General features: G+C 35.5%; 3 protein-coding genes across 5 annotated transcripts; 2 read left to right on the top strand and 1 right to left on the bottom strand.

Annotated features, from left to right (window-relative positions):
• The first annotated feature begins 11,974 nt into the window (after positions 1-11,974).
• On the top strand, positions 11,975-15,723 carry LOC102603111 (protein IQ-DOMAIN 1-like). Of its 2 annotated transcripts, none has more exons than XM_006340400.2 (7): positions 11,975-12,179; positions 12,435-12,464; positions 12,699-12,780; positions 12,881-13,201; positions 13,463-13,693; positions 13,931-14,050; positions 14,628-15,723. In XM_006340400.2, exons 3-7 carry the CDS (start codon positions 12,709-12,711, stop codon positions 15,261-15,263), a joined length of 1,380 nt encoding a protein of 459 aa, XP_006340462.1. In that variant the 5' UTR covers positions 11,975-12,179; positions 12,435-12,464; positions 12,699-12,708; the 3' UTR covers positions 15,264-15,723. The 2 variants fall into 2 exon arrangements, with proteins under 2 accessions (XP_006340462.1, XP_015159067.1); XM_015303581.1 differs by having other exon boundaries at positions 11,976-12,179; positions 13,928-14,050; positions 14,628-15,721.
• Positions 15,724-23,048: 7,325 nt separating this feature from the next.
• Positions 23,049-45,677, top strand: LOC102602775 (mitochondrial substrate carrier family protein C). Of its 2 annotated transcripts, XM_006340398.2 has the most exons (7): positions 23,050-24,603; positions 28,779-29,196; positions 31,783-31,927; positions 33,241-33,356; positions 33,442-33,520; positions 42,666-42,899; positions 44,991-45,677. In XM_006340398.2, exons 1-7 carry the CDS (start codon positions 23,493-23,495, stop codon positions 45,318-45,320), a joined length of 2,433 nt encoding a protein of 810 aa, XP_006340460.1. In that variant the 5' UTR covers positions 23,050-23,492; the 3' UTR covers positions 45,321-45,677. The 2 variants fall into 2 exon arrangements, with proteins under 2 accessions (XP_015159062.1, XP_006340460.1); XM_015303576.1 differs by lacking the exons at positions 42,666-42,899; positions 44,991-45,677 and adding an exon at positions 42,400-42,613 and having other exon boundaries at positions 23,049-24,603.
• Positions 45,678-54,811: 9,134 nt separating this feature from the next.
• On the bottom strand, positions 54,812-55,312 carry LOC107058275 (transcription factor MYB44-like). Its single transcript, XM_015303803.1, has one exon. It carries the CDS (start codon positions 55,310-55,312, stop codon positions 54,812-54,814), a length of 501 nt encoding a protein of 166 aa, XP_015159289.1.
• Between the last annotated feature and the right edge of the window lie 16,777 nt (positions 55,313-72,089).

Genomic DNA, 72,089 nt, shown 5'->3' with positions numbered 1-72,089 from the left:
TAGTTCTTTCTAAGACGGGATGTTACATTTTCCACGTTAAACTTTGGTGTCTCGTGTGTTGAAATATTTTGCTTACTTGGTTGATTTGTTTGCTGCCCAAATAGTTTTGTTCTTGCATTATTATGTCTTCTCGTGGTTAAAATAGAAGGGAAAGTTTTGACTTGGGTTTTCTTCCGCTAGTGCCATGTCGTGCACATTTATTTGAGCTTGCATTTCCCAACACAATTATCACTTTTGTTTCATTTAGGACATAATTATCACTCAACTATCACCATTTTCCTGAAGAAATACTAAACACTTCAAAAACCTCCACAAATGGACACGTGGAAAATACATATATTCCAAGTCTTGGCATCCAAAGATATTTTGACATGAATTGATATATCTTTTTTTTTTAAAAACATTTAAAGATGAGTTTGAAAATATTTTTTTATAAGTTGAAATTATGTTTTAGATGCGTAATTTAAAATTTTGTGAGTGAAAATGTGATACTATTATAACTTATTCAAGATAATCTTCAAATAGAAACATTTCATCTTTAACAATAAAATTCCCTAAGATGATCACAATTAAGTGTGGCAAACGAGTGAATTAAATCGAATATGAGTTGATCTAAAATGAATCCATCGAAAAATGAGTTAAAGAAAAATGGATAAAGTACCCTACTAGACTTATATTTTAAATGAGTAAAAACGAGCTATCCAATGGATAAATATGGCAGTACCCATATTATAGTAGGGATCTTGTTAAAAACTTTAAAAATAAAAATTTAAAAAAAAAAAAATCGCCCCACCCCCTACCACCCCCCTTTGCCCCTCTATCCCAAAAATATGTAAAAAAATTAATTAATTTGTTTTTTTTTTATAAAAAAAAAAACTTATTTTTTAAAAATGTTTTTTATCACCACACCCCCCTACCAAGCCCCCCTTCCCCCCTCTTAAAAAAACGTAAAATTATTTAAATAATTTTTTTTAAAAATGGAAAAAGGGTCAAAAATGCCCTTAAACTATGTGAAAGGAACAAAAATGCACTCCATTTGTAGTTTGGTCCAAAAATGCTCTTATTGTTATTTAATGGGTCAAAAATGCTTATTTTCCAAATTAAATATATTATTTATTTTCTTTTTTAATACATTCTTTTTCTAATGATATTTTTTAAATTAGCAAATATTTATCTTACTTCAATTCAAAAAAAAAAAAAAGAAATATTTCTTATTTTATTATAATTATTTTTTATGATGGTTATACTATGATTTCTTATATATATGACATATATTATCCGTCGAAGGGTACATGAAGTTATTCTATTTTAATTGATAAAATGAGATTGAGAAGAAAAAAAAATCACTATAGGGGCATTTCTGGATCAAAGTATTGACTGCAAAGACATTTTTTAACCAAATATTGACGGCAAGGACAATTTTGAGCCAAACTATAAACGGATGACATTTTTGTTCCTTTCACATAGTTTAAGGATATTTTTGACCTTTTTCCCTAAAAAATTAATATATTTTTTTAAGTTCTTTTTCCACTCAACCCCATACCACTTTTTTTTCTTTTTTTTATGAATGAACATGTTTTACTCATTTTATTTATTTAACTATTCACTTATAAATAAGTAATATGAGTATTTTTCGGTTTTTATCCAATTGTAATGAGTTGAATATCCAACTCATTCAAAATAAATAAATATGAATGAATACCCATATAAATTACTCATTTTGGTACTCTAATCACAATTCAAACCTAAGCAAAATCATTGGACAAAGGGAATAAGGAGTTGAAATAATTAATTTAGAAAGAGAGTGGGGCCCTTTTGGCTATAATTAGTGGGTGGTCACAACTCTCAAAATTTGATGTCAAACTCAAGTAGTAGTGGAAGAGTACCACTAGCTCTTTGTTTGCTTCACAGAGTGGGCACCATGTATATACTGAAGTTTGCATTTCAATTCAACACTATACAGTGTCCTTACTAGTTTTCATTTCTTCTCTATTGCTTGAGAATAAGTCCAAATGCCAGTCTTCAAATATTCTTGATGTCTTCTCACATAACTTACTATATTTTTCTTTCTTTCTGAAAGAGTTTGACTAGGTACAAAATTTATAGAATATTAAGTAAGATGTTAGAGAGGTGATAGGACACAACTCTTTGGTCAAGAATTCTAGTATCTCGATTCTTGAGTAGTAACTAGTAAGTTACAAGATATTTCAATGATTTTGACTCTCGAGTAATACGCTACAAGTTATTAGATGTTTTTCTTCTCTTATAATTTAATTTTTTCTTGTTGGCTACTTAATTTAATAGACATTCAGACTCAATTCTTGAGTTTCATCTCAATTGATTTGTTTCCTTCTAAATCAGTTTTTTTTTTATCTTTGCTTAATATTATTTTATACTATCATAAAATAATGGTATAAATCTTTCTCTCTTTTAATATATTTTCATGTCTAGAGAATTTTCGTTAAAGTCATACAAAAACCGAAGAGAACTTGAGATGATGGACAATTATAAAACGTCTAATTTTTGGTAAGTAGAGGAGTGTATTACTAACATAGGTATATTCATGGTATTAATAATGCAAGAGAATTTAACGCATGCACTAGCATGGTTAAAGATACAATTGGCCCTAAAGATCTTTTTTACATCTTTCCTACCATATTTGTGGAGGGTATTATCATAAATAAATTATGCAATGCACATTCTATTTTTAGTACACCATACCAAAAAAATACATTAGAAAAAATCTTTACATAATTATCGCAAGCATAACTAATACAAGCATTAGTAATAAATTATATTTTAAATTATTCTTATACACCCTACTAATCAACCACTTAATAAATACTTCCTCCATTTAAAAAAGAATGGCATACTTTTCTTTTTTGGCATGATACATAAATGTGCCATTTAACTTGGCCTCATTTTCCATATATGCCCTCCAACTTTGGGTGTGTACAAGTAGACACTTAAACATGCATAAAGTTGATCAAGTAGACACATGAACCCTACGTGACATAATACAGGTAGGACACCACATAGGACACAAATTGCCATGTAGGATGCCACATAGGACGTGTGTGTCTATTTGTTCAACTTTATACAAGTTTAAATGACTACTTGTGCACACCAAAAGTTAGAGACCATAAATGTGAGCTGAAGTCAAATTTATAAAAAGGAAAAGACTCAAATATGTCATCGAACTTTGAGAAAAGTCTCATCTATGTCATCCGTTAAAAGTTTGGCCCATTTATGTCATTTCCATTTGAGAAAAGAATCTATGTCATTATTTATTAACTGAAATGACATAGATGAGCCAATTTTTTAACGAATTGTATAGATGAGTCTTTTCTCAAAGTTCAATGGCATATTTGAGTCTTTTCCTTTTTAAAAAAATAATTTAATTAATGACGTGACCGAATCATAATTGACCACGTATAAAAAATAATTTTGCAAAATCAAAAATATTTTTAGTTTACAAATAATGGCATGGATGAGCATTTCTTCAAACGGAAATGACATAGACAATCTAAACTTTTAAGGGATGACATAAATGGACCTTTTCTCAAAATTTGATGACATATTTGAGCATATCCCCTTTACAAATAAACAATAATAAGTAACAATTTGCATCTTAAAAGTGTACAAAAAAATAAATTTTAAATAGGTACATATAAAATTTATTTAGATATTAGACTTCTAACTAAAATTTCACTTTTAAGCCTCCAATTACGTTGATCCGCCATGGCCAACCACCTACTAAAAAGTTGTTTTGTCTGAAAGTGTAACTTTGGGAGAAGGCAAAGGTAACAATAAAGGTGAAGACAACAAAGACAGGGGAGGGGTCTGCCTATAAAGACCTCTCTGACTGTTACAGCAAAGCATGATGTCCATTTGTTGGTTGGGTTGTTGCACCATTTTAATACTCCACCACTTAATGTGTGGGTAGGGGGTGATGATTTGGCTAATCCAGATTGGATAATGCAAATTTCAGTTAGGATTTTCAATTTTTGAATTGAAGAAATTACAATATATATTCAGTCTTAATAAACTTGGATTGGATTAGATTTTGTGTGTTTTCAGATTAATGGGCTTGGATATTTTAGATTTTTTGTTTTGAACCTATGACTTGAGCTTAATTCCAATCAAATATGTTAATAGTTCTTCATTTCCACCACCATCATCCAAATAAAATATTCATGCTGGTCGCAATGACACCATATTATCAAGAAAATGAAACAGAAAAGCATTAACAAAGCGTCAAAAAAAAAAAAAAGTACTACATAGTGAAATCGTGTCGAAATAGAATGTATTTTGACATTTAACTTAATAATTAGTATTGGATTTATGAGTTAATATCAAATTACTAGGGTATTGGATTTATTAGTAATCTTCATACGAATTATACGCTAATTTCTAATGGGTAGGATTAAATATAAGGTATAAAGGTATTGGGTCTTCGAATATTCAAAACTTCAAATCTGAAATTTGATTTTTTTTTAAAATGACTTGGAAATCCAAACAAAAAATCTAAAAAAAATTGAATTTCGAATTTGCACAAACTATGTTACTCATATATTTGGGTTAGATATCTTTTCTCTAAGTTCGATCTCGTCACATAAGTGATAAGATTGCATCCAAGTTCACGTGTGAAGTCCAAAAATTAGAATAACACATACCAAAGTAGGTGTGTGAAAATTTCAATATGACCAATAAATCAAATTGAAAAGAGTGTTATTAACTTATTGGTGTTGGATTATCAGTTTAACAGTCTGAAAATGATTTTGTATCTTATGTTATTGCCTTTTCGGTTTGGTTAGCAGTTCTTTACATCTCCTTAATGATTTAATCGAAGCTTGACAAGGTTTGTTAAACTTACCCTTTTTATCTCAAGAAATTACTATTTTTATCATGTCATGTCATGCCAAAACCTGATCTTGGCGCAACAAATAATCGATGTTAAGGAATTTCACCGTAAGCACCTTATAAAGATGACAAACAACAACCATGTGTAACGACCTAAACCGTCGTTATTCAAAAGACACCTCGTGTGGAATTTCTATTTTTTTTTTGGCAATACGTTGCCAATTTATAAATGGAGGTACACAATGATTTTTGTTAAAATTGAATTGATCTGGGCTGACGTCAACCCACTATACGCTATGGTGGCACCACTGTAGCGCATACATGATCACTATTGCAAGGCTGGCAAAATCAGACACTAGATACAATGATGTCTTTTATTTTTCCTTCCACTTTTCATGAAGAAAATAGACAAGTGTTACTCCCAAAAATCTCCGCAGCTCCAAACTGGAAAGGAGAGATTTCAGCGTAAGGGACTTCATATCCCACGAAAGTCTAATATGTAACATCTCGCTAATCGAAAGAACTAGAAAGGGCTAGAATTAGAAAGAGTCATTTTTGGAAAGAATGAAAAATCTGGAAAATTGGTTAAGTTATGTTAAGTTTGAGTTGTTGGTCAACTTCAAATGACCATAACCCCTAGCTCAGGATGATTTAGGTGTGTTTCCAGATACCGTAGGAAAGATCTTTGAATTATATTTCTAACGTCGCTGAGTTTGCTCAATTCCGAGTTCGTATGAGTGAGATACACCCATTTGAAGTTGGGATGTTTAGATAAAGAAAGTCTAATTCGGATTTTAGAAGGGCATTATGGTCTTTTCCATACCCTATTAGTTTTATTTCATTTTTGGTAATTAAGATGGGGTCTAAATTTATAGGATTCAATTTACGCTATTGAAAAAGTTAGGGTTTTGAGAGAAAAGAAAAGAAGAGGAGAAGAAGCAAGAATCGTCAAATTCTCGAAGCTAAGATCGTGGATTTCATCAAGGGGTGATCCCTACGAGGTATGTGAGATCACATAGCATTGGGTTAGTTCACCCACGCGTCAATCATGATTCAATTCAGCGAAGTTGTGTAGTTTTGAAAACAAATATTGTGAGTTCTTGATAATAGTTCGTTTGAATTCTTGTGGGTTCTTGTTGTTGAAGTTTCTTTAGTTTGATTCATACAATTAGGTGTGATTTCAAGTAGAATCTATTGTATTTTGAGCATATAGTCGATTCTAAGTGTTTGGGGAAAGAACCAAGTGAAATTAGAGGGTTCAGAGTTGAAAAACGAAGAAGAAAAGTCAGAATTCACCTGGGCAGGGGACTAGGGTGCCGCCCCAACAGGGGCTCTGAAGTTTGACCTCTGGGGCACCGCGCCTGCCAGAGCGCCCCAAGTCATTCTCTAAAATTTTAAGGCTGGCGCACCAGGGACGCCAATTCTTCCACCTTTTCCCACTTCTTTCCGTACTAGTTCCTTAGAAATGTACCTATGTTTTCTAGTCGATTTCTATACTCTAAGGTACGTCTAAAACATCATGAAATCATCTATAAACATGAGATCATGAACCTTGAATCCATAATTCAATTCAAGGAAAGTTAAGAGTCAAGTCAAGAGAAGTTCATAGAGTTTTTCAAAAGTCATTTACAAACGTTTTACCTTTGTTTTAAGGTTTAAGATTTGAGTTGATTAAAGAGTAAGAGTAAAGTTCATTTCTTCAAAGATTATACAGGAACTAAGTATTCCCAAGAGCTAAAATGTTTTCACATTTGAGCAAGAAAGGAAACACCGATTTTCAAGAGAGCTTTTGGGCTAGTTTTTGAGTAATTATCTCAAATCAAAGAAAGAGATTTAGTTTTAAAACATATGAGCTGAGTATATTTTGGGAGTAGTATTGAGAACCGATATGGGGATGCAAGTTCATGATAACTCAAGTCTCCATAAACCATGTAGCCATCATGGGTAGAAAGGATCATACTTTTTAGATGATTCCTTAGTGCTTTTTAGCATAGACTAGTGGATCCACTTAATTGAGGCGTTTTATATGACGGCAAAGTATAAGACAGTTTTGACAGCGTGGGCGAGATGCTATATCATCACTTAGGCTCATAGTGATGGTTGTCGGTTAGAGAAACTCCCACAGTATTATATTACTTTATATGTAATTGAGTTGCTATTGTATTTTCTTTAATACATTGAGTTGTCACCTACTGTTTTAAATGCTTTGTATAAACTACACTATTATTGTTGTTTTTACCTTGAATTTGAGTTGAGTTATTCATGAGTTGAGTAAAGCCAAGGTAAGTGTTCATTTCATATTCATCTCAAGCTTATGTCATGTTTATTTTTCCCCTCGCATACTTGTACATTCAATCTACTGATGCAATTTGGCCTGCATTTTTTAATGATGCAGATACAAGTAACCAGGATCAACATCCAGTGCCCCGTTGATCCAGTTGGGCACTCAGAGTCAGTTGGTGAGCCTCTTTGCTTTCCGAAGGACTCCTTTTACATTGCTTTCTAGTATTTCAGTTGTTAGGATGATCGGGAGTCTTGTACCGACATCCCTCTTAGTATTTAGAGGCCTCATAGACAATTAGTTATGAGTCCTTTAGTCTTGTAGTTCAGATGTTTTGCTCTAAGACTTGTGTTGACATCTTGGCTAGTTTGAATGTTTCTTTTAAGACATTCTAAGTTATTTCATTAGTTCCTTATTTGAGACTATTTCTTGTGTTTAAGTCTTCCGCTGAGTAAGTAAGTCAGGCCAAAGGTTCGCTTGGGGTCAACAATGGTTCTCGAGTGCCAGTCCTGCCCAGGGTGTAGGCTCGGGGAGTGACACAATCTACGTCTGTCAGGATTCTCCCTATGGATCCAAAAGTTTGTATCCAAAGTTCTTCAGCAGTTACTTGGCGTCTAGGTATGCTATGTTTTCGTAATTGAGTAGTTAGACATGTCTTTACTTACATAATATTTTGGATGATTGTTGGGAGGCTTCATGCATAGGCCTTCGGGTACAAAGTTTGATTGGTTGAATATGTAGCTAGTTGTGGATCGGATACCACACTGGTACATACCAGTGGATCGGGTACCATGCTGATACACTAACAATTTGGGTGTGGATTCCATGAGAGAACCGATTTACTTCTTGTAATGTTGTTGTTACATGTTGGTCTTTGAGTGACCAAAATTTGTGTTTAAATATTGGTATGGTTCTTGTGTAGACTGAAATTGCATATTAAACGTTGTAGATAATGATTAGGGATCCTTGGCGGTCTGGATTACTGAAACGGTGTGATGACTCATGTATGACTGGTTGTGATGTTTGCAATCATGTGGGACATGCTTCGTGTGAATGTAAGTCTGGGCGAGGACCGAGAGTCCGTGCTATTTTATAATTGTGATTATAATTATAATTATATATATGCTAAATTATTGTTACTTGTCCATATTTTTGTATAAATAGAGTGCTGTTAAGGCATGAGAATTGGTGGGAGAATAGCAGACTAGTTAACAGAGTGGTAGTGACCTTCTTTTAGGAAATTCTTAATGTGATATAAAGGGTTAGGTTATGATCCGATATGAGGATGGAATGACCTAGATGGTGTGGTTGGCGTGGAAAGGAGGTGGGTGACTTGAGATAGAGTGTTTGGATTCTAGGGTAATACTTCTTGTGGTAAGAGTGATGATTGAGGGGGTCAACGTCCTAATTTTATCTTCAAGTTGCATGTTTCTTCTTATTAAATTCTTGATATTATGTGGTGAATTTGGGTCGACCGACGATGCCTACCGATATGTGTTGTTTGTATACTGATACTATTCTTGCGATGCCACTTGACATATTCTGGTTGTAGGATTCAATGATGTTTCATAGGTGAAGACGATAACGGTCTTCGAAAGTTTCTACTCTTCTTTCCTTGTGGTGGGAGGTGTATCGTATTTCTCTTATGAATTGTACTATTAGAAACTCTTATACATGTTTAGACTAGTTACTTGGAAGGGTTTAGTGCATTTTCTTTACAAATATTCTTGTTTTAATTTAAGTTAAGAGTATTCTTATATTGAAATAGGGCGATTAGCTTATATATGTACAATTCCACATTTCATTTTTAAAAAAAAAATTATCACCAGGGTTGTCAGCCCTTAGTGTGAGGGGTTAGGCTTGACCCCGACCATGTATATTCATCCAAAAAGGTACAAAGTTATAGGGGACATGGACCTAATTCCAGCTACACAAAAAATTTCCAAAGAAATAAAGAAAGGATTAGCCTATACAATATCCTTTCCTATAAAGAAAAAGCTTTTTAGCTAACAAAAAAGCTGCATTTCTCATATCTTGTTCTTATGGACGGAAATTGCCATTTATCTAGTTGAATTAAGCAATTAACCTCTCTAGGAAGTTGATGATGAGAGGAGTAAAATGTTTTTTTTTTCACTAGAGGATGCCAATTTTGCAAGAAAGTTGGCTAAATTGTTTAAGTAACACCATACCACACTTCATAATTTAAAATTTCTCGTAAGGATTCTCCTATGTAAGTGTTTAAGTAACACCATACCCCATTCTCACTCAATGATTCAATTGTGCATAATTAAGATCAAGACACAACTAAATGAAACACTCTAACTTTAGATTCAATGTAATTGATTCATTCCAGATTGAATAGAAACTTGTGTATGTGTGGCTTTCCCCACAGAGGTTGTAAGTTGTTTATACCTATTGCTCTCCCTCGCCTCTCTCACTTTATACAAACACAAATGCATAAATTATGTTTGTGTTTGTATAAAGAGAGAGAGAACTATACATACTAATATATATCTCTCCGTTCTATACACTTATAATTATACAAATACAAGTCTTCCCCTGCCCAGTTCTCTTTTGCCTTTCTCTCTCTCGCTTTATACAAACACAAATTATACAAAATACAATGTATAATTTGTGTTTGTATTAAGCGAGAGAGAGATTTGATATATAAATACAAATGTTTTAACTCAATTCAATTGTATACGAATTTTATGCAGATATACAAACACAATCATTAATACATATACATAGTAGTTACATCTATACAATTATCTAACCGATATACATATACAATTCTCCTCTTTTCACTTTCTGCCCTCTCTCACTCGCCTCTCTCCTCTCTCTCCCAATCTCGCTCACCACTCTAGCCTAACACAGAGAACATATAGATATACAAACACGATTTTCATACAAATCGCCGCAAATTTTATACAAATCAGATGCTCCTTAGAAAACATATTTTTTCTATGGAGCGCAAATAACAAAACTATAGTTATAGAGCGCTAATATGATTTTTTATCTTTGTCATTCCTAAAATTTACCCAAAGAGCTTGCTCAACATTGGAACAACTGGCTTGAACTCTTTGAATAGCTTTTCTGTTCACACTAGCTTCAATATCGAGAAATCTTATATCTCATTTCTTTCATTGTGGCATCGTTGGGCTTGGTATAGAGTTTGATTAAAAAAAAGGAAAAAGTTTTTTAAAATTTATGATGTAAAATAAGTTTTAGATATTTACGTGAAACTAACAGTCTTAATCAACTTTTAATTTATCTCGTTAAAGTAATACGACAAATTTATATGTAATAAAAATAACTTAATTATTATGCATATATATTAAAAAAATAGAAATAAAATGTCAAAACATGGTAAATTAATCCGAAAAAGAAACACATGTAGGGTCTCACTTATAAATAACTTACCTTACACAAAATCTATGTGGTATCACTTATAACCATGATGTGTCATGGTGACATACACCATGTGTGTATTGTATAAGAACAATTTTAATATATGGTGTGAGATATAAAAGTTGGATTTATTATCATATAAGTTCAATAGTTGACATGACTATTTAGGGCCTGTTAGGCCATATAAGATGAAATCATTATACGAAGTTATGTGAGATAAAGTTAAAATTTTATTTGGACATGCAATTTGAGTTTTAAGTTGTATTTTTTGTTCATAAATATAAAATTTCTTAAGTTATGAAAACTATCAAAATATCCTAATTCTTATACAATCTTATCAAATAAGCAAAAGTTTGATAAAAAAAAAAGGAAAATTGAACATGAGTTATAAATGTATTGTTCTTTAATGTAATTCTCGCATATAGTACAAACAATCTGCTCACATTGAGCATGCATTTTTCGAAAGATACAACATCTATGAGATGCAAATCGCATATCCATATGCATACAAAATTGATCTAGATGACTATTTAAACATTGTGGCAATTTGCCTGTATTATGTCTATTAGTATTACATTTCGTAATATACAAGTATAGTCTAGCTATTTTTTCGTTATAAAAGTTAATTTTCTAACTATAAAACAAAATAAATCAAAGTCGTAGTTTTTTTTCAATCAAGCAAAAAATTCGATGATCGTCCATAAATTTTATCCTGTAAATTATCGAGAAAATTGGACAAAAGAAAGTTTTGCTTTTTAATTTTTAATTTTTTGAAGAACCATGAAAGGCAGAAGGGGGTTATGTTTTATTTACCAAAAATAAAATAAAATGATACACCGAACATGTGTGGATAAGAATGAAAATAGTAAAAACAACCCACTTTTATAAAAAAATGAAACGTTCTCAATTAATTTTCATCAATTAAGTAACTATCAATTAATTAATTTGACTGTTAGGATTTGCAAAAAGCCATAATAACTGAAAGACAAGCCAAGTTGGTTGGTTGTCTACAGTTACTAAAAATAAAATAAAAAGTGTGATTCTAAGTTTGAGAGTATACAGAAAGAGTAGATATACCAACAAAGATTATGGTAGCGGTAGATAGATCTTTATCCTTAAATAAGAGGTCTCGAGTTCAAGTCTCTTTGAATATATAGTCATTTTATTAGGGATCGTTTTTAGTTATCAATATGAATTCAAATGTAATCAAGTTTTAATATGAATACCGGATACCAAATCAGATACAAAACAAAGATATATCCACGTTGTGTGCCCTAACTTCAAAGCCTGTCTTTGGGTCCCACACAAAACAGAAACATTTATTCCTCCAAAAAAAATTAAATACCGAAAGTACCCCTTTCCGTTATTCTTGTCTTCATCAACTTCCTCAACCTTTGAACTTTTCATTGTCCAGGTCCCCCCAAACAAATTTAATAATTTTCTTTTACAAATTCTTAAAAAATTATCTTTTGAGTCATATTCTTGAAGGCGTGCTCACAAGTTTCTTGATTTTGCTATATACATATTGTTCTTGTTCCTGTTTCATTTTATGGTGGGGACTTGGTGATTGATTTCATTAATTACAACAAACTTTCTTCTCATATTTATCAAGATTCAGTTTTAGGTACATGACAAATAAACCAACCTGTCTTTTTTTTTGTTTTACGTTTCATTGTGTTTTGTTTTGTGATCATGAACTGTCAATTTTGAGATTTTTTTTTTCTGTTTTAATGATGATCTTGCATTTTTCGCATTTGGGTTATGCATATTGTTTTTGTTGATTAATTAGAAATGTTTGTTGATTTGCATTTTCTTAAATAATTTTTTTGGGAAAATTATTTCTCGAGTGCTGATTTGTGTTGTTTTCTTTTTTTGATAGATTGCTGTTGGAGTCTGTTATATCCTTTTGGTAAGATTTCTGGCATTTGACATTTGGGGGTTTCTAAAATAATTTTTTAAATTTTGCGAGTAAATTTGTTATGTTGTGAGGGGACATTATGTTTTGATTAATGATGATCTAATAATGTGTGTTAGTTTCGAGTTTCAACAAAACAGAGACTTTAGATCTCTTTGTTGTCATGTCTTAGTTTTTTGTATGATAGTGAAATGTTATCTTTAATTTTTGGATCTTCTTATGGTATAGATGCTTTGAAATGGGGAAGAAAGGAAATTGGTTTTCATCGGTGAAAAAGGCGCTTGGTTCGGGTAACAAAAAGAAAGATAAGGTAGTGGATGATTGCAATGACATTATTTTATTTTATGTGTGTGTCATATTCTGTATTTTCTTGAGTAATTGTTTAATGCTTTTTTTTTTGTTTTTACTAGAAGAAGCAGAAATCTGAAAAATGGTCCGAAAAGCAACAGAGCGACGAAATGGATTCTTCGAATGCAGAAACTGCATTAGTGAGTCCTGCAGCCCCTACTCCTCGGCCGGTAGAGCAGATGAAATTGATGGAAGCGGAGAATGAGCAGAACAAGCACGCGTATTCCGTAGCTATTGCCACTGCTGTTGCTGCAGAAGCAGCAGTTGCTGCTGCTCAAGCTGCTGCTGAGGTTGTTCGGCTCACAGCTGCAGCCTGTAGCTCGGGTAAATCAAAGGAAGAGATTGCAGCTATAAGAATACAAACAGCTTTTCGAGGATACTTGGTAGGATGTCTAACATCTGGTGTGATTTAAGCTTGCATAATATGATCACACATTTTGACTTCTTTTGAATGATGCTGTTTTACTCGGTGATTAGTTTTAGCGTAGTCCAAAAATAGCGAAAATGCTCAGTATAGTGTCATTTCTGAAGGGGAACATCCAAATTGCAAAATTATCAGTATATACTCGTCATGATTTAGCTAGGAGAGCATTGAAGGCCTATTTTATACTGCAAGTAGTTTCTGATATTCCTATTTTATACAGGCTAGGAGAGCATTGAAGGCGTTGAGAGGATTAGTGAGGTTGAAGACAATGATTCAAGGGCAATCTGTGAAGAGACAAGCCACATCCACCTTAAGGTGCATGCAGACGCTAGCTCGTGTTCAATCTCAGGTTCGTGCCAGAAGAATTAGGATGTCAGAGGAGAATCAGACACTCCAGAGACAGCTCCAACAGAAGCATGAGAAAGAGCAGGAGAAGCTGAAAGCATCTTCCGTAAGTACCTTTCATATATACACTAGATGGTTTGTGTGTATGTCATTTGTTTCCGATAATATTCTGAGTTCGACATCATGTTTCAGCATCATCTGCTTTGGGTTATCCCCTTGCTTTTTCTTTTTCTTCCACTTAAAGGTGGTTTTTACTTTTTATCTTGGTTTCCCCGCAAAGAAATATGTACTCTTTGGTCATGGTTTGCGCCTTTTGGCTGAATTTTCTTGCATTTTGCAGCAGTCTGGAGATGATTGGAATGACAGTACACGGTCCAAGGAACAAGTTGATGCAAACCTCCAGATGAAGCAGGAGGCTGCCACGAGAAGGGAAAGGGCTTTGGCTTATGCATACACACATCAGGTACATACATTCTTTTCTTAAGTCCTTTCTTATCTATCTACAAATTGAATGCTGAAATGCTACATACTTTTTCCATAAGCTTTATGTTAAGACCAAAGCTTTGTCTGGAACTACAAAAGATAGCTGCAAAGATCTTATTATATAATATGTAGCTTCATTCCTGTAAAACTCATGTTGTCCTCCATCTTTTATTTCCATCAAAGTAAAGCTGATAAGTTGTTTGGAAATTGAAGTTTGTTCTAGTACTTCTAGTTCTTGCTTCCTTAGGTGGTATATCTAACTTGGAACATAGATCTAACTTGTCTTGACATGTCAAATCTGTAAAATAGAGATGTTTCAGACTTGTTCCGATGAAACGTTGCTTCATTTGATCTTTACGTATAAATAAAATCTCTGGAACTAGTCACCAATAGGATTTACGGACGAAGATATTGCTGACATTTTCCTTCCTGAAAACAATCTAGAATGTAGCAGTTATTTATACTAAAGATTACTAGAGTTCTTTGATATTTAATTTCTCGTTACATGATTTAAATTATTGAAGAATCTAATATGGAATCATATACTTTTACAACAGTCAACACGGAGGAATCCTTCAAAATCTACAAATCAAACATTCATGGACCCAAATAATCCCCACTGGGGCTGGAGCTGGTTGGAACGTTGGATGGCAGCACGGCCATGGGAAGATAAATGTGCAATGGATAAAGAACCTAACAGTGACGAGGTCGCTGCAGAGAGCCCAGCAAGCCATTCCACTGCTGTGGCTGCCATCACTCATCGTGATTTCCACCTTGACAATAGGCCTTCTCCAACAGCTCATAAGCAAAGCCGTCCTCCTAGCCGCCAATCACCATCAACACCTAGATCAAAGACCGGACGAATAAGGCCAGCAAGCCCCAGGGTGAGTAATGTGGATGATGACTCTAGAAGCATGACGAGTGCACAGTCAGAACGCTGCAGGAGGCATAGTATTGCTGGTTCATCAATTAGAGATGATGAAAGCCTGGCAAGTTCCCCATCTGTTCCAAGTTACATGGCAGCAACAGAATCAGCACGAGCAAGGTCCCGCTTACCAAGTCCTTTGGGTTTCGAAAATATAGGGACACCAGAGAAGGGAAGTGTTAGTTCTACGAAGAAGCGATTGTCATTCTCAGCATCCCCTGGTGGTGTACCAAGGAGACACTCTGGTCCACCAAAGGTAGAGATATAAAGTACCTAAAGCATCCTAGTGCCGTAAGGAGCACTTGAGATAGCAGGAAAATCAAGAAGTTAGACCATTTATTTGACTTGTCATTCCTAAAACTATTCTCATGAGTGTGCATATTGAATAACGGTGAGCTGTAACTACAGAGGAACGGAGGATAAAATAGAGGATTGCGGCATTGTATTTGAGTCTTTTTTTCATCTACTCACCAACATGTTTCTAACCTTATGCATAACTACAACAAAAGTTTGTGTGCTACATTGCTAGTGATCATATTTAGTGTCATTTGCTTTATAGTGATGGCGTTCTTGGGTGTGCTCTTCTTTCGTGTTATTTTTCTTCTCTTTTTGAGTGCAATATTGAAATTTTTAGATGTTGGTAATCTCCAGCCATTCTGGTGTTACTGTATACATTGTAATTCTGATTTCTGAGTCATCTATGTGTTGCTGTTACTGTATGAAGCTTATTTGTCATGCCACATCTGTTGGTTTAAAATTTCGATATGTAGTTTTTTAATATGGAGAGTTGTTGACAATAAGAAAAGGAGAAGTTTCAAGCATGTTTAGTGAATAGTGGATATTCATAATGCTTTAGGTAGGTTGTTGGATTATTTTGTCTCCTCAAAACCTCTTTAATTGGAAGCTTACTTGTCCTAATGGTAACATAAGAATACCTATTTGGGTTGTCTGGTCTTTTATTGCAATAAACGCGTGAAAATTTTTCGAGAAAAAAATGACAAGGATTGTTAAGTATGTTTTCCCAATTTCTATATTTTGAAATTTTTTGATAGATGAATGTTAATATGGGAGCGGGAGTATCAGATTAACATTACAAATACAATGATACAACAATATATATAATAAAGGAAATTAGAGGAAACCAACTACTAGCAGAAAGATGTAAAAGAGCTCCGAAAAATTCTCATAAGCCACTCTAAGCTTGAACGGCTAACCGGAAAAGATGCAACTTGCCTAGCCACAAATTTATATCATAATAGGATGCATCGAAGAGAAAAGTATATGGTCAGTACGTGAAATAATACTCTGAGTATATAAGATGACACTCAACATAATCATTTCGGGTGGCAACCTGTAGTATGGCAGTTTAGTATGTTTGATCCCTTCCCTTTTTGGCCTTTTAACTTTAAAAGACAATGTTACTTGTATGAATTTGAAAGCTAGTTTTAATTTTTGATACGTTGATCCTTCCACTTATATGTTTTAATCATATTTTCTCCAGAGTCATTTTTCATTGAAAAAAAAACCTGTAGTAAGAATTGATAAGTATGTTAATAATTATAAATGTAGTGACATAATGAAAGACAGTTTAAAATGAGTGTATGAAGATCATTTGAGAACTTGCTTTCAATTATATAATGGTAAGTCTAATTCTGTAGCCTTGAACTGAAATTAGATTTGAACTGTCATGACTGAGAAGAATCATGATGACTATTCAAGTATATGAAAATAATGATACTTTTACCGGGGAGTTTCTTACAATCGACATACACCATGAAACATATCCGGTAGATTGATTATAATGTTTTACTCTCGTCTCAAATTTATGAACAGTTGGTGCCGTTGGAAAGAGGACCCAAATACCTTTAATTTGATAGGTAATAGGGCACATAAGTCTTTATATTCTAAGAGATGTGCTCGTTTGAAGTTGATCCTTACATGATCTCATGCAAAAACTTAATTGGTAGGAAAGCTTTGAACTTGATTTAGTGATAGAGGTTCTTTATGACCCTAATTCACATCCAATACACTTTCCTAACTTAAGAGTTTATCTTAACATCAAAGTTCATAGAAATTGCCGAGTTTGGGCCTAAATGCATATGGAGAATGGTTTGGATTTTTACATAGAAGTTGTGGGGTGTTACCCTATCTCTCTTCGTATGTTGACACATCCATTGCACCATTCTTATTTCCACAACTTTTATCTTTTGAATGTGAGATGTCTTGACTGGTCAATATTCTACCCCATACAACATAGTTGGTCAAAGCACCATTCTATAGAACTTGTCTTTAAGTTTTGGTGACATCTTCTTATTACACAAGACTCAAGATGCAAACCTCTATTTCATCCACCCTGCACCAATACGATGAGTGACATCCTTGTCAATCTCCCTATTCTCTTTGATAAGAAACCCAAGATACTTGACACTTCCTCTCTTTAGCATGAATTGTGTATTAAGCCTCACTTTCAAGCCAATCTCATGTTTTACGTCACTAAACTTACATTCCAAGTATTCTATCTTATCCTGCTCAACTTGAACCCTTTGGACTCTAGGGTTTATCTCCAACCCTCTAGCTTAACGTTAACTCCACTGCGAGTCTCGTCAATTAGAACTTTGTCATCCGCAAATAACACATACCATGGAATCTCACCTTAAATTTGCCGCGTAAATTCATCAAACACCAAGAAAAATAAAAATAAGCTAAAGGTTGTTCCATGATACAACTCCATTAAAAAACTGAAAAGTACTCTGAGTCTCCTCCTATTGTCCTTACCGATTCTAAGCTCCATTGTACATGTCCTTGATCACCTTTGCATACACCATATGCACACCTAAGCCTTCAAGCATCTCCATAGAGCCTCCCTTGGAATGTTGTCGTAATCTTTTCTAGGTCGATGAACACCATGTGTAAGTCCCTCTTCCTCTCCCTATGCTACTCCACCAGTCTCCTTACAAGATGACTGACTTTTGTAGTTGAGCATCCTGACATAAATCCGAATGTCGCAAGTCTCCATTGACGTTAATAATTTTTTTCCCAATTTTATCCTTATTTAAATAAAGAAAATTTTACTTAACCAAAAAACTACTGTAGAGCTACGTCTTTTTCAAGGTAAGAGTAAGTTATTAAAAATACAGTAAAACCTCTATAAATTAATACTCGGTAAATTAATAATCTCTCTAAAGTAATATTTTCCTCCAATCCCGACTTGGGCCAATGGAAAAAATCACCAATTTCGATAAAATAATAAGATAATATATTTTTAAAAAAGACCCCTATATAAATATATGGTCCCATTAATATCATAAATTAATAATTCTTTAAAAGTACAAATATATCTAAGACAATTTAGTGAAATATGATTCTATTGTGTTCTGTTTTTTCTTAAAATTTAAATCTAGTTGAAGCACATCTCTAACTTTTCTTCTAAGCTCTGGACCTCTAAACATGTATCACTTTCATCCGAATAATCCAACAGGTTATTGACATCCATTTTATTGTGGTAACCGAGATCATTAATCATGACATCAATTCATGAATGGCGTTATCACAAGTGGGTTCATTCAAATTCTCTGAGATTGCATCCCCCAATGAATTTACAGTGCTAAAATGTCACGCCCCGAGCCTACACCCCGGACGTGGCTGACACTCGAGAACCATTGTTGGCCCCAAGCGAACCCTTGGCCAGGCTTACTTACTAAGCAGAAGACTCTAAGCATTATTACAATGATCAAATGCACTTACTCAAATTGTTAAATAAAATAACTTAGAATGTTTAACAGTCAACATTCAACTAGGCCAAAATAGCAACTCAAGTCTTAACATATGAAATGATAATGCAAAGACAACTGAACTACTAATTGTCTGACTGTCTATGAAGCCTCTAAAACAAAGAGGGATGTCGGGACAAGACCCCCGATAATCCTAACAATGAAATACTAAAAACAAAGTAAAAGGAGTCCTTCGGAATGCAATGAGGCTCACCAATTGACTCTGAGTGCTCAACTGGATCAACGAGGCGCTGGATGTTGATCCTGGTTACCTGCGTCTGCATCATGCATCATAATAAGATGCAGGCCAACTGGCATAAGTACATTGAATGTATGAGTATGCGAGTTGGAATGCTAAACATAACTTAAGCTTGAAAAGAATCTGAAAGAAACATTTACCTTGGCTTTACTTAACTCTTGAACAACTTAACTCAATATAAAGCAATAAAACACATGCAATATCTATAAAGCTTGTAAAACAGTGGGAAAACAACTTAGTTCGTTAAAGAAATTGCAATAACAAAACAAACTCAACTTTACTCATGTAATAAAGTAATATAGTTTCTGTGGGATTTTTTCTAACCGACAACCACCACTATAAGCCTAAGTGGTGATACAACGTCTTGCCCACGCTGCCAAAGCTGTTCTATACTTTACCGTTATATAGAACGCTTAACTAAGTAGATCCATTAGTCTATGCTAAAAGCATCTTAAGGAGTGATCTAAAAAGTATGATCCTTTACTACCCATGGTGGATACATGGTTTATGGAGACTTAAGTTAATATGAACTCGCATCCCCATATCGGTGCTCAATACTACTCCCAAAATATACTTAGCTCAATGATTTAAAATCAAAACTTCTTTCTTTGGTTTGAGATCATTACTCAAAACTTTTAGCTTAAAAGCTCTCTTGGAAATCAGTGTTTCCCTTTCTTGTTCAAATGTGAAAACATTTTAAACTCTTGGGAATACTTAGTTCCCTTATAGCTTTTTGAGAAAATGAACTCAACTCTTTACTCTTTTCTTAACTTGAAACTTAAGTCTTAAAACAAAGTTAAAACATTTGTGAAAAGCTTTTGAAAACTTTATAAACTTCTCTTTAATTTGACTTTTAACTTCACTTGACTTGACTTTTAACTTTCCTTGAATTGAATTATGGATTCAAGGATTGTGATTGGTGATAGGAAAAATCTCATGATGTTTAGGAGTGTTTGTAGATAGCTAAACATGAGAAAAGATCAAGAAATCACCGTCTTGGAACAAGTCCGCGACGCGAAGTTTCATTTAAATATTTGATTGCGAAATTAAATTTTGAGATAGAGGAGTCCGCGTCCCAACCGCGACGCGGTGCTGGTTTTTGTTCACTGGGGGAGTAAGTCCGCGATGCGTACTTGCGTGCCAAAACCCGCTTGACTTTTTCCTTCTTCATTTTCCAGCCTCAATTCGCCTAAACTCGACTATTTTTCTCAAATTCTTTTTAGATTCCAATACCCAGAATATGTACCCAATAACCTAACTCAAAGCAACTCTAAAACTCGACATAAAGATCTCAGAAACATCTCATTTCAGCCCAATTCAAGAACGATATCAAATTCAAGAATACAAATCAAGAACATCAACTTTCAAACTCTTTTAGGACGAATTCACGCTGAAATAAACATGTTTGGCACATGGGTGAACAAACCCAACGTTATGAAAGCCTCACATACCTTGTAGGATTGAATCCTTGGCGAATTCCACAACCAAAATCGCAAGAACTTGACGAATCTTGAGTTTCTCTTCTCCTTTCTCCTCCTTTTTCTTCTCTCCAAGCCCTAGTGTATTTCTTAAGTGTGTAAACTGAACTAACTTAGTTTAGACTCCAAATAATTACTAAAAAATGGATTTAATAAATTGGATAAAGAAGAGATTAAACTACCCCTAAAAAATCTGGGTTGGACATTTCCTTATTCGAACAGCTCAACTTCAAATGGGAATATCTCACTCATACGAACTTGGAATCACACAAACTCGGCGGCGTTGGAATTATTTTTCCAAGATCTTTCCTACGATATCTGGAACCACATCTAACTCATCCTGATCTAGGAGTTATGGTCGTTTGAAGTTGACCAAAAACTCAACTTAACATACTTGACAAATTTCCAGATTTTTATATTCTTTCCAAAAATGGTTATTTCCAATTCTTAAGTTCTTCCTAGTTATTTCAAATTGGCGAGATGTTACACGAAAACAATTTGCTATTGTCTCTTGCTGAACATTTGTTGTCCAAGCAATGATTGCAAAATTGATATAGTTCAAAACATTAATCTTTGCTGGATCTGTTTTTTCCCACTTCATAGCCTTCTAATATCCTACGATAAAATTTGTTATGATAATACATTTTGAAAGTTCTTATTATCCCAGCATCCCAAGGTTGAATTTTGGATGTCATGTTGGGTGGCAAGAAAAACAATTCAACATTTTGTAGTCCTTCAATATTTCTATTATGGGCTGGACAATTATCTACCATAAGCAAAACTCGTCTACCATGCATTTTTGTGGTCAAACCAACAAATATATTCATCAAAAAGCACACTTGTCATCCATGCTCTTTTGTTTGCACGATAGTGACAATTCAATAAATATGATATATAAATTTGTAAGCTATAATGATTTTGATGTATTCGTTGTACTTTATATATAATATTTTTTTATGTGAAATCAATAAATATGATACATAAATTAGCAAGATATAATGATTTTGATGTGTTCGTTGTACTTTATATATAATATTTTTTTTATGTGAAATCAATAAATATGATACATAAATTAGTAAAATACAATGATTTTGATATAATCAAAATTAACCTGCATTAAATCTCAAACCATTTTTTAAATTAATAAATATTAATTTATCGATTAAATAATATCTCTATAAAATAATAAAATTTCATGGTCCCACCTATATTAATTTATAGAGGTTTTACTGTAAATCTTACTTTCTAGAAATTAGCATTTTTTTAAGGGGTATGCCCAACCTAAAAATACTACTCCCTCTGTCCCAATTTATGTAACTTACTTTCCTTTTTAGTCAGTCCAAAAAAGAATGACACATTTCTATATTAAAGTAACAATTTAACCATAAAATATCTATTTTACCCTTAATGAAATGATTTACAACCACACAAATTTCTATCATTCATTTTGAACTACAAGTTTTTAAAAGTCTTTCTTTCTTTCTTAAACTCCGTGCCGAGTCAAACTACCTCACATAAAATGAAACGAAGGGAGTAGTATTTTGAAACAGAGAGAATAAATAATATTTTTCTTTAAGAAAGCATAAAAAATGACAAATTAAATGAATCGGAGAGTAAATATGAATTATACAAGGATTGCATGGGAATTAAATTCCATAAAACACCTTGACCTAAAGCCTAAAATGCGTCTAAACAAGTACACAAACGGACATAAAATGCCAAAAATTGTCCCATTTCCCACTAGATGCTGCGTCACTCAATATTATCCACACTCACCTCTCAACCCCAGTAATTATCCAAATCCTCACCTACAAAAATATAAATTAAATAAAGCAAAAATAAAGTTTCAAAAATCACTTAAAAAAAGGGAAAGAGGAAAATAAGAGAGAATTTTTTTAGGTTATTTACAAATTCTTTTTAGCTTTAAATTATGAATTCTTGATAAAAAAATTTAATTTTTACAAGTAAAGATCTTTATTTTTATAAAATGTGAAAAAATCGTTATTTTTATTCAATTAGCCAGTGAACAAGTGATCTTATTTCTTTGAAACATAATAATACCCTTTCGGTTCTTTATAATTGTCATGGTTTTCTTTTTTCGAATTAAACAATAAGAACTTTAATTAATATTTTACGATATTTTTTTTATTATATTGATATGCAAAAATTGCAATTTATATTACTTTTCGTATAGTTTTTAAATATTAAAATTTTTAGTTTAAAATATCGAATTAATGTAATCTAATTTAACTTTGAAAATTAATCAAATTGACTTTCGAAAAGTACATGACAATTAAAAAGAAAACGAGGGGAGAATTTTTTCAATATATATTCCAAATATAGTTAACCGTCCAATAAACTCCAGCCACTCCATTGACCCTATGCAAATGACAAATTTATCAATCATCTATAGTTTTTTATAAACTAAAAACCTCCTTGTAGTAGGGCTATTACTGTCATTTAATAAGAATCATGACTCACTAGTGCAATTTTTTCTTTCTTTCTAATTTCTAAGATTATCTTATGTCCAATGATTTTATGTAAATCTAAAGAGGAAAAAAAAAGAGCAAGAAATATGAGCCTCTTTTTCTGTTTATTCTCTTAAAAAAAACAAGAAAAAAAAACCGTTCACAGATCACATCTTTGGAATTTTAGTGGCTTCTAAAATCTTGTTGGATAACATTTTCAGGCAAAACAGCATAAGAAAACCCAATTCTCCATTTTCAAAGAATCTGTAATTTCTGTGTAAATAACAGTTGTACAGACAGCTCTCACTTTTGGCACCATTACCTCATCTGTGGATGGGGTTGAATTGATTTTCTGTGCTTGAATTGTACTGGGCAATTTGTTTTGCAGTGTTCCCGTACAGTTAGGGTTTATATGTGGATCTGTTTGTTATTTTGAATTTTGTGGGTTTCTTTTTGTGAATAAGAGGGGGTTCGTTACTGGGTTTGATTGATTTTTGTGGTGGTGTTACAAGGTGTTGAGTGATGGTGGCATCTGTGACTGGAGACCCTGTTGAGTCATTTCTGAATTCAGTACAATTGGTTAAGAATGCGTTTTCGCCTATAGAGTCAGGTATTAAGAAAGTGGCAAAGGATTTTGAGCATTGTTGGCCTGGGAAAGCTGAGAGTTGTACTAGTAGTGGTTCTGGATTGGATGTCAAGAAAATTAGTGCAAGTAAGCAAGGGGTGGCTAGTGATGAGAAAAAGAAAGGCTTGTTGATAAAGTTACCGATTAAGATGTTTGTTGGAATGTTTGGGAATAATGGGCAGGTTGATAAAGGGGGTAATGTGGCCAGGAAAGGGTTGAAGGAGAAGTATGGTGGTGTCAAAGGGGATGGGAGCTGTGCCAACTGTCTGCAGTTTGATGTTGCTTGGTCATTGTTAATGAATGGTTTTGTTCAGGCTGTTCCTATCCCGTTTAAGACTTTGAAAAAGCGGTTTCAGAAGGTGAATCAGGATAGTGTTCGTGATGACCTGAAAGGTAATCTGAGGGTAAATGATGTGAAGGAAAAGAAGTCAAGTGATCAGGTTGTTATGGATAACTGTGATGGAGTGAAGCACAAAGAGAAAAAGAATTTATCTTTTGAGTGCTTTCTAGGTTTTCTTTTTGATCAAGTAGCTTTGAATCTTCAAAAATTTGACTTAGGAGTCCCACAACAGGAATGCCAGAGTACCGAGTTTAATCAAATTCCTCCGGCTGCCAATCAGTTTGATCATTTTAAGGTGCTAGTCAGTATTTTAGAGGGTAAAAGAGCTGATGTCAATGGATTTCTGGGGAATCTGAATTTTGCAAGAGTAGGAGGTGTTCCTTCAAGTATTGTTGATGTAGATTCTTCTGCAAGAGAGGAGAGAGAAGATGGTGTTAATGATATTAGTGGTCAAGAAGAGAGCACTGGAAATTCTGCAAGAAGTTTAGCTAGTGGTTTGCTTAGTATTCCATTATCCAATGTCGAGCGTTTGAGATCAACATTGTCCACAGTTTCAATAACAGAATTAATTGAGCTCTTGCCTCAGTTAGGACGACCTAGTAAAGACCATCCTGACAAGAAAAAACTGATCTCCGTCCAGGACTTTTTCAGATACACAGAAGCTGAAGGTATGCCTCTCTCCTACTTCTTAAGTTGCTCTAAAGTTTGTCCCATTCAAGTGAATTTGTCAAAATGACTTTTTAAGCTTTACATAGTTGTTTCTTTTGGTCAAGAATCAAACAAATAGTGAGATTTCCTCATGTCTGTGTGCCATTGTGTTACAGTAGACTGATTATTACTTCATGTAAGTTTGAGACTTTGAGATTGCTGAATTTGTCAGGATTTCTCAACAGGAAGAGATGGTCTTTAGTACTGTACACTAATCTGTGTTAGGTTAGGTAGTTATTCTTTCAGGCAATGTTGTCCGCTTGCACTGTGATTGGCAATCAAGCGCAAACCAGTATTGGGCAAGTTAGTCTGCTCATGTTTTAGTTTTACACATTTATCAAACCCATGAGAAGTTGTCTAGTTTTCTTTGATTAAAAATAGTGACCATTTTAGCAATCTATACTAACCTGTCAGTTTATGATTTCCCCATGTGATAGTCATTGGGATGCAATTGTTCGCATTCTGCAATATATAAAGTCAGCTTCAGGTAAAGGACTACTCTTTGAGATCGAGGCCATGAACATATCATTGGATATACATATGCTAATTAAGCAGGATCACCCTCTGATAGACGTTCTACATCTGGATATTGTGTTATAGTAGGAGGTAATTTGATGCCTTGGAAAAGTAAGAAACAAAGTGTGGTTGCTCGATAAAGTGCAGAAGCAGAATATCGAGCCGTGGCAATAGCAACTTGTGAGCTAGTTTGGATCAACCCGTTGCTGGGAGAACTAATGATTAAGACAACAATTAGGGAAGACTAGTTAAGAGGATTTGAGGTTGCTAGAGCTGTAAGGGATAGCTTGAAGATAATTCACCTTCACTATGCAAATGACACACTTATATTCTGTGATCTTGAAGAGGAGCATCTCAAAATACTGTGACTGATCTTGGTAATATTTGAAGAAATGTTAGATTTACATGTTAACGCGTGGAAAAGCTTCATGTATGCAGTTAATGAAGTGCCAAACATGAAAATCTTAAAGACAATTTTAGGGGGTGAAGTGGGTGCTCTACCAACTATCTACCTTGGATTGCCTTTGGGGGCCAAGTCTACCGAAATGGGGTGATTGAAAAATGTGAGAAGTTAGCAAGGTGGAAGTCCCAATATCTCTCACTGGGTGGAAGATTGACTTTGATAAACTTTGGGCTTGATGCATTTCCAACATACATGATGTCATTATGTCTTGTCCCAACAAGAATCGTCGATAAGTTGGATGCTTATCACATAGCATTAGGAGGAAATTTCTATGGAAAGGGAACAAAGACGAGAAGGGTTACCATCTAGTCAAATGGAAGGTCAATGAGAAGAGATTTTGGGGATTGGGGATCAAGAATCAGAAGAATCAGAATAAAGCTTTAAGAATTAAATGGCTATGGAAATATTCAAATGAGAATTAGAATCTATGGGGCACGATCATCAAAGTTAAATATGAGAAGAATGATAACTGGATGACAAAGGAGGTCACGACTTCTTATGGTGTTAGCTTATAGAAATATACCAGAATTTTGTGGAATGAATTCAAAGCTAATACCATAATCAAAGTGGCAGATGGAGTTAAAACTATATTTTGGAAGGATTATTGGCATGAAGCAGGCAACATGGAGACACTATTCTTAGATATTGACAACTTAGTTTACATCAGCATAATTGTGGACACCCTGAGGGTGGAATTTTGTGTTCGGGAGACTCCTCAATGATTGGGAAATACCAAGAGTAACAGAATTCTTCAGCACCATTGACCAATTAAGTGGTTTGAAGGAATAGTAATGGGACTTCTAAAATAAATGCAGCCCATAAGAAGATAAACCAACCAAACCAGCAGATACTCCAATGCCTTGGAAACACATGTGGAAAGCCAAAATGCCACACAAAGTAGTTTGCTTTGTTTGGTTATTGGCTAAGGAAGCTGTGCTGACACAAGATAACTTGGTGAAGAAGGGGATCCCTTTATGTTTCCGATGTTTTATCTGTGGGAAAATTGCATCAACAATGGTCCACAAAATGGAAGGAGAAGAACCTTAGAGTTTTTGAGAATATGGAGAATACTGTACAACTAGTCAAAATGAATTGTATTTTGACTTTATATTTTTGGTGTAAGTATATACTCTAATGATACCATTGATGTCTTAGACTCATTATAGGGATAGGACAGTAGATTTATGAGATATTTTGTAAATATGGTTTCAGTAAAACCCATGGGTTGTGTTAAAGAAATAGAAGCAATTACCAATGCCAAAAAAAAAAAAAAAACAGTGAGACATGGAACATGTCTGATAGAAAACTGCATAATATATTATGATTGTCGATCTGGCTGTATTTTGCAACGAGGTTGTGCTAGAAGATGTGGGTGGACAAGAAAACTCAAATTCAAGATATACAAAAGTGAAAACACAAGAAATGAATGAAACATAGCTTGTACCAGATTTTGACTTGTAATAATAAGAATAACTAAAAATTTCTCTAGAAGATTTTTTTTGGTAATGTGGAGTTGGATGAGATTGCAAGTTTAAGGAAACCAAGAAGTAACTAGAACATTTTTCCAGTATCTGAACAACTATCGACGTGATTGAAGTAAATGATTCCTTCTATTACGTGCACCTTTTATTTTTACTTTATTATTGTTATTATCATCATTATTACTGTTATTGTTACTGGGCCAAATACATAGACAACCACTTAAACTTGACTGAGTTTCTCATATAGATACTTAAACTAGGTGTACGACCTATTAAACTTACTATGTTGTCAAAAGTCTGCCTACTAGATAGATACATATATTTACAATTCTAAACAACTGAAAGTGTGTGAATGTCACTCGCAGTGACATATATTATTATTGTTATTGTTATTGGACCAAATACATAGACAAACACTTAAACTTGTCTGATTTTTTCATATACACTTGAATTAGATGTCCTACATATTGAACACCTTATGTTATCAAAAGTATGTCTATTTAATACATATTTGACAACTCTGAACAACCTTAAGTGTGTGAATGTCACTCGCTGGGACGTGGCAAATGAAACAAATGAAATTAACACACATCAGTAAGGAAAAAAAAAGGACACAGGACAATAAAGACATTGTCTTTTCTATGTTTCTCCTCTACTGCGGTCTGCTGGAGCTTACCAGCCATATACAATTGAAGTAGCCACTGTCTCAATTCACCCTTCATGTTCAGCTCATTAGGCAGCATTAGTCGTGCTCCTCTTCGTGGTCACGCTGAAGCTTTTCTCCATAGACTTTCTTGCCTAACATGGAGGTGCATGGAGGTTTGACCATGGGGAGTAGAACTTCATTGGTATTGGCCAGTGAGAGCGATTTCCTCCCAATGAGAACAAGACTGCAAATAATTTTATGCTCTGAAGTACATTGTGATTTCTTCACTTTCTTGCTCTGATAACAGAAGTAACTTGATCAATAGTTGTGGGACCATACAAATAACCTGATGAAATTAATATAGAAAAGTAAGACTTTTATGGCCTAATTTTCAGTAGCTATTTTATCGAATTTGACTTTGCCTGGGGAAATACGGCAAGTTGAGCTTGGAGTCATAATTGCCAATTTGAAAAAGTTGGTCGAGATTGGACGATTCTGATATCTCACGAAGAAACTTCCATTGAGGGACCATATTTTAAAAAGATATGACTACTTTAAAAAAGGAGGATGCAATGGCCTGATCTAAAAAATAAAAGGAGAGAAGTTGATGACCACTAACCAGATCTCGAACATAGGTTTTTGAAGGAAAAATAAAAGATAATGGCCGGAAATCATTTTTTAAAGTGAAGTTTCATAGTTTCCAGAGAGCATATACCTTGTTATGTAACTTAGAGCAATTGCATGCTTCCAAATTGGTTACTGCTCCATGTTAGCAGTATGTGTTTAGTAGGCACAATTTTCCAGCTTTAGGTGTTGAATAGTTCAGACCCTAAGATAAGGTGTCTATATGAATTACTTACTTGGAAAAGTTTAGGGGGGTCTATGTATTGGTCTTTGTTATTATTATTATTTTCTTTAGGTCGGGATGATGCTGCCAGCAACGTACAAGAACTCCACAATAAGTAAATTTCAGCAACTAAATTTCCATATTGTCAGACATGCCCTTAGTTTTGTGTTGTAACCTTGCAGGGAAGAGATTCTTTGAGGAATTGGATAGAGATGGTGATGGTCAAGTCACGTTGGAAGATCTTGAAATTGCTATGAGAAAGAGAAAGTTGCCAAAGAGATATGCCCATGAACTCATGCGTCGTGCTAGAAGTCACTTGTTCTCAAAATCTTTTGGGTGGAAACAATTTCTTTCGTTGATGGAGCAGAAGGAGCCTACCATCCTGCGGGCTTATACCAGTCTTTGTTTGAGCAAGTCAGGCACATTGCAGAAGAGTGAGATACTTGCCTCACTAAACAATGCAGGACTTCCAGCAAATGAAGACAATGCTATTGCCATGATGCGATTTCTAAGTGCGGATGCAGAGGAGTCTATTTCCTATGGACATTTCCGGAACTTTATGCTGCTGCTGCCATCAGATCGGCTTCAAGAAGATCCTCGGTAGAATATCTTTACTTTTTAAAAATGATATGATATATCATGGAATTTGAGAATTTGTTAGTACATGAAACAGAAAGATGTCAGAATATAAAAGAAAGTTACAGTGATGAGCTTCTTGTTTAGGTTTGCATTGGTGGAACGCCAGCTTTTGGCTTCCATTACATAACACATCCCACCTTTTCGTTGGGGAAACTAGATTTTTTGTCTGAGTTAACCTGGAGAAATGAGTTGATTAGAAGCTTTTCTGTGGGATTATTTTTAAGACAATATTCAACTGTTAATCATGTCTCCTATTGCCTGATCATCTGAAGATCAATTGCTAGTAGTAGTGGTACTACTGCACGAGATTAATCACTGTTCATGTTTATGCTGGTGGAAATGCAACTAGAAAAGATGTTGTAGGGGCATAACTTAGAAAAACAAGTTACTCAGATGGGATATGTTTGAGTTTTATAAGTCTACCCCTTTAGATGCCCTTGTGTGTCTGATATGGGACATTGTATAACTCAACTGGATAAATGGTTGTTGAGAACGGCAGTTGTCTTATTGTAAAAAGGAAGATATGGATATCAAAGTTTTGGGCTGACAAATTTTCCTTTATTTATTAAGACCAGCAATGAACATGGCTATTTACAGCTATGCTATACTATTGAAGATGATATTCTTGCATTCTTCCCTAAGCTGTAGCAAAACATGAAAAACATAAATGGACTTTTGGAAATATCTGATTAGGATATTTATATATCATCAAAGTTCATGTAATACAGGAACTTCTCCAAAGATATGAATTGAGGATACAAAAGTTTTGGGTTTTGGATGTTGCTGGGTTGGTTCTTCTATATTTTGTCAATTTTAAGACATAATGATCTTAATTATATTTTGGCCTCATCACAGAAGTAGTAGCAAGACGCACAACAGTTGTGAGAAACATCCAGCAATTCTATATCAGAGAGTTTAGATTTTAATTTGAGGGCATTTAATATTTCCCCCTTTTGAAAATATATGAGGGCAATTCTATATCGGCTTTGTGAAGACGATGGAGTTTTTTTTTATGACAAGGGAAACCCGTAGCCGCTACCCTTTGGGTGTGCACTGGGTAAAACCCCCGCTCCTATGCAATAGCTCGCAAACCACATAGGAGAGGTAACCCGCACTAGGCAAGCCCAGTGCGACGAGCTCGACCCAGAAGGCAAACCCCTTGCTTTCGCTGGCAAGGGGTTTCGAACTTGAGACCTCCAACATGAAACTCAAGCCCAAACCACTGGGCCACCCCGAAGGGTGTGAATACGATGGAGTTAGTTCTTTATAATTTGGTACTTGTGGGACTTCCCTTTTTCAGTATGAGTCAATTTAATCGGCAATTGATGGTAAGATCCCCTATAATATAGTTACATAACTACAGATCCCTATACAAAGGAGTTCCTCCCTAGCCTCTAGGGCTTTAGCTCAATGGTAAGAGTGCAAAGCGTGATATGTGGGTTCGGCGCATGTCATGAGTTTCAATCATTCTGCGTACAAACCATGGTATTTAGGTGGGAAGGGTAGAGGTGCAGTTCCATTATCCACTGAATTTCAAATCGTGCACCAGTTGGCTCTTGGGGATGTCTTGGTTATCATTTATCAAAGAAAAGAGTGTTTTCCAGGTTGCACATGGAGTATAGTGTGTGCACCACTAAATATGCCTGGAGTGATTAGATCATCTGCACTTGAAGAACTTGATTTTCTTTCCTTTTGAAAGCTGTACAGTTCAGCATGTTGTTGCTACCTTCTTTAAGGGATTACATGCAATGCTCATTCATGCTCCTACCTCCGCTTTTGCTTCAAAGTCTGTTGATGGTTTTATTGCATTTGGAAGTATCCACATTAGCAACATTACCAGTTTCAACAACAACAAAAGGAAAGTATCCACATTAGCAAAGTAAATGCAGTATCTGCACATAGCAAATAAATTAGCAAAGTAAAGGCAGTATCTGCACATAGCAAATAAATTAAGCATCGAATTTAATAACAATTTCTGTTCATGTAAAGACGATCTACATCTCTCCCCTTTTATTAACTCAAAAGAAAAGAAGCAAATTGATGCATGTGGGTCCCTTTTGCTGTTAGTATAGCAATTAGCAGCTGTCTACAGATGAAAGGGACCTTGATATTTGTGACACATTTTGTAGTTAAAGAATGTTGAAGCACAAAATTAGCGAAAAGAAACGAGATGTTAGAGAGCAAATAGTATGATGGGATAGATTTTGTGAGTGGAATGTTTTAATAGTCGATTAGAAAACGGCGGAAGATGTGTGTTAGTAAATTTCAGATCAAAATTTGTTATATTCTTGATATCCATTTTTCATTTTTGGATGTAGATGCATGTGACAAGTTCAGTTGCCATTTTTTGTGTGTCTAACCATTATTTTGTTGATGGTACATTTTGATAAAGGTAACAATTTTGTTGATGGTACATGCAATTGTTAGTATTGCAAAGCCTGACAGTTACTATCTCTTTAATTGATAATATGGAGCCTTACTTCAAGGCATAAGTCTGTTTCTAAACCTTTTTGCATATGTTGGTGTCTTGGTGGTGTATAAATACAGAAATATCTGGTTTGAGGCTGCTACAGTGGTTGCTGTTCCTCCACCTGTAGAAATTCCTGCTGGAAATGTCCTGAAATCAGCATTAGCAGGAGGACTTTCCTGTGCATTGTCGACAGCATTAATGCACCCCGTGGATACGGTTAAGGTATTTTTTGTTTTCCAGAAGCATTTACTTGTTAGAATTTCTATCATATTCTAGAGCAGTCAGTTACTTATTGCCTGCTTGTGTAATGCTAAATGGTGTTATTGTTTGGATTTCCAGTAAAAAATAGATACCCAGAAAGGTAAAATAAGAGTAGATTATCTTGGGTAAACAATTTAGAAGCAGCTACTTTGTGCCAAAGAAAATTTACTTCCTTTTTGGTTTGTGCCAAAAATATCACTCTTTTTTCTGGCAAATGAAAAATCTTCCTCCAAAATCTTCAAACTAGCATAAAATTGATACCACTTCTGATAGTTGCGTGGACTCTTCACTTTTGATGCCGCACCCGTGTCGGATTCTCTAAAAATACACTACTTTTGGCGAATCCGAGACGCACCCATTGAAATTTTTGAAGAGTCCGAGCAACATAGCGTTTATGATACTTCAGACTTGATATAACATCTTACTAACTAATGATTCCACTTCATCACATTTCCGACCATTATATAACACATAGTCAATGTAATATATTTTGAGCTTAGTAATTGGTAAAATTAGGTGTAGTTTATTGGAAATGAGGTAGTACTCGACTGTATTTATTGTTTTATATGATAGTAAGCAGACTTTTTTGCTTTAATTTCGTCTTCCTTTACCACAAGCACACCATATAGAGGTTAGGTAGTTGTACTATACATTTCTGATTGCAAGCCTGTATCTACACCGTTTAGGATTTAAAACTTTCTGTTTTTTTTTGTAGACAATTTACCCTTCTTTGTCATGAAGTCTAATAAAGGAGAAATACAGAGTGAACTGGAAGGTCTCTTTAAAGGGTGTTATAGCAAAACATCTGACATCTTTTCTCTGTTAATACTTTAGAAGCTTGATTACTGGGTAGAGTTTTTGTTATACTATTATTTAAAATTATTATACGTTCTTAAGAAGTATGAGGGAAGATGTTGTAAGAGTATATAATTTCCTATTCTTGATGACGTTTTTCCTATGAAGATGTTTAATTTCTTCTTACCAGTTTCTCGACAGGTAATTAAATTTGTGCAAGGTTGTACTTTTCATCTGATCTTTTTCCTGTTTTATGTTACATATGTTATGTCTGAAAAGTATCTTATTGTATTATTTGTGATTTATATTATGGTATTCAATGAAGCATAAGTAACTCTGAATCAAGGTGATAAGTCTGTCATTTATTGTGGCATTATTCTTATGGTTTAGTTGGGTACAATGAAGTTGATTTGGAAAATTAATAAGCAATCATTTTTAGAGTGAAAATGACATTCTAAAATTTCTGGCTGGTTCCTCAGACACAAGTCCAAGCATCAACACTAACCTTTCCACAAATAATATCAAAGCTTCCTGAACTTGGAGCAAGGGGATTGTACAGAGGTTCGATTCCTGCAATTCTAGGGCAGTTTTCAAGGTTAGTTGTTTTCTGTTTTGTTCCTCTATCTTGGAACAAATTTCCTTGTCTGTATCTGAATTGTCAATTTGATTGATTATTACAGCCATGGATTGCGGACTGGAATTTTTGAAGCAAGCAAGGTTGTGCTGATTAATATTGCTCCTACACTTCCAGAGCTTCAGGTAACAGCTTAGCAGTGAATCCTTCCTAGGAATTTTCCCTCTCTTCTACATAATACTGTTCAGTTTTCGTGAGATAAATTTAAAGCAATTCAATAGTACCACACCAAGATGGTGTCATCTTTACAAAATGTGTTGTGGCTATTCGTGCAAGCAGGTATTCCCACCACTTTGCACCAAAAATACAAAATGAAATTCAAGAAAACTTTGGACTCTTGTCATCAGGTTTCTCAACTTTATCAAAGGTTCTCCGTTCTCCTATTTCTCTCTCTAAAATAACCAAATATACAATAAGGCAAGGTCTTCCTTAGTTTCTTCCTACAACTACAAGGCAAGTTACTTTGGAATCATATCCATCTCTATTCCAGGAGCACCCGATGAATGTCAAAACATGAAAGCTGCATATGTCAAGCCCACAACTCCGAGACGCAATGAAGTATGAGGTGGTTGACGTCCCCCAGTTTCTTGCACAGGCAAGTCAACTAACCGCTATGCATATCCTCCTCCTTTGGTTATCGGTGGTCAAAACAACCCGTAAGACTTAAATTGAGAAGCGCTGAGTGGATGCTTCTCCCCACTCACTTTATCCAATTCTCTAAACAGTGTAGCTATATAATCTCAACAAGAAGAGTATGCTGTCAAGCATTTCCACATATTTCATGTCTTTGTTACACGCCCCAGTCAGTGTTACAAAAATGTTGGAAAAGCTTCAGAGATATTTTTTCTGGGATAGCTCAAGTGTGGAAAGAAAGTCTCACTTGGTAAATTGGGCGATTGTCACTACCTAAGTGTTGGGGTGGGCTTGGGGTTAACGATCTTAGGGTCTTTGACAAGGCGCTTTTGGGAAAGTGGTTATGGAGATTTGGGGTGGAGGTGAATGCTTTGTGTAGAGGAGTTATTGGTGAGAAGTATGAAATTTTGGAAAGGGGTTGGAGGACTAAAAATGTTTCACTCCCATATGGATGTGGCTTATGGAGAAACATTTTGAATGGGTGGGAAGAGTTCAATGAGTATAGATTTCAGGGTGGGTGATGGGAACAGGGTGAGTTTTTGGGAACATAGGTGGTGTGGAAATAACATTTTGAGAATTACATTTCCTAACATGTATGGTATTTCTTGCCCCACCTAAAAGATGTTGATTCAATTGTTATGGAGTATGCAAAAGGAGAATTGGTTTGGGATTTTTTAGGTTTTGGTGAAATTTGCAAGATAGGGAGTTTGAAGAATTTCAGAACTTACTTGATTTGCTTCACCATCAAAAAGCTACTATTGATAGCTACGATGTATGGAGATGGAGGGCAAGGGGCATGGTATTTGTTTAGGGAAGTCATATTATTATTTGAAGCTTCTAATCATGGAAGAGAGTGATTTTCCACATGTATCGGTATATATAGATCCCTAGGGTACCGAGAAAGGTATGTATTTTCACTTGGCTAGCTACGAGAGGAGTGATCCAAACAGTGGAGAATTTGAGGAAGAAAAATAATGTGTTAGTTGGTGTTTCATGTGCAAAAAATCAGGTGAAGATGTCAATCACCTTCTTCTACATTGTCGGATAGCTTCTTTTTATGGTGGGAAATTCTGAGATGGTTCAGACTGAGTGGGTGATGTCGAGCATAGTGAAAGAAATAATGTTTAGTTGGGCACTAAGTTGCTCGAACTCTTCACTTTCGGTGCCGCACCCGTGTCGACACGACATGAGTGTGGGTGTGAGATCCGTACACGATCTGGTCTACCGATTTTGGGTACTTCGGCGGACTAGATTTGAGGTAGAAATTCTGGACAGATTCAATGATTTCTGTAATCAAAACAAAAACTAAGGTGAGATTGAAGAAAATGGAATATCTTGTGTATATAAATTTCTATTGTCACTCCCTTTCCTTTTATCTCCTTTCAAGAGTGTCCTCTTGATCAATAATTTCTTCTCAATCTTCCCCATAATATCTCATAATTTAGGTTTTATAACTCTATTTTTAGACAATGGAATTATTTTAGCCGAATCCTTGCATTCGTATCCTTGCATCCGTATCCATACATGGATCTGTATCCCTGAATCTTAAAATTTACATCATAGAGTATCTGACCTCTAGATCTGCACCCGTATCGGACACCTGCGCTTGAGTTTGAGCAACTTAGGTTGGGCATTTAGAAGGAGGAGAAGTTGCAGGGAATGAGACATTGCTCCTTTAGCACTTACGTGGATCATATGGTGAGAGAGGAATAGAAGAACTTTTGAGGAAGTAGAGAAAGACTTTGTACACTTGAGGAATGACCTATTTTCCCTTTTCTTTTTGGTGCACCCATAGGATTCCTACATGTATAGATAAGTGGTGTTATTGTAGAAAACCATGTCTTCTTGTAAAGTTTTCTACATTTGGTATACTTCTTGTATATGGGCAAGCTTTTTCCCTTTTCTAATTTATTACTTTATCCAAAAAACAAAACAAGAATGACTTCACGTCGTCATATGCCCAGATTTGAAGGGGTTAGGACTTTTGAAAGATATCTCCTGTGATAGGTGAGGACCGTCTCAATTCCTAGCTACTTACCGTCTTTGTCTCTTGCAGTGTTATCAAAGGCGAAAAACGCAAAAAAGCTCTAAGGTCTGTGGGGGCTTTAAGCGCAAAGCGCAAATAAAGCGTGGGCTTTAATGAAAAAAGGCGCAACGGGAGAAAAAAAATACAAATGTACATGTTTAGTCCAAGACTAAAAATTATAAGCATAAATGACAAATATATGACCAAAGAAGATGAAAAAAGATTATGATAAAATGAAATATCAATTGTTTAGTGTCACTTCTACATAAGAGGCTCATCGGCTAGGAAAAGTTTGTCTTAAAACCTTGATGACGACACTGAAGCGCACATAAAGCGAGGCGAAGCGCTCAACACGTTTTGAGCCTCGCTTCAGGGATTAAGCGCACCTAAAGCACGCGTTTGATAACATTGGTCTCTTGCTGGTGAAAATAATCTTAGTAAATAATTTTTCTGTGTAAATTTGATAAGAATCTGGTTACTTGAATAAACAATAAAATTATGCGGAAGCAAAAATACTAAGATTAAAGACAAGAAATTAAAGATAAGTGAAATTTGAGAATAAAATCCCCAAATTTCAAAATAAGTACTAAGAACCCTAATTGATCTTAGTATTCAAAAACAAAGGATTAAAGCTAATAAATGATATTAATTGAGTCAATTCAAGAATTTAGATGAAAAAGTAATCTAAGAGACTAAGACCCCTATTTTGAAGAAATTAGAAACAATAATTAGTACAAGACTAATTACCTTCTTTAATTTACGAATAAGAACCAAAGATATCAAGTTGAAGAATTAGTCTTACCTCTTAAAAAATCTTATAAAGTTTGTAAGATAAATTCCAAGTAGCTACACACAAAGGTGTAAAAGAAGAGAAACTCTCAATTAATAATTATATTGTCTTCTAAAATATAACAAAATCCTCCCCTATATATGGGGGAAACACTATCCCAAATAGATGGGACTAGAATCTACTTGTATGAAAATAATGAATAAAATCTAACTAGGAAACTTTAAACAAGGATAGCATGTAAAAATAATACCAAAAATTCTTCCTTGAAGAAATAAGGAGAAGTTTCCAAATTTGACCAAAACTGTGCTCCCTTTTGGCAGAATTTTCAGCCCCATTTGGGCCCCAATAATCTTTCATTTGGGCTTGGACTTGAACCATAAAATATGTGTAGCACTTAGCCCATTTTTATCCACAATTCGTGGACTCGTTCTTGGGCTTTTCTTCCATGATAAGCATCTTCTTGATTTCCCATCGAATCTCAACAATCTTGGCTTGCAACTCCTTAACTTAAGACCTTTACGATGGTCTTCTTAGGTTTTCTATAAATCACCCTTGCCCATAGAGCCATCAATATTCACCATACTAAGAGCCTGTTTGGCAGTGCTGTTGGGAGGCCAGGAACATTTTTTTTTGATAAAGGTAACATTTGTATATCAATCATCAGCTCAAAGCTGGTATCCAAAAATTTACATCATATCCTCCTTCCACACATGTATGTCGGGCATAAACAAAGGATAAAGAAAAGAAAAGAAGAAAAAAGAGAACTATCCCTAGATCCTCCTTTCACCTTTATAAGGACCCTAGAATGTCTACAATAGCCACAGGGTCATCTATATACTCTGAACTACACCAATAGCAAAAAGTGATAATGCAGTTCATTTTAATCTTGTGCAGAGGGCTGCTCTTGTTATCAAAATTCCTAGAATTCCTTTCTTTCCATATGGTCCACCAAATAACAGCTGGGACAATTTTCCATCTACTCTTGTCTGTGCTGCCACTGCCCTCCATATTCCAGCTCTCTAGAGCCTGTCCTGTTCTCCCTGGAACAGTCCAACTTATACCTCTGAAGCTAGTAAACAAATTCCACGGCTGGCCAACCACTTTACAATGTAAGAACAGATGATTAATTGTCTCTGCAACCTGCTCACAGAAACAACATCTTGGGCACATTTGTATTCCCCTCTTCATAAGATTCTCTTGTGTAAGTACAACCTCTTTCACCAACAACCAAGTAAAAACTACCACTTTATATGGTATTTTAACCTTCCATATAAGCTTCCAAGGCAGAAAGTTAACTTGGGATCCCATCTGATTCATATTTCTATATTCAGAACTAATAGTGAATAAACCTTTGTTATGACATTTCCATTTAAGAGTGTCTTCTCCTTCCTTGAATCCTAAGAACTGATAAAGTGTTCCATAAAATTCAGCCAATCTTTCCACCTCCCAGTTTTGCATCAGTCTTCTGTAGGTAAGGTTCCATCCATGTTCAGACCAAACTTCATAAAGAGTCGACTCTTGTTTTTGGTTCAGGTGATGAATATTTGGGAACAAGCGTTTGAGGTTCCATTCCCTAACCAGTTATCTTCCCAAAACCTGATCTTCCTCCCATTGTTCACATTACATTCAGTCTTTGCATAGATGCCATGCCATAAGTTTCTAATTGATCTCCACAAACTGGTTCCATATGTGGATGTCACTTCCTTAGTCTTCCAGGGTCCTTCCTTCCCATATTTGGCCTGGATCACCCTACCCCACAAAGATTGTTCTTCCAAAGGAAATCTCCACAACCACTTCATGAGAAGACTTTTGTTCTGCTTCCTAAGATTTTTGATTGCCAGTCCTCCCTGCTTCTTGGAAAGTAGCAGTGTCTTCCATTCGACTAGGTGGAAACTTTTATATTCCTTATCACCGTGCCACAAAAAATTCCTTCTCAGAGCATCAGTTCTTTCTTCCACCTTTGCTGGAAGGGGAAAAACTGACATTAAGTAAGTTGGTAATGCATCCAAGACTGAGTTGATCAACACTAATCTACCACCTCTTGATAAATATTGAGACTTCCACCTAGACAATCTTTTCTCACATCTTTCCACTACTCCATTCCATATCTCTTTGGATTTGCTTTTGGCACCCAAAGGCATACCCAAGTATGTTGCTGGTAACTGTCCTATTTCTCCACCCACAATATCCACCAGGTTTTGTATTCTGGGCACGTCATTGATTGGAAAGATGTGACTCTTTCTCCAATTAATGTGCAACCCTAATACTGACTCAAATAGTATGAGAACTATCCTCAAAATTTTTAGTTGGTTGTCTTCAGCATCACAAAAAATCAAAGTGTCATCTGCATATTGTAGATGGGTGATTTCCAATCTAGTATTCACCTCTTTGACCACATTAAAACCCCTTCTCCAATCATTCCTATGCGCTGTTTTAATCATACTGTTCAGGCCTTCCATGACTAGCAAAAATAAGAAAGGTGAGAGTGGATCACCTTGTCTCAAGCCTCTGCTTGCCGGAAAGAAACCTTCAGGAGATATTAGTATTGAGAACTTGACAGTGCTAATGCAGAACCTTATCCATCTTATCCACTTCCTCCCAAAACCCATACTATGTAGAATTCCAAGCAATACTCCCAGTTAACATGGTCATATGCCTTCTCTATGTCCAGTTTACACATTATGCCTGGGACTTTATCCTTCACTCTTGAGTCAAGACATTCATTTGCAATGAGAACAGCATCAATGATCTGTCTTCCTTTCAGAAAGGCCATTTGTTGAGTGTCAACCAGCTTTGGCATCACCTTCTTTAGCCTTTCTGTAAGAATTTTGGAAATTAGTTTGTAGACACTTCCAATCAGACTGATTGGTCTAAAATCTCTCAATTCTTTGGCTCCATTCTTCTTTGGAATGAGTGCAATGTAAGTTGCATTAAGGTTCTTTTCAAAAACTTCTTGAGAATGGAAGTTCTGGATAGTAGCCATCACATGCCCCTTTAGAATCTCCCAACAATTCACAAAGAAGCCCATAGTATACCCATCCGGACCTGGTGCCTTGTCTATAGCACATGCCTTGAACCCTTTCAGGACCTCATCTTCTTCAAAAGGTTTCTGTAAATCTTGTTGCTCCTCCCTGCTGATTACTGGACAGGGGTTCATGTTGTAAGCAGGTCTCCAATTTTCAGTCTCACAGTATTTCTTCTTATAAAATAAAACCGCCTCCCTCTTGATATCTGTTGCTTCTGTTAGTTCATCACCTTCCACCACCAATTTATCAATGTGATTGGTTATTTTGTGAGCATTTGCAATCCTCTGATAGAATTTAGTGTTCTTGTCCCCTTGCTTAATCACAATGTCCTTGATCTTTGGAGGCCAGAAACACTTACTTTGAGAAAAAAACACTTTTGTTGAAAAGTTAAGTGTTTGGCAAATCAGTAAAAGTGCTTTTAAACGGAAGCAGAAGCAGTTTTTCTGTTGTTGGGAATAAGCTAAAAAATTCTGCTTTTTAAGAAAAGTAGAAGCAGAAACAAAAAATATATTTTCTCAAGAATAAAATATCCTTTTCATATATGCATATTTACCAATATATTTCTTATTAATTAATAAGCATATTTCACAAGTTTGGTTAAATTTCATTTTAGAATTTTATTTTTTATTTTTATATAATAAATTTTATAATTTATTTTACGTTTATATACTATTATTTTATATATTATATACTATTTTATGTATTATTTTGTAGAATTAGAAAAAAGGTAACAACAATATTTTTATAAGATTAGAAAAAAGAAAAAAAATAACAATTAAAGATTTCAGCTTCCCAAAAAAGGTGTAATATTGATTGAATATTTAAACATGTAAATTTTAATTTTAAAAAATAAAAATTTAATTAATTTTCTCATAATAGATATTTAAAATATTCTCTCTATAAAATAATTTTAAAATATTAGAAGTACATTAATAGTTGTCCTTTTTTGTTATTCGACTCTCAAAAGCACTTTTTAAAAAAGATTAACAAAACACAATTTGCTTATGAAAAACACTTTTCAAATGAATTAGCCAAACACGAATTACTTTTTTTCAAAAGTACTTTTCTAAAGTCTTTTTTAAAAAAGTGCTTCTAAAAATAAGTTATTTTTAGCAGCAATGCCAAATTGGCTCTAAATCTCAAAAGCAAACCGGACTCTATTTCCATTTTTCAGCAAGAACCAGAAGGACTTTGAAAAGTCCGATCTTCCCTTTGGTATACCGTTTACCTTTATAGAATTGTCCCTTAGGAAGAGTCATGTCTTCTGGTAACCAATCGAGTACTTCACATTAATCAACATCTTTCACATGGTCTTGTCTTTATTGGCATACCTCTAGCTCCTTTCATTACAAAGCACGTCTACACATCCCTAAATTCCGTATGCCTTCCATGCCTATTCTCTGCACGCTTAGTGAGAGCTGAAGGTAGTTGTAGTTTGCAACCATTTACTGGTTTTACAAAAGTAATATAGTTGGAGGGCTGTGACGTTCAATTTGGTAGGTCTTGAGAAAGTTGGCAATTGGTTTAATTAGGGTAATCTTTTAAAAAAGGTTGGACCTTAAATTTTGCAGAATGGAAGACATATCAGCTTTGTGCTGACAACATTTCAAAAGTCTTTTTGTCGTAGACAAATTTGATATATCAACTCTTCAACGTCGATGTCTTAGATATGCCCATAGTATGAAAGTTTTGCTCTCTGGTGGATGATCTTTCTCCCAAAGGGGTTTTATCAAACCAATGCATATGCCTGAAGCCAACATCTTTGGTATATGGGGGAAGAAAGACCATTAGTTGGGCTAGGAGTCAATACGATTGTTTAAATAGAATTCCCGAGATACCTACACAACAACTATAGAGTTTGTTTTGCTATTCCAAAGGAAGTATGATGTTTCCTTATTACATTTTTTTTTTTTTTATCTCATCAATGCTCTTTCCTATTGCCTTACTTTAGTTCTATCCATTTACATGATGCCTAGTTGAGGCCTTCTTATTGCCAGCTCTTTTAATGTCCAAGAAATCCTTGACGATAAGTGTTGCATGGTTCAAAATTCGGTGGATAATAGGCTTACCCCTCTACCTTCTTCTCTCTTACCACTAGACCAAAACCCTGGGAGCTGCTTCTTATTACCACCATTTTGTTTGTTCCTTCAATTATTGTTTTTCAGCCTATGAGACTTTCATTGTGGTTTATCTGGTTCTCATTTAGAATCAAAGTGGCACCCAGTTGATTCTACCTTCTGATGGTTCCATTCATTGGAGGGCCCAATTTGTTGAATGATTTCTGTCGGCATATGTCCTCCATTTTTAAGCATCCTAGGGACGAAACACAATTGTTGACTTAAAAGGACTACTCATATTAGGTTGAATTTTGAAGGACACTTCTTATGCTTTTATATTATCCAAGTGTCCATGGGATCTGCTGATCTTTCAATGGGACTAAAGAAGTTTTCCTAGAAACTAGGTGAGCTGCTATGATATGTAGGAAAGACAAACAAAAATGATACAGTATTTTTCTTTCACATTTTTCAGTGTGCTTGTTCTCTCTGCCCCCACCTTCCTGATTTTGATGCTCGTCAAATTGATGTTCTTGGATGCCACCTGCTATGCTGTTTCATGTACCCCATAGTAGTATCTACATAAGAAGGCTTGAATGTATCAAAGTAATAAGGGAAGTGGGATCAATTAGTTGAGCACTATCATGTTACACATGATCATTTGCTGACCGAGCTTCTTTATTTATTTGGATTCACAAAGGAAGTTACTTATCCATTTTTTGTTATTGGAATGTTGTCTAGGTTCAATCTGTGGCATCATTCTGCAGCACTTTCTTAGGTACTGCTGTGAGAATACCCTGTGAGGTGCTCAAGCAAAGATTGCAAGCTGGTCTTTTTGACAATGTTGGGGCAGCAATCATTGGTACCTGGCAGCAAGATGGTCTTAAGGGTTTTTTCCGTGGAACTGGTGCCACTCTCTGCCGTGAGATTCCATTTTATGTTGTAGGCATGGGCCTATATGCCGAGTCCAAAAAGGTGATTTTGCACTTATTTTAAGTTTGCACTATCCTTAATGTATATGGGTTTTTTCCCTACTTCATCCTTTCCCAGTATCAGTTTATTTTGCTAACTATAAAAACTGATATATTAATAACAAAGATTTGACTGAAAATCAGAAAAACAAGATATTGAAGGAACAGAGCAAGACCTACGCCATGGATATAGAATTCATAAATTCCAGAATTTTTCCTCCTTGCATGACTTTATTCTGCGGCATAACTCAAGGAACCATAAGCATCTACACTCCTGTAAATCAGCCTTATAATCTGTGAATCATCTGCGATTCTCCTCTATTCAGATTAAGTACAAAGTGTGATATGCGGAAGTACCTCACCATTTATATTTTTGGGGATCATAGTACCATTCCAGGCAGCAATTAGTTCTTTACAAGAGCTGGCATTCACTCGTGACACTGTTAAGAAAATGAAATAAAGTCTAACATAAATACAAAGGTAAGCTCATGAGCGAGGATTGCCCCAGACCTTTTAAGGAGACAACAACCCCTTTCCTCAAATGATGTGGTACTCTAATACCACCCTCTAGAGTGTGAACATCATAACAAGGGAGGCCCAACATTGTGTAAACTAGGAATAAGAATGAGTCTAAGATCTATTACCAAGTTAAGAAAATAGATATCAGGCCTAATTCAACTTCATCATCAGGTGAGGATTGCCCAATATCGTATAAGGAGACGACAACTCATTCTCTCAACCAAAGTGGGACTCTAGCAAATACCAACTAAAAAAAAGGTTGCCTAGTAGTGATAACACTGTGGAGCATCTAACTATTGACTAATTCTGTAGTTTCATGATCTGTTATTTGTTACAAAGTAACAGATGTACATTCTGTATCATAGAAACAGCAAAAAATGAAGAAAAAAAAAAGACGGAACAAAAGAGTTAATAGTACTTCTAAGTAAAGAAAAAAAGAAAAAAATTACAAGGAGTAATTTCAAATGGACAGTGAATCTTGTCCCATTATGGGGTGCTAGAAGTGGCTTTTGTTGGTTTAGCTTCATCTGTTTCGGTGTGCACTACCTGGAGCAATGTTAATTGCATATGCTATTCCAACTTTCTGTATTATTTTTCCTTTTAGCACTACAGTATGATATTTCTTCCACTTGGGGACGTTCCAAAATATTTGATACCATTCCACTTCTGATATCATTTTGTGCAATTCTTTAGCTTTCAATCATTCATATTTTAAACTTTAATTTGATGTTTTCTTTATCGACTTCCCAATTTTCACTTATTAAAATTCAAATTTTAATTTTGATGTGGTGTTTATCTATCAAATTAACTTTTCAGCTATTTTTTTAATATTTTCTTTTCCCATCAATAATATTACATATTTTCAGAAAAACGTTGTTGATAATCAAGAAAAGCAAATGTAATTATATGGTAAATATTTGTAGATTCACAATATCTCTATAGTCCTTGCATTTGCATAGCTGAATATTATAAAATATATTGTATGCTATTTCTTCTTCTTTTAGGATAAATAATTACTTACCTTATTATAGGTAGAGAGTAGTTATCCTTACCTGTAGTAGATTAAGATTCTTATATAAGGAGCCCCAGTTGAGAAATGTCCACAAACATGTATCCAATACATCTCATCTATATTTTGTTTCATTACCTAATACATTTGTCAAATTAACATTCTTATTCATGTCCAATTAAAACACCTATAAAATGGGATGAAGAGAGAATATAAAGTATTTCAGAATCCTCTGGATGCTGTCTCTGCTATATAAATTTGTGCAATTTTCTGAGATGCAGTTGGCTGGATCAACGGCTTCTTTATAAAATCTGTTGTATGGGTTTGTTGATGCATGAAAGTAAACAAATTTGTTGAATGTTATAAACCCATTCCCTCGAGCTTAAAATGTGTATATTGCCAATTATTATCGTGTTGCTGTCTGTCAATGAACCTTCTGGTGGTTACTTTTCAAGAAAGGCCATTGGACATTACTCAAGGTCATAATCAACCACTAAATTACTTGTTTGACATAAAGCTGTGTTACATTCATTTCTTGTTGATAAAAATCATTTGTGTTTATTCTAGGCTGTGCAACAGCTTCTGGGGAGAGAATTGGAGCCTTGGGAAACAGTTGCCGTTGGAGCTTTATCTGGTGGGTTGACAGCTGTTTCAACGACTCCATTTGATGTGATAAAGACCAGAATGATGACTGCTCCACAGGGAATGGCTGTGACGTCAACGATGGTTGCATTATCAATTCTCCGTCATGAAGGACCCCTCGGATTGTTTAAAGGGGCCATTCCTAGATTTTTCTGGATTGCACCTCTGGGTGCGATGAATTTTGCTGGCTATGAGTTAGCAAGGAAAGCCATGGACAAGGAGGCCACCGAGCAGCTTGCTCAAAAAAGTGGCTAGCAGAACAAATGTACCTCGACTGAGATTTTGTTTACTGATCGTACCTATCAAAGCTGCTCGGAAATTTTGAACCTTTTCCAAGCCGTAGCATCACATTTAAATTTGTAGAAATCCCTGCTTTTTTCTTATTAGAGGCAAAAACTTTTTCGATTTGGTCTCTGAACAATTGTAAATTTCCATTAGCAGCATGTTAATCTTTTGCTTTGTAACATCATTTGTGCAGTTTCTAACCTTGATACATGAAGCTATAGATCTAATTAGGTATCAAGAGTACAAAAAGAACAGACACACAATACTGAAACTTTTTTGAAATTCCTGTTAGCAGAATAGCCAAAGTTCTCTCAATTAGCTGGTGAATCTATTATCAAGAGTATGTCTTGTAAATATTTCTTTTCTAGTGTGTTAGTGTGATCGACAAGTCTTGTTTAAGGTTTGCAGAGATTTGCATACAGGAAAAGGACAAATATACCCATGAACTATTACAAATGATATGCATATATCCTTCGATACTTTGGGGTTAAATAAGCTCTTATCATCATACTTTTGACCATATATATCCCTAAGCCAAGCTGAAAGACATGTGCAATGACATGTGGCACCATCTAATTTACCTGAATATATTTTGATTTTTACCCAAAATCAAAAAGTCCACTCATCTTTCGCAATTTAGCCCACCCATGACCGGTTTAAAAACAAACATAGCATACATAATCTATTTTACCCTCATGATAAATTTTCATGATATCATCCCATAGGAAGACAACCAAACAAGGCTCTTACTTCTCTTACAGATAAAATAATAATAGCTAGTATCTTCCTTTTCTATCCTAGTATAAGTAGTAGTTTCTTATTATTTTAGAAGGTAGATTTTGATGAATGTTTTTACTAAGGGTCTGTTTGGAAAGCCACCTGGTAATTGGAATTGGTGTAATTATCAGCCTAGTAATTACACAATCTAGTAATTACACTGACCTATTTGGTTGTCTCTGTGCAATTACACTGTAATTAAACATGTCCTGTTAGGATGTCACAATGTAATTACACATGTTCTGTTTGGATGCACAATTGCAATCATAAAATTATATTAAATTTTAAAAATAAAAATTAATTATTTAAAATTTGTACTAGACAAATAAGAAACTTTATAAATGATATTAAATTAAATATTTAAGATATGTATTATTTTCTGAAAATATATTAATTAATAAACATATGTTCTTAACTAATATTAAGAAAAAATAATTGATTTATATTCTTTCAAATTAATATATTTCAATTGAATTGATCATATAAACTAAAAGTATGAAATTTCTACGAACATCGTGAAATGCATGTTTGATAAAAAGATTAATATATAAATAAAATGTCATAAATTATTAAAATGTTTGACAAAAAGATAATCTAATTAAAAAATAACTTGCAATGTGAATTCAATATTACTAAAACAAATGAAATTGAAAATATAACATAAGTTATAAATTCAAATATTTTTTTAATATAGTACTCTTATCGCAAATTTCAACATAGCATACATAAATATGATTTATTTATTATTTTAAAAAAAATAATATAACCTTACTTAGCAACAAATTCTATTTTAATTTTAAAATAGAATACTAATACAATTATGCTAATGAGAAAATAAGCATGACATAAAGAAATAGATAATACAAAAAAATTGCATAGAATCACGTGAAGTAAGGTTGAGAATGAGAAGAAAATGAAATATAATAAAATATAAAATAAACTTTTAGAAAATTTTAGAATAATAATAAAAAAACTAAAAATAATAGAAATAAAAAAATTAAAAATAGAAATAAAATGAAAAAATTTAAAAGTAATCAGTTGATAATTACACCATGTAATTACCAACAATGCACAGCCTCTCCCTGTGAATTGGAGAGTGTAATTACTCCCTCCCAATTACACCAATTACCTGCTGGCCAAGTAATTCCCTGTTCAACCAAACAGGATAATTACACCAAATTACACCAAATTCAATTACCACGGTGACTTTCCAAACAAACCATAAATACTCTTTTTAATTGTGTTTGATTTAGAAAGAAAGGTTGCTTTGGAATCTAATTACCTTGAGGTTTTTCTAATAATATAAATACTTGATTCAGATCAATTAATTGAGGTCTTAAGATTTAGAATACTCTTTGGTTGCTTTTGATTTCCTTACTTGTGTCTTGTTTTTATCCCTTTATACTTTATTCATCTTGTTTCTTTGTTCTTGTGAATTCAATATTCTATCAATCGGTATCAAGAGTTTGGATTAGATTTGTTTCCACAAATCTAGTCTTGGGAGTTTGATATTTTCACGAGAAAAAAAATTCAAAATTCTTTGTTGTTTAATTCTTGCTTTAGACACTAGATCGTTGTTTCCTAGTGTCTTTTTGAGTCATAATTTAAAGTTTCATGTCATTTCGAGTTACAGAGAATATTCTATCATTAAAAGATGTTGAAACTTTGAAACTTTGAAGAAATTGCAAATGAGTCTTGTTGATTTAGGTTGCAACTTGCAATTGAGGCTGAAAAGGTTTGTAGTTTATTATCTAGGTCGAGGGGGAACTACACCTCAAATTTGAGGTGATTTGGTGAAGATTCGGAGTAGGTTTATTCTTGGTGTTCTTGAAGACCTTCATCAAGTGTTCTTGAAGAGGAAGAAGGAAAAAAAGGTACATTTAATCCAAGTCCCCAATTTGTTTTTGTCCAAAAGTGTTTGTTTAGTCCACAAGTGGAAATTAGTTAGAAAAAAAATTTGGAAAAAAAAATGGTCCACTCATACCACGTTTCACATGTTGGTCAACTTCAGAGACCTAAAAGTGTGCATGTTTTAGGACCCTAAAAAAAACTAAGTATGAAATTTTTCTTAGACCCCAAATTTTTTCTCTGTGTAAAAGCTTTCTAGTTCTTTTTCTACACTTTATTTCTTTTTCGATATCTCAACTACTTAACATCTAATTATTAATTTTAATTTACTAAACCCATTCCTCAACCGACCCTACTACTAAGGATCACCGATCATGAACAATCCAACCTATTTCAAATTCTCCAATATTTTGCTATGCCTTTTCAAGAGCTTCTACCATCCAATAATCATTCTCATAAAATAATCATGGGAGTAACGTCCAACACTACTCAACAAACTACGGTTCATTTTGCTAAATATTTCACGAGTGACTATTCCCACTAATGGATACTCATCATTTTACCAATATCCGGAAACTTGGTCCCACCAAGCTCACAGTTCCTCATTAAACACACATCATCACTACAATGTAAGTAGTTATCCAATCAAGGATAAACATCACTACGTAAAATAAATTCTAATTTTAGAATATATATAGGTTCACTCAACCAGGCAATATCACCCACACCAAAGCGATAACCTTTATGCCTAAGGCTACCATATCTACCTTTTCCTACCAAATTCTCTCATTCCCTGTTTTCAATCTTAACACATGAAATCACATTATAACCTTTAACATAATCTCAAGACCAAACCCAGCAATGCATAGACAACTCAGAATCACATTATCACAGAATAAATTTCAGCAACTTCGGAACACAATTCGTATTGTCATATACCCTATATCATACCATAGTAGCTTTCATGATTCCCAACTATGCTGGCTGTCTCGAAATCGAAGTTTACCACAGTCATAACAAATCCTTTTGACCTTACCATCTTTATCAATGTAAGCCCATGTAATTTTAAAATCATCCCAAAATAGTTTCCAGACATGTATAATGCAGACTTTGCCTCATTGCTATAAAGTTTTAGGACTGGACTATACTAAAACACGCTCAATAAAATACATAGACATTTATCATTAGTTCATCACACATAATCAAGTCAAGAATTTTCCTTGTCCACACCACAAAAATACAAGGAATTACCTCTCAGACAACTTTAATCATTCATGACAACACTTCACACATTTGCATTTAATCAAGCAATACAACAAACAGTAAAAATCATTAAGCATTTGTCATCACTTTAATCAAGTTCATGGAAACCTTCTCATATCGTAGATGACCACTAATTGACCACCCATGCGTTCATTTGACACCATAAGGCTAGATACCGATTAGAACATTCCAGTTTCAATCTTTCCTTGCTTTTGTACCATCGGCTGCAACAACACCATCCAGACTAATTCATTAAGATACTAATTGGGATCCAGAGATACCAATTGAGCTCAACCCATACCACAAGCGACAGATTGCACAAAAAGAGTAGAGAAGTGAGATAGATTCCTAGAATACTTCATGCCCCCTAAGATTAGATGTGGACATCAACACACCAATCCTAGGACTCTATTCAACATTTCCTCTTGTACTGAGAGACCTATAACCTAGGTTGTGATACTAATTTGTCACGACCCAACCCACCGAGCAGTGCAACAACATGCTTTAACACATAGATATGAGGATCCTCAACCCCAAACTTAATTTGGGCCAGACAGAAAATAAATACAACATCATCTTACACCCTATATGATTATGAAATTACCATAAATTGATTTGAACCTCCAAGCGATTTAACAAGGAAACATACTAACACCGTTAAGGATTTAGTCTAAATAGGTACAAAAGCTTATAAGAGTACTATTATAAAAGAAATAAGACTAGATCTCACTATAAGGAAATATGAGTAGAAGCTGTCGGAGATCATCATCATAATCACCTATGAAACATAAACTGAATTCCTGCAACCAGACTATGTTATGTGACATAGTAAGAGTAGTATCAGTACAATCAACACGTACTGGTAGACATCATCGGTCGACCCAAACCTACTATATAATATAATGAATATAAAAATAAAAGTTATGCAATATGAAAGTTACACCTACCCAAGTATCTATCAACATGCTTTCACTATCCTAAGTATAATACCTATAAACTAGTACATTTGAACCCACCCTCCTACCTTATTATGCTATAAACTCTGGTGCTTCCTAAGCTTACCTTTTATGTCACCTTAAGGCTTTCCAAGCCTACCTTTGATGTCACCCTAAAACTTCCCAAGCCTACCTGTGATATCTCTCTAAGGCTTCCCAAGCCTACCTGTGATGTCACTCTTATATCATATCATAACCTAACCCTGCTATCACATAGATATTCCCGAATACAAGACCACCACTAATGTCAAATCATAGCCTAAACCTTCCACCACATAATATTCATGAACACAAGGCCATCACTAGCCCTACCAACCAACTTACTGTCCCTTTTGGAACAATACATAAAACTAGCACCTTATACCAACTCATCCCCCTTGACTCACATCCCTATTATCAAATAAGTTCTAAAAAATACTAAACAACCATGACCAGTCACATCACTTAACCATACACTAAACCCCAGTCATCTGTCTAACTTAAAGCCATTATTTCAGTAAACCAATAACATCATGATAAATAGAAACACTATTTAGAAGCAATTAAAGCATTGAGTCCCTATAAATTCAACGCAATAGTTTAAACAATTATAACCACAAGTATAATATAGCCCAAACTCCAAGTCCTCACCTTGGATTCATATGCACAACCCTAATACCCATAAACACATGCCAATCACATATAACAATAATTATGAACACATAGACTCCTAGTCACAATATCATGAAATCAAAAAGTACCTAGAATCAACAAATGTATGAAACATGTCTAACATGATATCAAATGTAAATTCTCGGTCCTCTCATAGAATAATAAATATATACCTAGTCCTCTCATGGAACCCAAACCACTAGTATACCAGTGTGGTACCCGAGTCATTCATAGTTAGTGTTCCAGTGTGGTACTCAAACCAACCAACAATCACAAATAATTATGCACAATCACATAGCACAATGAATAATACCACTTGGAAACCACAAGTCAACATAATAAGTTTATTGCATGAGATTATCTACATGATGTCATTTCATATGTCTCTCTATCGTGCATTGCACAAATGAAACTACTAAGTAGTAGACATGCATACATACATAAACTAAAAATACACAACCATCACCTATATGCATATACCAATAGTCCAACACTAGACCCTTTTTTATGAACACACATTTGTTTTCTCGATTACCACAAGTCCTAGAAATGGCTATAAACCATCAATTTCATAGTACTTGACCTTACAATTAACACCAAATCACCCCAATAAGGAAACTCAAGATTAATAATTATAAACTAGAGAACCACCCCTAGTCATTATCTTTTCCCATCTTAACATCAATAAACAACAACCTTTAACTATCCAAACTTCTTGCTTGAAGGCCTAGACATGAAACCTCCTGTCAATCTACAAAATACCATGTAATAGAAAACTTATCTAACTACTCAATTAAGAAAACCTAGCCTACTTGGGCGCCAAACTTCTACTGTAGAAGTATGATCTCAAATCTTGAACCATTTGTGAAGCTTTAGCTTGTTCTTGGTCTAACATAACAAATAAACACAACATTCAATCGAACAATGGCCTAATAATTCCCAAAATACAACCCAATCCTAACCCCAAGCCAGTGTATAATCAATTTCCCCAACATAGGGCTTTTTCACTATGGAATCATGTCAAAACCTTCAATAACCTAGATTATAAGGCTTAAAAATCAATGTTAAAGGTTGGGAGTAATAATCTTACCTCTACCGATGATTTCCATCAAAAATTAAGTGTAAAGAACCCAAAGTTGCCCGTCCCAAGTCTAAGAACATAGCGCAGAAAATAGGGGTTTATGGGCAGCTGTTACACTGAAACCCCTTTTGCCCCGCTATAGTAGTTTGAGCGTCGCTATAGCGGGATCCCTCCCTCTATAGTGGGCTCGATGGAACATTAGAGCTTCAAAAGTCCGAAAAAATAATTTTTAGAACACAACCTATTCCCTTGATGTTCCAACAAATACCTTCCACGCCCATATCAATTTCAGGAGTTCTACCTACCAAATTTGATTCTGAAAGCCCTTATAGACTCCTTAATGCCTTGGATACAAGTAAATCTCAACAAAACATCAACATTACACCCTATCCATTCCTAGATGGCCGTAGAACTCACCTAGCCCATATTCCATCTAAGGAAGACCTAGCCAAAAAAAATTTAAGCCACTACCCAAAAAGTTTTCTTGCTCCAACTCTTCACTATTGGCCTACTTATAACGATTGGGTTAGGTCATCACACTACGGTCCATAGATTAATCTACGAGCCATAAAATGTATCCTTAAGAATCATGCTAACTTATGAGTTTCAGGACTTTGATCAGCGGACCAAACCACTATTTGAAAATATTCTATGACCCATATACCATGCCCTTAAAACTCAGGGTAGATTTCGTGTTTCTAAAAATTGATCTACAAACCTCGTCTATGATCTATAAAAGCTTTTATGACCCAGAAACAATACTCATAATTCTCATACCAAATTCTTAAATTCTCTGAAGTTGGTCTATGGATCTTATCTATGGTCCGTGGTTCCTTTTATGGACCTTAGATGGTGTCCATAAAACATAGAAAATTCTAAACTTTTCAAGGTTTGATATGGACTTCGAAACTTTTGGGGCTTTACCGTGCTTTAATGTCCAAATCCATTTAGTACATGATTAGTACTTTGAGATGTCTTTTTTCATCTAGCACTAAGCACATGATTATTAAAATTTGTTGACTACATGCGTTGAATATTATAAAATTATTCAACCAACCGTGTTCTTCAATATTGTATATTATAATCATTATCTTTCATGCTTCTTCATATAGAATTACATTCAGAAATGCATCTGTTAAAATAATAATGAAACTTTGTGATTTTCGAGTGAGTTCAAATGAGATGGGGTATTACGAGGTATGTCACTAGCAAAATTTATGTCTCATGCTTGACGTCATTTCTCTACTGACAATTTCCACTTCTCGAGCTTCGTTAGTTTTGATATGTGGGGTAATACTTTCCATTAACTTTAAAAATGTCAAGAATAATCATATGAAGATTCAAATAAAAAATCATAGTAAAAAAATATATTTTGTCAATGATGATTAATTCCACCAAATTATGCATAAATCATATGAGACTTATATGTTTGATATATGGTATAAAAAAATGCACGACATGACCAAAAAAAGTGTGGTTAATTCCGGATCATCCATCTCTCCATAAAAAAAATAGTTATACGCCGTTCAGAATCAAGTTGAACATCCTAGTAAAATAAGTCTCACTCATTTGTCTATTATAATTAATGTTTATTGTATTTTTAATTATTTATTAAAATAAGTCATCCAATATATTTTTATTTATCTTATATAGTTAATTAAACTTAATTAGGTATTAACACTAGTGTGTGAGTACAAATCAATTTAATGGTAAAATACTGACAAAATTTATAAAATCAAATTATTTCTAAATAAAAAAACATCATCAATTTTAAAATGGTTATCACTCGAGAAAAACAAACCACCTATTAATTTTTTTTGATACCACCTCATATAACAATTAGTTAATCAAAAACTTAAAATGATTATTTTAATGGTTAAATTTAAATATAAAAAGGATCAAAGGAAAAACTATATTAATAAAAACACCTCCAATATTATAAATATGATTGATTTCATCAAAAATAATAATTGAAAATCCATATTCAATTCTATTTTCTTTCTACTTTTTGAGGTTGAGGGCGATTGGGGCTTCCATACACTTCTATGAATATATATATTTTCTCTTTATTTTTTCCTACATTCGTAAAAAAATTCTAATAAGATACTATAAAAACATCAACTTAAGTTTAAAGAAAATAATAACTATGATATCTCAATTTTTCCTTTTCCTCATTCAACATTTACTCAATCTCTGCTAACGGCAATTTTGTTAACAATAGCATCCCTTATTGCTTATGTGTTCAGTGAATCACGTCCAATCTCAAGCTCATACATTTAATTTTTAACTTCTTTTCGTATCATATCTCGCAAACTATAAAAAATTCTTGACTCAACAACTCTTTCTCTGTACTTGTGACCAACATTTCCACTTTGAGCTATTGAAATTTGGGCCATAAAATTTGACGGAGTGGGTTTACATACCGATATAGGTGCCAGTTGACCTATTTGCTCGATTCGATTCACTAGATTCAAATCCTTGGTAGATATGAATCCAGGTAAAGAGAGACTCAAATGTGTTGATGGATCGGGTATTCCTGGTTCAACTGATGAAAGAGTCAAAATTTCACCTAGTGAGGCATTGGGCGGATAAAGACTCAACTGAGGTAACCTAGATAAATCGAAATTGTTCATATTAGATGAGCATAGACTCAAAGATGTTGATGGTTCATGCATAACTGGTGAAACAGATAAAATAGGCAAAATTTCACCTAGTGGGGCAATGGGCGGATAAAGGCTCAACTGAGAGCACCTAGATAAACCGAAATTGCTTAAATCAGATCCATATGGACTCAACGATATTAATGGACCGGGTATTACTGGTGAAAATACTAAAAGAGGTAAAATTCAATTCGGTGGGGTAATGTGCGGATATAGACACAACTGAGGGAACCTATCAAAGCCCAAATTGATCAGATCAGATCTATATAGACTACCTGAATTTTTACCCGCCTCGATACTGAATGATTTCTTCAACGGAGGTTGAGGATTTTCCAATGTCAAATCTCCTGACATCGAAGGGCGCTTCCGTTTAAGGGTGGTATTCCAATGATTTTTTATTGCATTATCTGTTCGACCTGGTAACAAATGGGCTATCTTAGCCCATCGGTTACCCAATTTGGCATGAGCTCTGATAATAGTATTATCTTCTTCAAGAGTAAAAGGTCGATGCTCCACTTGAGGATTAAACTGATTACACCACCAGAACCTACATGATTTTCCAGATCTACTCGAAATCAATTGGCTAATAAGAGACCAGTTCTCTGCTCCATGTTCCTTTACTAGCTTATGCAATAGCTCGTCCTCTTCAGGATTCCATCGACGCTTGATCATACTCGTTTTCTTCATTATTTCCATTGAATAAAACCAATGATATATTAGAAATGGGAGAATGGGGTCTTGTGTTTACTTGATAAAAACTTTAGGAAGAGAGGGATATATGTATATTAGAGGTGGGGACAGAAGGGATAGGAGTGACCAAGTTAATAGGCCATTATATATTACAATGTATCATATAGCTAAATCTTGGGATTTTTTTTTCTTTAAGCTGTGTTTGGTGGTTTTGATTAGAGGGGATTGTATCGTAGTAATACTGAAGTTTGACTAGCAGTTATTTTAGGAAAAAACATAATAACATTCAAACTAACCATTTAAACTACAATTATAGTTTGACTAATAGTTTCTTTTAGGGAAATTCTTTTTAAGTGTATTTACACCAAATTAATGAATATAAAATATTTACTTTGATATGTATTTTTATTATTTAATTATAATTGATCAACTATATTCTAAACATAATACGACAAATAATGTCACCTGCACCAGACGAAGCACCCTGCTGAGTTAGGCAACCTGCTGGAGCTCTAGATTGAACCCTATTGTTGTTACCTCCTTGCCCCTGTCTGGCAGAAGGGAAATCCTTTAACCTATGGCCAGAGTGACCAAACCCAAAGCACCATTCCTTGACTGCAAGACACTCTCCCGGATGGTTCTTACCACACTTTGGACAAGTTGAGTAAGTCTTGTTACCTGAAGCACTCCCTTGAGACTTAGATCCTGATGCCCTACCTTTCTGATCTTGTCAAAACCTGGGGGATGGAGCACTAGCTGATGAAGTACTTGGGCTGTAGCCCTCTGGTGAAATTGCGAGCGATTTTCATCGTCTGACTTTTGCTGTGAGTACTCATAATTTCCTGTTCTGGCCTTTTTGCTGTCCTTAGTTAATTCCCTAAGCTTATCTCCCTCAACCTGTTGACAATGAGTCATTAGTCTGGAGATATCCATATCCCCTAGAAGCATAGCATTCCTGCACTCAGTCTTCACCAGATCGAATACCCCAAACACGAATTTACTCATTTGTGCCCTTGGATCAGCAACATGTGTGGAGCATACCTGGAGAGCTAGGTGAACTTCAACTCGTACTTTTGGACCGACATAGAACCTTGCTTTAAGTTCATAAACTCTTGTGCCTTAGCTTCTCTCCATTCCCTTGGGAAGAACCTGTCTAGGAAAGCCCCAGTAAAAAATCCCAAGTCACAGGAGCTGCATCTGCACCTCTGTTATCTTTCCACTTAGTGAACCAAATACGAGCCACATCCTTAAGTTGGTAGGATGCCAACTCAACACTCTCAGTTCCAGTCACTTGCATTACTCCAAGAATTTTCTTAACCTCATCAATAAAGTTATGTGGGTCCTCACCAACCTTCGACCCTAGAAACTTAGGCGGATTCATCCGAACGAAGTCTCGAACCCTAGCTGCAACTGATCCACTATTTGTGTTAGTAGGAATTGGACCTGCTGATTATTCTGATTGACCACACTCTGAGTCAAGTGCTGGATCAAATACCAAAATTCTGCATTCGTAACCTCATTGTTCGGGACTGGAGGAATTGCGTTAGCATTGTGTGCATTAGCATTCCGTGTGTTAGCTCTATGAAATGGCATGATCTGGAACGCATAATGACGGATTATAAATGAGAAGTTGGATCATACCCACACACGATAAGCATAACAAAGAAAGTGATGTTTTTCTTAAAACATTTCGTAACCTCCCTCTCATAGATGTAGAGCACTTTGCACTCATGAAAAAGACTCTGCTTATTGAGGCTTTGAGACATACTAGAACTCTTGAACCTAATGCTCTGGTAGAGAGATGGTCATGCCTCGAGGCTACCCCTTGACATAACACAGGACCTAGGATCACGAGTGACCCTAAGCTAACACTGTGTCTGACATATATCAAGCATACTAAGAATAACTGAATAAGACATATAATATATGAAAGCTAAAATAATAGATAACTGGAAAATGGGAAACCCCAACTAGTCTTAATGTATAAACCGTACTATGAGTTTAATAACAATTGAAAGATAAACCTAACAGTTCAAGCTAATTCTACTACTATGTCTGAAAAGTCTCTAACTGAGTTGAGTTGTTGGGACATGCCCCCAACTAACTCTAACAAAACTGAAAATTGAAAGTAAAGACTAAAATGAAAGCATGTCTATTATCCTTGGAATATAATAACTCACCACTGAAGCTGCTGAATGCGGACCAAAAATTGATCTAAGCGTGATCTGGCTGCTGAGTATTGAACCGACATCATGAAAGGATGTAGCGCAGAGTATGCGTCAGTACTTGGAATGTACTGAGCATGCAGGATATAGATACTAAGCTAAACAAATATATATAAGCTGAACAAAGCATAATTGAGCAAAATGTAAATACTGAAACATAACTGAAAAGCTAAACTGTATGCAATGACCAAGTACTAATAATGAAAATAACATGTTGAACTGAATGCTAAAGTATATACTGAAAACCTGGTCAAATGCACTGAGAGTCTGACTATCGGAGCTACTATTAACCGACATAAAACCACGTGAGCTAAATGTGGAGTCCGATGTATACGCCCCATCGAGAGGACCCAATATACCTTACCAGGGGTATAAAAACATGATTGGCGTGATCACTAAATTTGATTGCCCAATATAGGGGACCTATACTTCTATGGGGGCACATAATTTTGGAACTATGAGGGTACGCTAAACCCTAGTCCAACTCGGTGCTTAGTCTACTCCCAACTGAATATGTATATGACTGAAATGTGACTGAAATATTGAATAACTAAAAATACTGACATGCAAATCTGAGAATGCAACATTTATATACTGATAACGTGACATTCAAAATCTGGAGCATGATTATCTGTTTAAATGACCTAGCAAGTGTAATTCATGAATTAATAGAATCTATACAAACTAGGGTTCTGAGTTTCATACAAGGAATTAAGCAAACTTTCCAAGAAAACATGTTTTTTTTCGATTAAGGATACTGCAACAGCTAAATCACCACAAAACTCCAAGGTTTTAGAAACCCTAGGTATGAGCAAGTGGATGAAAGTAACCCACTAGTGAAATTCTCATATGTAACACCTCGTAACTAGAAAGAATCATTTATGGAAAGAATGAAAATTTAGAAATTTGTTAAGTTAAGTTAAATTTGAGTTTTTGATCAACTTCAAACGATCATAACTCATAACTCAGAAATATTTAGGTGTGCTTCCAGATACCGTAGGAAATATATTGGAATTTTCTTTTTAACACCGCCAAGTTTGCGCGATTCCGAGTTCGTATGAGTGAGATATGCCTATTTGAAGTTGGGCTGTTCAAATAAGGAAAGTGTAATTCGGATTTTCGAAGGGTAGTTTAGTCTTTTCCTTACCCAATTGTTTTATTTCATTTTTAGGAGTTTAATTGGGGTCTAAACTGAACTTTGTCAGTTTATGCTTTTGAAAACTAAGTTAGGGTTTTGAGAGAAGAGAAAAAAAGAGGAGAAGAAGCAAGGAAATCACCAAATCTTGAAGCTAAGGTCGTGGATTTCGTCAACGGGTGATCCCTATGAGTTATGTGAGATCACATAGTGTTGGGTTAGTTCACCCCCGCGCCAATCATGATTCAATTCAACGAAGTTGTATTGTTTTGAAAGCAAATCTTATGAGTTCTTGATGAAATTAGTTGGAAATCTTGTGGGTTCTTGTTGTTGAAGTTTCTTGAGTTTGATTCATGCAATTAGGTGTGATTTCGAGTAGAATCTTATGTATATTGAGGATATAGTCAATTCTAAGTTTTTGGGGGGAAATCCAAGTTGAAATAGGGGGTTTAGAGTTGAAAAATGAGCAAGAAAAGTCGGAGTGCACCTGGGCAGGGGTCTGAGGCGCTGCCCCAGCCAGAGCTCCCCAAAAGGGGCTTTGAAGTTTGGGCTCTGGCCTGCGCCAGTTAGAGCGCCCCAACCCTCCCCCATAATTTCACCCTCTGGCGCCCCGCTCATCTCAGAGCGCCAGGGACGTCAATTCTTCTCATTCTTCCCCCTTCTTTCTGTATTAGTTCCTTAGCAACGTAACTATGTTTCCTAGTTGATTCCAAGACTATAAGGTACGTCTAAACATCATGAAATCATCCATAAACATGAGATCACGAACCTTGAATCCATAATTCAATTCAAGGAAAGTTAAGAAGTTAAGAATCAAGTCAAGAGAAGTTTATAGAGTTTTCCAAAAGTCTTTTACAAACGTTTTAACTTTGTTTTAAGACTTAAGATTTGAGTTGAGTAAAGAGTAAGAGTAAAGTTCATTTCTTCAAAGATTATACGGGAACTAAGTATTCCCAACAGTTAAAATGTTTTCATATTTGAGCAAGAAAGGAAACACCGCTTTCCAAGAGAGTTTTTAAACTAAGTTTTGAGTAATTATCTCAAACCAAAGAAAGAGTATTTGTTTTAAAAACATATGATATGAGTATATTTTGGGAGTAGTATTGAGCACCGATATGGGGATGCGAGTTTATAATAATTCAAGTCTCCATAAACCATGTAGCCATCATGGGTAGAAAATGAAAATGTTTTAGATGATTCCTTAGTGCTTTTTAGCATATACTAGTGGATCCACTTAGTTAAGGTGTTCTATATGATGGCAAAGTATAGGACAGTTCTGGCACCGTGGGCAAGACGTATTACCACTTAGGCTCATAGTGGTGGTTGTCGGTTAGAGAAACTCCCACATTAATTATATTACTTTATTATATAAGTAAATTGAGTTGTTATTGCATTTCTTTAACAAATTGAATTTCTACCTACTATTTTAAATTATTTGTATAACTACATCCTATTGTTGTTGTGTACTTTACATTTGAGTTAAGTTATTCATGAATTAAGTAAAGCCAAGATAAGTGTTTCTTTCAGATTCGTTTCAAGCTTATGTTATGTTAGTATTCCCCTCGCATACTCGTACATTCAATGTACTGATGCCATTTGGCCTGCATTGTTTTATGATGCAGGCACAAGTAACCAGGATTAGCATCCAGCACCTCGTTGACCCAGTTGAGCACTCAGAGTCAGTTCGTGAGCCTCCTTGCTTTCGGAGGACTCCTTTTACTTTGATTTCTAGTATTTCAGTTATTAGGATGATCGAGGGTCTTGTCCCGACATCCCTCTTTGTTTAACGGGTTTCATAGGCGAGTAGTTATAGTTCTTTAGTCTTTCCATTTTCAGTTGTATACGTTAAGAGTTGAGTTGCCATTTTGGATAAGTTATTATCTCTTAAGTTATAGCATGAGTTATATCTTGAGACTATTCCTTATGTTTAAGTCTTCCACTGAGTAAGTAAGCCAGGCCAAGGGTTCGCTTGTGGCCAATAATGGTTCTTGAGTGCTAGTCCCGCCCTGGGTATAGGCTAGGGGCGTGAAAAACTTTGTATCAGAGCATTGAGTTCAGGAGTACTAAGGAGTCTATGAAGTCGTGTATGTAGCGTCGTATTTATCGGTGTGAAGCGCGCCACATCTATAATTAGGAGGCTGTAACACTTAGGAAATTACCTCACTTCTTTCACACTCATGTCGTGCGTTAGAGTTTGATCTCTAAAAAGTTTCTTATAATTCGTGCTTGCACATGTCTTTTAGTTAATCATGCCTCCACGAAGATATGTCAGAGGTCGTCCTGCTAGGAGGAACGTTGAGGAGTAATGGGTACCTAATGCACCTGAAGTGCAACCCTAAGGAGAAGTCACGAATGTTGAATTCAGGAAAGCGATTTGAATGTTAAGCCAAGCTGTGACTAACCAAGTTGGGAAACAAAGAGGTGCTAGACAGAAAGTGGTTGATACTTCGAGAATCCGAGAGTTCTTAAGGATGAATCCTCCAAGTTTCACTGGTTCAAGTACTACTGAGGTTCCAGAGAGTTTTGTTGAGGAACTGAAAAGGTATTTGAGGTTATGCACGTTGCCGATGTTGAGCAAGTAGAACTAGCTGCATATCAACTGAAGAATGTTTCTAGCACTTGGTTTGACTAGTGGAAGAAGGGTAGAGCTGAGGGAGCACCACCTGTGAGTTGGTCTTATTTTGAGGAGGCCTTCTTGGGGCGTTTCTTTCCCCGAGAACTGAAAGAGGCCAAGGTACGAGAGTTTCTCACCCTTAAGTAGGATTCACTAAGTGTTCATGAGTACAACTTGAAGTTCACCCAACTTTCCCGATATGCTCCAGAGATGGTTGCTAATATGAGAAGCAGGATGAGTCTATAGGTTGGTGGGTTATCTCGTCTGTCGAGTAAGGAAGGTAAGGCTGCGATGTTAATAGGTGACATGGATATAGCAAGGTTGATGGTATAAATGCAGCAGGTTGAGAAAGAGAAGTTGAGAGATAGGAAGGAGTTTAGAAGTAAGAAAGCTAAGAAGGGAATGAGTCTGGGCAGCAGAGAAATAATGCAAACCGGTCTTCTTTCCAACGAAATCAAAAGGGACCTGCTCCATCATCTCCTAGTGCACCTGCCCCCAGAAACAAATGTGAGTACAATAGTCAGAATTCACAGCACTTCAGAGCTAGACCTGCCCAGTCTCAGGGTAGTGTGGCACAAAGAGGTAACTGGGCTTCTGCATGTGCTAAGTGTGGCAGAACCCACCCAGGTAAATGTCGTGATGGCTCCACATGTTGTTTCAAGTGTGGACAAGAGGGTCACTTCATGAAAGAGTGCCCTAAGAACCGGCAAGGTAATGGGAATCAGGCCAATAGAGCCCAATCTTCATCAGTTGCTCCACTAGATAAGGCTGCACCTAGAGAAGCTACTTCCGGTACTGGCGGAGGAGCGAACCGCCTTTATGCGATCACTAGTCGTCAAGAGCAAGAGAATTCTCCAGATGTTGTCACTGGTATGATCAAAGTCTTTACTCGTGATGTTTATGCTTTGCTAGATTCAGGAGAAAGTTTATATTTTGTGACTCCTTACGTTGCAAATAATTTTGATGTTCTTCCTGAGAAACTTTTTGAACCCTTTTGTGTTTCTACACCCATTGGGGAGCCTGTTCTAGCTGAACGAGTATATCGTGATTGTGTCATTTCCATCAATCACAAGAAAACCATGGCTGATTTAGTTAAGTTAGACATGGTAGATTTTGATGTCATTCTAGGTATGGATTGACTTCATGCCTGTTATGCCTCCATTGATTATAGAACTCGAGTTGTTAGGTTTGAAATTCCTAATGATCCAGTTATAAAGTGGATTAGCAGTTCAACAGTGCCTATGGGTCATTTCATTTCATACCTTAAGGTGAGAAATTTAATTTCCAAGGGGTGTGTCTATCACTTAGTCCGAGTTAATGACTCTAGTGTTGAGATATCTCTTATTCAGTCAGTTTCAGTAGTAAAAGAGTTTCCAGAAGTCTTTCCTGATGATATTCCTAGAGTTCCTCCTGAGAGAGAAATAGACTTCGATATATACATTCTTCCAGATACTCATCCTATATCTATTCCTCCATATAGAATGGATCCAGCAGAGTTGAAAGAGCTAAAGAGCAGTTGAAAGATCTCCTTGATAAGGGTTTTATTTTACCAAGTGTCTCACCTTGGGGCGCTCCGATCTTGTGAGGAAGAAGGATGGTTCCCTTAGGATGTGTATAGACTACCGTCTGTTGAACAAGGTTACCATCAAGAATAAGTACCCTCTTTTGAGAATTGATGATATCTTCGGTTAACTTTAGGGTGCTACTTGTTTCTCTAAGATAGACCTCAGATCAGGCTACCATCAGTTGAGGGTAAGGGAATGTGATATTCCAAAGACAGCATTCAGGACCCGTTATGGTCATTTTGAGTTCCTAGTTATGTCCTTTGGTTTGACCAATGCGCCTGCATCATTCATGGACCTTATGAATAGAGTATTCAAACCTTATTTAGATATGTTTGTTATCGTATTAATTGATGACATACTAATCTATCCGAGGAATGAAGAAGATCATGCTAGTCATCTCAGAATAGTTCTCCAAACTTTAGAGGATAGAGAATTATATGCCAAGTTCTCTAAGTGTGAGTTTTGGCTTTAAATCTATGGCATTCTTAGGCCACATTGTGTCTGGAGAGGGGATTAAAGTTGATACTCAAAAATAGAGGCAGTGTAGAATTGGCCCAGACCCACATCTCCAACTGATATTAAGAATTTCTTGGGGTGGGAAGGTTCATAGAGGGGTTCTCATCTATTTCATTCCTTTTGACCAAGTTGACTCAGAAAATATTGAAATTTCAATGGTCTGTAGCTTGTGAGAAAAGCTTTCAGGAATTGAAAAAGAGGTTGACTACTGCCCCAGTTTTGACCTTACCAGAATGTACTCAAGGTGTTGTTGTGTATTGTGATGCGTCTAGAGTTGGTTTGGGTTGTGTGTTGATACAGAATGACAAAGTTATAGCTTATTCCTCCAGACAGTTGAAAGTTCATGAGAAGAATTACCCAACCCATGATCTAAAGTTAGCTGCCGTAGTATTTGTTATGAAAATATGGCGCCATTATCTTTATGGTGTTCATGTGGATGTGTTCACTGATCACAAGAGTCTTTAGTATGTGTTTAGTCAGAAAAAGCTTAATCTCAGACAACAAATGTGGGTAGAGTTACTCAAGGATTATGACATGAGAATTCTTGATCACCCAGGTAAGGCTAATGTTGTTGCTGATGCTTTAAGCAGGTTGTCTATGAGTAGTACCGCCCATGTTGAGGAAGAAAAGAGAGAGTTAGCGAAAGATGTGCATAGACTTGCACGATTAGGAGTTCGTCTAATGGATTCCACAAAGCGAGGAGTAGTGGTGATGAATGGGGCTGAATCAGCATTAGCATCAGAAGTAAAAGAGAAGCAAGACACAAGATCCTATTTTGCTTGAATTGAAGGAAAATGTTCATAAGCAAAATGTATTGGCTTTTGAACAAGGGGGAGATGGTATATAGAAGTATCAAGGTAGGTTGTGTGTACCAAGGGTGGATGAACTCCAAGAGAGGATTATGGAGGAAGCTCATAGCTCCAGATATTCCATTCATCTGGGTTCCATGTCAAAAATGTATCGTGACTTGAGAGAAGTATATTGGTGGAGTAGTATGAAGAAGGGCATTACAAAGTTTGTGGCTAAGTGTCCGAATTGCCAATAAGTTAAGGTAGAGCATCAAAGGCCCGGTGGTATGGCTCAGAATATAGAGGTTCCGGAATAGAAGTGGGAGATGATCAATATGGACTTCATCACAGGTTTACCACGGTCTCGCAGGCAACATTATTCTATTTGGGTGATTGTTGATAGAATGACAAAATTAGCCCACATTTTACCGGTAAAGACTACCCATACAACAAAGGATTATGCTAAGTTGTATATTCAAGAGGTAGTTAGACTTCATGGGGTACCATTTTTGATTATTTCAGATAGAGGTGCCCAATTTAATGCACATTTCTGGAAATCTTTTCAGAAAGGCTTGGGTTCAAAGGTAAACTTAAGTACTGCTTTTCATCCTCAGACAGATGGTCAAGCAGAGCGCACTATTCAGACCTTAGAGGATAGGTTGAGGGCTTATGTGATTGATTTCAAAGGTAATTGGGATGCTCACTTACCTCTTATTGAATTTGCTTGCAACAATAGTTACCACTCTAGTATCCAAATGGCTCCTTATGAAGCTCTTTATGGGAGAAGATGCAGATCTCCTATTAGATGGTTTGAAGTGGGTGAGGCAGGGTTGATAGGACCAGACTTAGTTTATCAAGCTATGGAGAAAGTGAAAGTCATTCAAGAAAGGTTGAAAATAATGCAGAGTTGTTAGAAATCATACACTAATGTTAGGAGAAGGGAGTTAGAGTTTGAAGTAGATGATTGGGTATATTTGGAAGTTTCACCCATGAAGGGTGTTATGAGATTTGGTAAGAAAGGGATGCTTAGTCCCCGATATATTGGTCCTTACTAAATATCCAAGAGGATTGGTAATGTAGCTTATGAGTTAGAGCTACCTCAAGAGTTAACAACGTTTCATCCGGTATTTCATGTTTCCATGTTGAAGAAGTGCATGGGAGATCCTTCACTTATCATACCAACTAAAGATATTTGTATCAAGGATAGCTTGTCTTATGAGGAGATTCCGGTTCAGATTCTAGATCGCCAAGTTCGCAAGTTGAGAACCAAGGAAGTAGCATCAGTCAAAGTTCTTTGGAGAAATCAATTTGTTGAAAAAGCTACTTGGGAAGCTGAATAGGATATGAAGAAGAGATATCCACATCTCTTCGAATCCAGAGAAGTTTCAAATTAAGGTACTAATCCTTTCTTGGCATTTTATTTATAAGTTGGCATGTTGTAATTGCATTGTGCTTGTTGAGTGTTTAAACTGCATATTTGATGTTACGCCCTTAGCCTACTAAGAGTAAGCTCATTCGAGGAAGAATGTTCCCAAGGGGGAGATATTGTAACACCTCGTAACTAGAAAGAGCTAGAATTAGAAAGAGTAATTTTTGGAAAGAATGAAAATCTAGAAATTTGTTTAGTTAAGTTAAGTTTGAGTTTATGGTTATTTCAAAATGACTATAACTACTAGCTCAGGATGAGTTAGGTGTGCTTACATATACTGTAAGAAAGATCTTGGAATTATCTTTCCAACACCGCCAAGTGTGCGCTATTCTGAGTTCATATGAGTGAGATATGCCAATTTGAAGTTGACCAGTTTAAATAAGGAAAGTCTAATCCGGATTTTGGAAGGGTAGTTTAGTCTTTTCCTTACCCAATTGTTTTATTTCATTTTTAGGAGTTTAATTGGGGTCTAAACTGAACTTGGTCAGTTCACGCTTTTGAAAACTAAGTTAGTTTTTTATAGAGAAGAGTAAAGAAGAGGAGAAAAGAGGAGAAAAGAGGAGAAGAAGCAAGGAAATCGCCAAATCTTGAAGCTAAGGTTGTGGATTTCATCAAGGGGAGATCCCTACGAAGTATGTGAGATCAAATAGCGTTGGGTCAGTTCACCCACGCGCCAATCATGATTCAATTCAGCGAAATTGTCTTGTTTTGAAAAGCAAATCTTATGAGTTCTTGATGAAATTCGTTTGAAATCTTGTGGGTTCTTGTTGTTGAAGTTTCTTGAGTTTGATTCATGCAATTAGGTGTGATTTCGAGTAGAATCTTATGTATATTGAGGATATAGTCGATTCTAAGTGTTTGGGGAAAGAACCAAGTTAAAATAGGGGGTTTAGAGTTGAAAAACAAGCAAGAAAAGTCAGAGTGCACCTGGGGCGCCGCCCCAGCCAGTGCGCCCCAACCCAACCCCTGAAATTCACTCTCTGGTACCCTGTGCCTCTCAGAGCGCTAGGGACGCCAATTCTTCCCTTTCTTCCTCTTCTTTCCGTATTAGTTCCATAGCAACGTACCTATGTTTCCTGGTTGATTCCAACACTCTAAGGTACATCTAAACATCATGAAATCATCCATAAACATGAGATCATGAACCTTGAATCCATAATTCAATTCAAGGAAAGTTAAGAGTCAAGTTAAGAAGTTAAGAATAAAGTCAAGAGAAGTTCATAGAGTTTTCCAAAAGTCTTTTACAAACGTTTTAACTTTGTTTAAAGACTTAAGCTTTGAGTTGAGTAAAGAGTAAGAGTAAAGTTCATTTCTTCAAAGATTATACGGGAACTAAGTATTCCCAAGAGTTAAAAATGTTTTCACAATTTTGAGCAAGAAAGGAAACACCGATTTCCAAGAGAGCTTTTAAGCTAAGTTTTGAGTAATTATCTACCAAAGAAAGTGTTTTTGTTTTTAAAAAATATGAGCTGAGTATATTTTGGGAGTAGTATTGAGCACCGATATGGGGACGCGAGTTCATAATAACTCAAGTCTCCATAAACCATGTAACCATCATGGGGAGAAAATGATCATACTTTTTAGATGATGCCTTAGTGCTTTTTAACATAGACTAGTGGATCCACTTAGTTAAGGCATTCTATATGACGGTAAAGTATAGGACAGTTCTAGCACCGTGGGCAAGACGTTGTATTACCACTTTGGCTCATAGTGGTGGTTGTCGGTTAGAGAAATTCCCACAGTAATTATATTACTTTATTATATGAGTAAATTGAGTTGTTATTGCATTTGTTTAACAAATTGAATTGCTACCTACTGTTTTAAATGATTTGTATAACTGCACCCTATTGTTGTTGTGTACTTTGCATTTGAGTTAAGTTGTTCATGAATTGAGTAAAGCCAAGATAAGTGTTTCTTTCAGATTCCTTTCAAGCTTATGTTATGTTAGTATTCCCCCCGCATACTCGTACATTCAATGTACTGATGCCATTTGTCCTGCATTATTTTATGATGCAGACACAGGTAACCAGGATTAGCATCCAGCGCCTCGTTGATCCAGTTGAGCACTCATAGTCAGTTGGTGGGCCTTGTTGCTTCCGGGGGACTCCTTTACTTTGCTTTCTAGTATTTTAGTTGTTAGGATGATCGGGGGTCTTGTCCCGACATCCCTCTTTGTTTAACGAGATTCATAGACGAGTAGTTATAGTTCTTTAGTCTTTCCATTTTTCAGTTGTATGCGTTAAGATTTGAGTTTCCATTTTGGTTAAGTTATTATCTCTTAATTTATTGCATGTGTTATATTTTGAGACTATTCCTTATGTTTAAGTCTTCCGTTGAGTAAGTAAGTCAGGCCAATGGTTCGCTTGGGGACAACAATGGTTCTCGAGTGTTAGTCCCCCCCAGGGTGTAGGCTCGGGGAGTGACAACATTCCTGGTGAAGAAATATATGGAGAAATACTTCAATTTTGGGGCTGAAACTTGAAGCAAACATCCTGATTGTTCTTGGGAAACTGGCACCTCTTTCTTCTTCTTTTTGCTCTAAGTTTGGATGATTTTGGGAGAATGAGGGTCCTGGGTATGTCTGACTAAGTTATTAAGCTTAAACTGAGTAAAAAGACGTAGTTTAGGCATGAAATGACGTAGTTTAAGGGCCTCAACCCATAGGAAAAGACTTAAATGACCCTAACTTAAAAGCTGACAAAGGCCATCCACGGAGGGACCTACGGACCATCGTTTGGACTACTAACCATCAACTGTGGTCATGGTTCGTGGTCTGTCCAACAGGGCTTCACTAAAATAAGCATAGCTTTTTACTCGGAGCATGGATTTTTATCAAACTCAGTGGCATTGGAAAGAGGATTCAATTATCTTTAATTTGATAGATCATGGGCCACTTAATTCATTTTTTGCTAAAAGATATGACCGTTTGAAGTTGACCCAACAACAAATTCCCTCCAATTGGCTACTGACCCTCACCTACGGTCCGTAGGTCCAACCACGGACCGTACTGGTCTACTGTGGGTGGGATCAGAGACCATCAAAATTTGGGACCCAACAACAAATCCCACCTACGAACCGTGGGTTCATCGATGGACCGTAGACCACGATCGTAGGTCTCATCTTTAAATCCTGAAATTCTTCTAAGTCTAGGACTGAACCACGGAACCCCACCTACAGTCTGTGGTTTCACCTACGTTCCGTGGGTGGTTTCTGTTGGTCTTGACACCAGATTCGGGAAAGCTGCATTTTTCTATTTTCTTGAATCCGAGGTGTTACACGAAAGGAGATAGACTGATCCAGGGCGCAAAGTACTCACCCTCATCTTCGATATCCCCAAGCTGCAAAAGATAGCACGAACGATCACCATTGGTAGCTGGTACTAGGACCTACATTATGAAAAGATGTAGAGTATACCATAAGTACCAAAACAAAAGGTACTTAGTAAGCATCATAGGCCGACTAAGCAGGAAATGTAAAATCAACTTGACAAGATAGAATCTAAACAGACACATAGGTCCAAGCGGGTACAAAAAGAAAGCACATGAGCATACAGAAAGTAAATATAAGTACACCTAAACTAAATCTAAGTGGACCCTAAAAGCCCAGAAGATACACTCGTACCCAAGTTTAAAAAAAACTCGAACGAACCCCCATAAGCTTGATAGTTACACAAAATAGCCAAGTCTACTAAGGACAGAGTACCATGAATCACAAGTCACCTCCTAACCTATGTAACCATTAAGTCTAGTAAACTCCCAACCCAACTAGTAAGAGTGACAATCAATCTAGGTCACCAAACCAACCAGTCCACTCCTAGCCTAGCTAGATATAATGATCCGAGGGCATGTTGACTTCGAAGAGGATCTCAAATAAGGCCACCCAGCCAACAGTCCATTCCTAGGGGCGTAAACCGCCTAATTAGCAAAAGTGCCCAAGCGGCATGTCGACTCCGAAGAGGATCTCAAGTAGGCTCCAAGCCATATGGATCAGCATCCACTACCAAAAGATCCAAGCCTAAAACACCCAAATCTCGAGAAAGCGCAAAACCTTCGGTAACACATCAGAGCCGCAAAAATAGTGAGAGAAGACAAAAAGTCTAACAAGCTACGCAAATGCCTTGACTAAGGCTAAAGCTATCAGACTTAAGTCTGCAATTCCAGTCTACAGGGATTCAGTCAGTGTGAAATGACGTCGGACACATACCAAATCTACAAGGCTCATGAGTCTAAGGCAACACTAGTCTATCCTAGACTAAGGCCGAACATGCTTCAAAAATTAAGTAAAAACACAAGTAATTCACACATCATGCAACAAAACACGTAACCTCAACTAGCATGGTACTACACTCGAAACTGTGTCGGTCAATCCTAAATTATAGCTTCTATGAAGATAAGTAAGAATAACTAGGCACCCACCTCCAATTCACACTAATCATCATGAATTCACACACTCATGCTCAATCTAAATAGAAAAGAAATTGTATCCTACATATAGGTCGAGTGTGCGCACTCCAAATCACAATGACGGACCTTTCCTTACCCCACTAAGTCCACACATTTTTTCACTCAAATTAGGGGTTAAAGCTGATTAAAATCAATTTATGCTAAATTCTAAAATGTTTGGAAGGTTAGGGCAAAGTTCAAAAGGAGAAAAGGGAGAAATTCTTCAAGCGTTCAAGATTCTTGCGATCCATGAGAAATTTCACCAAGGATTTGATCCTTACGAGGTATGTAAGCTTTCATAGTGAAGGGTTCGTTCACCCTCACGCCAATCATGAGTTTCTTTATTAAATTCATCCATGAAAATCCGTGTATTGAGGTTCTTGATGAATTTCTTGAGGTTTCATTCTTCATTCTTTGTAAATGGGGTTTTGATGATTTCTTGAGGCGAGTGTTTTGAGTTTGAGGGTTGTTCTTGAGGAGATTTGAGTACATTGTTTTTACTTCTGTTGATTTTACGAATCTCAGAGAGTCTGGAAGGAATCAATCGTTTCTAGGTGAATTAGGACCGAAAATTGAGAAGAAAAATTCATCACAAGGTTCTGGGAAAGGAGTGGCACGGCGCGCCCCAGATGCGCCAGAGGGGCTGGCGTGGGGCTCCTGCAGCGCACCAAAATTAGCCATCTGAAGTTGTGAGACTGACGCCCTACTTTAGGAATGCGCCAGGGTCGCCTGCTCCCGTTCTTCGTCCGTCTGAGTTCTTTTAAAACATATCTTCGCTCTTTTTTTTTTTGGATTTTAACTATCCAAACTTCATCTAATCATTGAGAAATCCTATATATCCTAATCATAATTCTTGAATTCACATTTCAAATTCAAGATAGAGTTAAGAGTAAAGATTGAGGGAGTCCATTGAGTCATTTTGAGAAGTCTTTTACAACTTTAGAACTTATTTTGAGACTTGAGTACTTCAGCTTGAGGATGAGGAGGGTTGAGTTCATGTTTTCAAAAATTAATATAAGGGAACTAAGTATTCCCAAGAGTAAATGTTTTACATTTAAAATGATAGGAAACTTTGATTTCCAAATGAGTTCATGAGGAGTTTTTGAGCACTTTCTCTTTTAAGAGAACCTTTTGACTAAAAATCTCAAAGTTTGAGGATGAGGAAATATTTTTAAACATATGAACATGAGTTATATTATTGTGAGCAGTATTGAGCACCAATATGGGGACGAGTTCAAACAACTCAAAGTCCTCATAAACCATGCATGTATGCCAACATGGGTAAAGGGTCATACTTTTTAGATGATTCCTTATTTCTTTTTAAGCATAGCTTAGTGGATCCACTTAGTTGAGGATGTCTTATACTCCGGAAAGGTATATGACAAGCCTAGCAGTGTGGGAAGACGTTATATCATCACATAGCTCATAGTGATGGTTGTCGGTTAGAGAATCTCCCAAATATGAGTAAAAGAGTTTATTATTATATTTTTAAATTCATTGAGGTATTGTCTATTGTTTTAAAAGATTTTTTTTATACTACATCTTTATTTTTGCTTGTATATTGAATCGAGTTGAGTATTTCTGAGTTGAGTATCCTTGAGTTGAGTTGAAATGAGGTGAGTATGTTCTTCTTTTTTATCAGTTCAAGATTATGTATGTTCTTTAGTGTTCCCCTTGCATGCTCGTACATTCAATGTACTGACACCTTTTGGCCTGCATCTTTTCATGATGCAGATACATGTATTCAGGATAATCAACAGACGCTCCGTTGATACCACTTGCAGTTTCAGAGTTGCTTTGGTGAGCCTCCTTGCTTCCGGAGGATTTCCATTTTACTTTTCAGTCTTGTTAAGATGGCGTGGGGCTTGTCCCGACGTCTATCATAGTATCTAGAGGCTTCATAGACAGTAGTGTTTTGAGGAGTCTTTTCCATTTATATTGTTAAATGTTTAAGACTTGAGTTGCCTTCTTTTGGCCAGTTGAATGTTCTTATACATTTCTGAGTTTATTTATCTTAAGACAAATGAGTAAAGCTTTACTTTTGAGTTCATATATTTTTG

Source organism: Solanum tuberosum, unplaced genomic scaffold, assembly GCF_000226075.1.
Source record: "Solanum tuberosum cultivar DM 1-3 516 R44 unplaced genomic scaffold, SolTub_3.0 scf00018, whole genome shotgun sequence".
Classification (NCBI taxonomy): domain Eukaryota; kingdom Viridiplantae; phylum Streptophyta; class Magnoliopsida; order Solanales; family Solanaceae; genus Solanum; species Solanum tuberosum.
This window is presented reverse-complemented; position numbering and strand designations above follow the sequence as displayed.

Bases quoted from the DNA above. Each gene is read 5' to 3' on its own strand.
- LOC102603111 (XM_015303581.1), top strand. From the start codon at position 12,709: ATGGGGAAGAAAGGAAATTGGTTTTCATCGGTGAAAAAGGCGCTTGGT. The intron at 13,202-13,462 runs GTAGGATGTCTA...TATTTTATACAG, and splicing joins CAGCTTTTCGAGGATACTTG to GCTAGGAGAGCATTGAAGGC. The intron at 14,051-14,627 runs GTACATACATTC...CTTTTACAACAG, and splicing joins CTTATGCATACACACATCAG to TCAACACGGAGGAATCCTTC.
- LOC102602775 (XM_006340398.2), top strand. From the start codon at position 23,493: ATGGTGGCATCTGTGACTGGAGACCCTGTTGAGTCATTTCTGAATTCA. The intron at 29,197-31,782 runs GTAGAATATCTT...GTATAAATACAG, and splicing joins CGGCTTCAAGAAGATCCTCG to AAATATCTGGTTTGAGGCTG. The intron at 42,900-44,990 runs GTGATTTTGCAC...TGTTTATTCTAG, and splicing joins TATATGCCGAGTCCAAAAAG to GCTGTGCAACAGCTTCTGGG.
- LOC107058275 (XM_015303803.1), bottom strand. From the start codon at position 55,312: ATGAAGAAAACGAGTATGATCAAGCGTCGATGGAATCCTGAAGAGGAC.